The sequence below is a fragment of the Lissotriton helveticus genome, chromosome 2_2, assembly GCF_964261635.1.
Source record: "Lissotriton helveticus chromosome 2_2, aLisHel1.1, whole genome shotgun sequence".
NCBI classification, from domain to species: Eukaryota; Metazoa; Chordata; class Amphibia; order Caudata; family Salamandridae; genus Lissotriton; species Lissotriton helveticus.
Genome location: NC_136060.1, coordinates 519,639,570 through 519,711,200, shown reverse-complemented (window position 1 = coordinate 519,711,200; position 71,631 = coordinate 519,639,570). Strand labels below are relative to the sequence as shown.

Sequence of the window (71,631 nt, the reverse complement as noted above, 5' to 3'; positions counted from 1 at the left end):
TATAGAGCGCATGGTTACACTATAACAGTGTGTCCCCGCGCTATAAGGCAGTACCATCCAGCAAGCAAGACCTACTGTACTTAGCAACACAGAGGGAGAAGAGGAACTAATAAGTGCCCTGAGTTCGAGGGAATAGGTAAGTTTTCAGCTTACGTCAGAACCTTACCTCCGACGGTTCCATACGAAGTTCCATCGGGAGCTCGTTCCATTTTTTGCAAGCTAAGTATCTGAACGAGCGGCCTCCCATTCGCGCTTTAAAGATACGAGGGACCTGAAACAGCATGCTCCCTGATGATCTCAAATTACGTCTAGGACGATGGATCGTTAAGAGCTTTTAGAGATAACTAGGACCTTTCCCCTGGGCTACACGGTGTGTGATAAACAGAATGCGTTCCTGCATGGGCAGCCAGTGGAGAGTCTTAAGAGCTTGTTTCCCTGAGGTTGTTTTAGATAGATTCAGGGCCAATCTGGCAGCCGAATTTTGTACACGCTGCAACTGCTGTAACCCTTTCTTACTCAGGCCTATAAACAGGGAGTTTCCATAATCTAGGTGGGGGGTTACCAGTGCATGTATTAAAGATTTCCTGGTGTCGATAGGCAAGTAATCTAGTATTTTACGTATGGTCTTAAGGGCTCCATAACACTTACCTACTAGCCTTCCAATGTGCTGTCCATAGGATAGGCTGGAGTCCAAAAGGACACCTAGGTTCTTAACCGTCTCTGAGGGGGTGGGTGTAGGCCCTAACTCAGATGGCCACCATCCTGATGACCAGATTATGGGAGCTCTACCAATCACCAATAACTCCGTTTTGTCGCCATTAAGGCGTAGACAGTTGGCATTCATCCACACAGATACCTCCTTGAGACAGGAGGCAAAGCTCGCTGCTGCCTCATTCTGGCCTTGGGCTAGGGTGATCATCAACTGTGTATCATCAGCATACATTACGATGTCAATCAATCAATCAATCATGCCATTTGTATAGCGCACTACTCACCCGGGAGGGTCTCAAGGCGCTTGGGGGGAGGGGCATGCTACTGCTCGAACAGCCAGGTCTTGAGTTGTTTCCTGAAGGCGAGATGGTCCTGGGTCAGCCGAAGGTGGATGTGGAGGGAGTTCCATGTCTTGGCAGCCAGGTAAGAGAAGGATCTTCCTCCGGCGGTGGCTCTTCGGATGCCTGGTACGGCTGCGAGGGCGAGGCTGGTGGACCGTAGCTGGCGGGTGGGCGTGTAGAAGGTCAGGCGGTCGTTGAGGTACTTGGGGCCCAGGTCGTGGAGAGACTTGTGTGCGTGCGTGAGGAGCCGGAACGTGATCCTCTTGTCGACGGGGAGCCAGTGCAGGTTCCTCAGGTGGCTGGAGATGTGGCTGCGTCGGGGGACATCCAGGATGAGTCGGGCGGAGGCGTTCTGGATGCGCTGAAGTCTTTTCTGTAGCTTGGCTGTGGTTCCGGCGTAGAGGGCGTTTCCGTAGTCCAGTCGGCTGGTGACGAGTGTCTGGGTGACAGTCTTCCTGGTCTCGGTGGGGTTCCAGCGGAAGATCTTGCGAAGCATACGCAGGGTGTTGAAGCACGATGAGGAGACGGCGTTGACTTGTCTGGTCATCGAGAGGGACGGGTCCAGGATGAAGCCCAGGTTGCGTGCGTGGTCGGTTGGCTTGGGTGCGGTGCCCAGGGCTGGGGGCCACCAGGAGTCATCCCAGGCGGAGGGCGAAGATCCCAGGATGAGGACTTCCATCTTGTCCGAGTTCAGTTTCAGGCGGCTGTCCTTCATCCACTCGGCGACGTCTTTCATCCCTTCGTGTAGGCAGGTTCTGGCGGTGTCGGGGTCTCTGGTGAGGGAGAGGATCAGCTGGGTGTCGTCGGCGTAAGAGATGATGTTGAGGTTGTGCTGGCGTGCGATGCTGCGAGAGGTTTCATGTAGATGTTGAAGAGGGTGGGGCTGAGTGAAGATCCTTGCGGGACGCCGCAGATGACTTCGGTGGCCTCCGAGCGAAACGGGGGGAGGCGGACTCTTTGTGTTCTTCCGGCGAGGAACGAGATGATCCACTCCAGTGCCTTCTCTTGGATACCGATATTGCTGAGGCGCTGGACTAGGGTGCGGTGGCAGACCGTGTCGAACGCAGCGGAGAGGTCCAGGAGGATGAGGGCCACTGTTTCCCCCTTGTCGAGCAGGGTCCGGATGTCGTCGGTGGCTGCGATGACGGCGGTCTCGGTGCTGTGGTTGGCTCTGAAGCCGGACTGCGAGGGGTCGAGGGATCGGTGGGGTCCGCTGTAGGTTTCTTCAGGAGGGCGCTGATCTCGGCGTGCTTCCAGCTCTCCGGGAAGGTGGCGGAGTTGAAGGAGGCGTTGATGATGTTCCGGAGTTGGGGTGCGATGGTGGAGTCGGCCTTGTTGAAGACGTGGTGTGGGTAGGGGTCGGTCAGTGATCCGGAGTGGATGGTGTTCATCGTGCGGGCTGTGTCTTCGGTGGTCACCGTGGTCCAGGTGCGAAGGGTGGCGGTGGGGGGCGTTGGTTCGACGGTTGGGTGCGTGGCGGGGCGCCGAAGCTGTTGTGGATGTCGGCGATCTTGCGGTGGAAGAACGAGGCGAGGGAGTCGCAGAGGTCTTGTGACGGAGTGATGTAGTTGGTGCCGGTGCTGGGGTTGGAGAACTCCTTGACGATAGTGAAGAGCTCTTTGCTGTCGTGGGCGTTGTTGTCCAGTTGTTCCTTCAGGGATGTCCACTCCATACGGTGCCACAATTCTAGCCAGGGGTTCCATATATATGTTAAATAGTGTCGGGCTCAAGCTTGAGCCCTGTGGAACACCATGCTTTAACCATCTGGGGGAGGATTTAAACGGAGGACAGTGGACTTTAAAAGTTCTGTCTTTTAAGAAGGATCGCAGCCAATCATGGGCCAGTCCTATCACTCCCATTTCTGTAAGGCGGGTCAGCAGCATGGCATGTGATACGTTGTCAAACGCCGCACTCAAGTCCAATAATACCAATGCTGCTGTCTGTCCCTCGTCTACTATTTGTCTAAGCCTCTCGGTGGAAAAGAGAAGGGCTGTCTCGGTTGAATATCTAGCCCTGAACCCAGACTGAGACGGGTGTAGACGTTGACCCTCTTCCAGGAATTCCATGAGCTGGATGTTGGCCACTTTTTCCACTGTTTTCATACAGAACGGGAGAAGAGAAATAGGACGAAGATTCATGAGCTGAGTAATAGGGAGATTAGCTTTCTTTTTCAGGGGGATCACCTGAGCCCTCTGCCAATCATCGAACACGTTACATTCCTTGAATGAGAGAGCGGCCATATTGCTAATGTGATCAATTACCACCTCTAGCTTGTTCTTAAAGCACTTAGGTGGAGCAGCATCACTGGGAGACCCTGACTGAATACTATTTGTTAGTCTCAGCATTTCCTGTCTGGGGGGTACTGTGAAGCACTTTAAGTACGTACCCTTAACAGGTGTCGTACGTATGGTGGATCGGTCTGTAAGTCGCACACTCTCAGCTGGAAATGAGGCATGTATTATCTCCACTTTATTCACAAAGTGGTCCGCAATAGATTCGCAGATCTCTTCGGAAAAGGTGTCTTGAGCTGTTATCCTGGTTGGGGCCGTGAGTTCTTTGTATATAGAAAACAGCTCCTTTGAAGGATTATCTGCTGATTCTAACCTCTCCTTCAAGAATACGCCTTTCACTGCTTTTATAAGTCTGTGATATTTTTTCAGACTATCTTTGTATTGCTGTTTGCACTTTAAGTCATAGTTTTTACGCCAGCTGCGTTCAATACGTTTGCACGCCGCTTTGGCATCCACCAGCTCTTTATTGAACCACGGCGCAGTTTTAGTCCGCCTGGCCCATGCCTTGGTTGTCCAAGGTGCAACTGTATCTAGGGCCTTCGCCATCCACTCTTCATGAACCTTCCAGACCACTTTTAAGGTATCACTTGGTGGTGGCGCCTCTTTGAGCAGTGCCAGTCTATAAGCTTCTTGACTGAATTTTTTCCAGTTCCTGCGTTTCGGGTGCAGGGATTTCAGTTCCTCCCGTTGTACTAGGCCAAGGTTCAGCCTAAAAGGGATAAGTCCGTGGTCTGACCATGGCCCCATAATAGGGGGCGAGACCTCCACTCCCTTCCAATTCCAAAAAATGGGGTCAAGCAGGTGTCCATATTGGTGCGTGGGTATAACTGACTGAAGTTCTAGCATTAGAGGTTTCATTACTAGCATGACCTCCTGTGTCTCCCTGCAATTAATATCCTCAAGGTGCAAGTTTAAGTCCCCTAGGATGAGAAACTTGCTGTAGCGTATGGCTGGCTGAGTGGCATTCTCAGCCAAGCTTTTAATAAACTGTGAGGCCACTCCAGGTGGTCGGTATATCAAAAAGCCATTAATCGTGCTTTTTGGGGGGATTTTTATGGAAACAAAACCCTGCCTCTCTGTTCATGATATTTATAGAGTCTAGAGTGCAAGGCAGCTCCCTTTTATGTATCAGTGCAATGCCACCTCCTCGCTGAATCCCCCTGTCGACTCTAAGCAGACAATAATCTAAAGGGAAGGCCTCTAGGATTTCTGGGGTAGCTGCCTCATCCAACCAGGTTTCGGTTAGAAAAAGCACATCTAATCGACGATCTAATAAAAGATCGTGAATTTCTAATTTATGCTTCTTCAATGAACGGCAGTTAAGCAGCGACATGCTCACCCATTCAGCCACCTTCTCTAAGCCCATTGATGTGTGAAGTTCAAAGGCACAACCCGTGCACTGGAATGGAGCTGCATCCACATGTATTCTGTGCTTGCATCCCTCTTCACTCTCGGGGCACAAATCCACTAGTTGGTCTTTGATATAACACAGCCTTTCTAACCCTTCCCCATCGCTTTGGGCAGAACTTCTGGCCCCAGGCTGCGGCCGGTCGTGGACGGGTGCAGACGGGCTCGCCTTTGGCGCGCCGCCGGTGCGCCCGCTGCGCGTCCGAGGAAAGGTAGGCATTTTATGCTAGGGAGGGCAGGAGGGCCGAGCATCTAGTCAGCTCAGCAACAAGAGGGAACTTACAATTACTACTTTTGTGCCAGAGGACAGAGTAAGTAGAAAAGCAATTTTATTTACAATATTAAAAACACAACGAAATGTGCGTTTTTTTAAAAGCAAAACGATATTTCACGTTCCCGGCTTCCGCCTCAGGAACCTAAGTCAAGTCTGTCTAACCAGCTAGGTTGTGCGCCGATGTACATGCGTGTCTTTTATGCTAGGGAGGGCCGAGCAACTAGTCAGCTCACCCTCTCCTCACCCAAGATGGCGGCAAAAGACAACACTCCGAGCAGCACCTAATCGGCAGCTGTGGGGGGCAAAATGACCTCTGAGTCTCCTGGTCCAAGTCCCGACTTCGGTCGCAGGTCGCATTCCATTTTTTAGGTTTCGACCTGGCGAGGGGCAAAGCCCCTCCCAGATCGAAAACTATTGTCTACAGTAGGGATGTTCGGACCGCCTCTGTTTCCAATTGGCTAGCTCCATAAATGGAGACTAGCCATTGGGAGACAGAGGCTGTCAATCGCGCTTTCTCTTGAAAACGCGATTCGGGGGCGTTTCTGGTGCTTTTTTTAAGCCCCGCCCCTTTGTCCCGGGCCGCGCTGCGATTGGCTGCCGGCCCGGGACACCCCCGTGACGTCATTCCCGGGCCGCGCTGTGATTGGCTGCCGGCCCGGGACACCCCCGTGACGTCAGCCAATCACAGCGCGGCCCGGGACCTGACTTGTTTACAATTGGGTTAAAAAGGACTAGAAATGTCGGAAAGCAAAGGACGAAGCTGCATTGGTCAATCCTAGATCTGGGACCCTCGACTTTTTTCTTTATAAAACAATAAATAATTAAATAATCTACCCTCCGCCCTTTGATGCCCCAGCTCTAAGCACAGTGACGCGTTCAGTTCCGCCCCGGGCTGGAGCAGGTGTGTGTTTTGCACGGCACAACCCTCTCGCGCCAGCACTGCGCACGCCCACCCCACCTTGCGATGCTACATCTCTGGGCTCTGTGATATGTGCCCAGGGCGCCACCCCTCAAAGGCTGGAAGCTGCTGGTGAGAGGGAGCGGTCTCCGCTCTCTGACCTACACACCCAGGAGCTGTTCATTGAGCCCCCGCGCGCCCGTCTGCACAAAGGTCTTGACCTCTGGCCTCCTAATCCCGTTTAACCTTGCTTGTCAATTAACAAATGACGGTCAATTGATGCATGTGACGTTGGTAAATGCAGGTCTCCGTGTAGGTCAACGTCAGTAAATTATAGGGGAGTTGGGAGCGCTGAAAAATGATTAGGGGATGTTCATTGAAATTTGATTCCCCGGTTCTCCCCCGTGTGCCCTGTTACAAGACAGGATCCAGATGAGGCTTCACGTGACCCCTGACCCCTTCGTGCTTAAGTTAATCTTCAGAAGTAGGCTCGGGATCTGCGGCATGTGTCCATCTGCGTCTATGAGGGGTGGGGGAGGGGCGCAGCATGCCTCGGTATCTGGGAGATGTGATGTAAGCAGTCCGGGCACCTATCAACCTCTCCCAGTACCCAGCATGCACTTCTCCGTCTGTACTTTGTATACACTGCTCTGTGATTTCAGTAGAGTCTCGGCCACTTTACTTCTGTTATGGGCGATGGACCGTTTTTTTTTTTTTTTAGAATTTATGCTTATTTCTAAGAAATAAATATTTTGTCCTAAGAGATAAAGGAGGTAAAGAGAGTAAAAGAAAACTGCCCAGGATCAAGGTGTTTGGTCGAGTGTGGCACTGAGGATTGTTTTTTCCATTTCCAGGTTGCACTGTTGAGAAAATTGTCACTGGATAATATCACATGCAGTGGAACTAGGTAGGGTTACCAGGTGAATACCTGTCACTGTCTGAGGACACACAACATTCCAGGTCTGAGATATGTATGTATGCAGATGGTTTATCTATAGTGTGAACCTGGCAAAAAGGCAACTGAGCGCTGCACATGGTCAAAGGCAAGTAATAGGAGATGGAGCTGAGCTGTGAACAGTAATTGCATTGTTATGTAGTTTTCTTTAAAAGGTGTGCCTTCAACTCTTTCCTAAATTGGAGCAGTGCTGGGGCGGTCCTGATGGATGAGGGGATGTTGTTCCAGATTCTGCTTTCAAAGATGGAAAAGACCTGTTGTTATACTGATGTCGCTTCCTCATATATCACTGGTCCCAGCCCGATATATGGGGATGGGACAGTATAATACGTGTCTTTCTCACTGCTATCCCATAGGCAGGACAATAGAAAGGACAGATAAAGTGAGGGCAGATGTAAGCGTCAGCAGTGATCATAGCTCGTCAAGTACCTTGTTTTCTTTCTTTTCACCCAACTAGGTCACTTTGGAACAGAGTTCAACCTGCCTTCTAGGTCCTGAAGAAAGCCAACTCGCACCTTTTTGAGGCACTATTGGGTTAAAACATGTTGACCATATAGGGTTAATTATTCCCCTTGTTTTTTATATACTTTTTAGGGTACAATAATAAAGGACAGTTGGCCAACCTATCAGATATTTTTAACAGTACTCTGCACCTCGGTACCCACTCATCAGGCATCAGCCTGTCCCCTTTATTTTATATTTACACCACACCCACTTGGCCCCTTTTCTGTAGTCAAGTCAAGTCAGGATATTTGTATTGTGCACATATCACGTCCAAAGAGTCTCATGGCGCATGCAGACGGTTCTGACAGAAAGGTAAGCAGCTGAGATTAGCAGAAAAGCCATTTCTTAAGTTTCTTTCGGAAACTAGTGTGTTCATGCCTCAGTGCGCAGACTGAGAGGCATTTTATTCCAAAGGGATGGTGCCAAAAAGGCAAAAGCGCGACCTCCATTCCTGGCAGTTTGAATTCTCAATGGAGTGAGTAGTGACTCAGTGCTTGATCTCAGCTGCCTCCTTGGCATGTGCCAAGTGAGTTTCTGGGTCCAATATTTTGGACCCCTTCCATACATATGTTGATGTACCATACATAATGTTTTAAACGTGATCCATTTTTTAGGTTTCGCCTGGCCGAAGGCTGCGCTCTGTGCCGCTTTTCGGCGCAGGCGAAATCTTATGTTACAACAGAGTGGGCTTGGGATTACGCCCTCTGTTCCATTGGCTAGCTCCATAAATGGAGGCTAGCCATTGGAACAGAGATCTGTCTGTCATGGCCGGACCAGATTCGTAGGCGTTCCCGAGATTTTTTCACTCCTCCGCCTCTGCGATGTCGTCATCGCCGCGGTGGGCGGAGTTTTTTTTTTTTTTATGGGTTTGTTTTTGTCATTCCATGCCGACCACGGCCGCCGGAGGAAGTACAGGTGAGTGCTTTGTTTTTCTTGCCTACCTGCCCCCCCCACCCCCTGTCCTTGAGCTCGTTCCCGCCCCCCTCCCGCTGTCCGTGTCCCACTTGTAAATGCTTGTTATTTTATTTTAACTATTTTTAGTTGGTTCGGCCGCTGCAGGATTCAGTCCTCTTTCTTTGTCCCTGCTTTTGCAGGGCGTTCTGATTTGATGTGAGTAGAGAGCCGCCCCACGTATTTATCCACGTGCGTGGGCTCAGTAACTGTTGGACACGATCGGACGGCATGACGTGGAGCCAGCGAGGACTTGCTGGCTGATTTGTTTCAGCGCGCACAGAGTAAGTGTTCGTTAGCTCAGTGTGTACTCAGGGTGGTCAACAGTACTTTGGGGGGTGTGTAAGCGAGGTGATTGTTTTTACCCCCGTGATTGGGCACGTTTTTCAAGGACTGTTCTGTATTCACAGGCTTCCGTTGACTTCTTGGATCACTGCCATAGACGTAAACTATTGCCCGAGGCTACTTTGATTAGTGGAAGTACCGACCTAGAGAGAGGGAGGTAGGCGTAAATGTATCATTTATTTATTATTACTTTTCGAAGCAAGGTCTATATGGAATGAGATATCTAAAGGACAAAAGTAAAACTTTAACTTGGGGAGGAAGAGATGTCACTAAACGGAGAAAAGTTGTATGTCACTGGATGCAGTCAAGATGTGGCCACATTTTAGACACTGCAAGAAATCGAGCGCTATGTTGATGTTTTTCTTTCCGTCGTTGTGCTGCTCATTGTCAGTGTTGCTCCCTCCTGTTGTCTGTACTGCTGCTTCCCTCCCACCCTCCCGTGGTCCATGCTGCTGCTTCCCTCATTCCTTCTTTCCCTCCCACCCTCCCGTTGTCCATGCTGCAGCTTCCCACCTCCCACCCTTCCGTTGGCCATGTTGCAGCTTCCCCCTCCCACCCTCCCGTTGTCCATGTTGCAGCTTCCCCCTCCCACCCTCCCGTTGTCCATGCTGCAGCTTCCCCCTCCCACCACCCTGTTGTCCATGCTGCAGCTTCCCACCTCCCACCCTTCCGTTGGCCATGTTGCAGCTTCCCCCTCCCACCCTCCCGTTGTCCATGTTGCAGCTTCCCCCTCCCACCCTCCCGTTGTCCATGCTGCAGCTTCCCCCTCCCACCACCCTGTTGTCCATGCTGCAGCTTCCCACCTCCCACCCTTCCGTTGGCCATGTTGCAGCTTCCCCCTCCCACCACCCTGTTGTCCATGCTGCAGCTTCCCTCCTCCCACCCTCCCGTTGTCCATGCTACTGCTTAGCGTCCCTCCCACCCTTCCGTTGTCCATGCTGATGCTTCCCTCCCTTACGCCCTACTGTAGTCCATGCTGCTGCTTAAATCTCTCCACCCTCCTGTTGTCTATACTGCTGCTTCCCTCCCTCCAACCTGCCTGTTGTCCATGCTGCTGCTTTCCTCCCACCCTCCTGTTGTCCATGCTGCTTCTGTCCCTCGAGTTTTCCTTGCTGCTGCTTCCCTCCCTTCAGTTGTCTATGCTGCTTTCCTCCCTCACACCCTCCAGTTGTTCATGCTGCTGCTTCCCTCCCTCATACACTCAAGTTGTCCATGCTGCTGAAAGCATACTTCCCCGCCCCCGTCCCGCTGTCCGTGTGCCCGTTCCCGCCCCCCCTCCCGCTGTCCGTGTGCCCGTTCCCGCCCCCCCTCCTGCTGTCTGTGTCTCCTGGATGTGCAGTGGATTGCAGTTCACAGCACTTGCCTGGCTCAGTGTACTGTAGTGATGACTGTGTATGGTGGGTGACAGCTGGCTGTGTAATTGGACTATAGGTGACAGCTGAACTGTGGACGGCGGGTAAGTGTGCTGCTTATGACGATTGATTGTGCACTGTTGGAAACTGGTTGGGAACAGTTAATGTAGGCAACTCCTAGTCGTACATTTTACAGGTGACAGCTGGCTGTGCAGTGTACTAGGAGTGACAGCTGATTGTGCACCATTAGTGACATCTGTCTGCACAGTGGTTGTCATCCAGCTGTGCATACTATGATATGGGTGACACATGGATGTACACAAAGTAAAGTAACAACTGCTTGCATTGTACAGTGCATAGCAGGTTCCTGTGCAAAAATAGTAACAACTGGTTGTGCACTGCGTAGAAAAGTTAGCAAGAGCCGGCTGTAGTTTGCTGTAAGTCACACCTGGATTTGCGTGTATCATGTATGACAATTGGATTTGGACAGTTTGCGACAGATAGCGAGCAGTTTACTGTATGTGATTGCATTCTGTTTTGTACTCTAGGTTGATGTGCGTAATGGCCCGTGGCTGTAAGCTGAGTGCTCAGTATGACACAGATGTCAGCGTGATCAGAAAAGTATTGTGGTTGGCAGCTAGGTTTTTGTTTTCCAGCTGGTGGAGCTGATTTTCCACTGTGTATCGTGGGTGACGGGCCTGGGCATGCAGTGTGTTTTGGTATAAAGCTTCATGCGTAGGGTATGGTCGTTGAACCGCACATCATAGGCTACATAGGTGGGTGCTTGCAGTGTATTTTGGTGACATAGGTCTGCTCAGTATAGGTCACATAGCAGAGTGCTTACAATATGTGAACGAGCTAGGTTGAATATATATGTACAAAATAAGCATGCATTCTTTACAGTGTGCAGCTGCCTGCAAATGTGTACTCATTACAGAGCGTTGGTGCACAGTCCTCAACCTATTTTCTGTACTGTGTGTGTTGGGGCTCTGTGTGTGGCTAGCTTTTTTTTGTAGGTGGCTCTGTGTGTGGGTGGCTCTGTGTGTGAGTGGCTCTCTGTGTGTGTGTGTGGCTCTCTGTGTGTGTGCGTGTGGGTGCAAATGCAATAGGTCTCGCATTTGCAAGAGATTAAGCTATTGGCATTGTAAATGACAATGCCATTTATTTATCTGTTTTCAAAACCAACACATAAATAAAAAAATTGTCATTTAAAATGCCAATAGCTCTAACTTTTACAAAGGCGAAACCGTTGAATTGTAAATGCTTGTTTAGATTATGGTTTGGTCTCCCTCTGGAGACCACTGTATTTTGTGCTTACTTACTTATTGCAATTGAAGTATTATTGTGTATTTGTGTTTATCTCTCTGGGTAGGAGATATACCAATGTGTTAGTGAGTGTTGTGTAATAAATAGAACGATTTTTATATATACACTGTACATATTTAACTTGCACTACATGATTAGATCTGGTCAAACAAGTTGCTTAACACTCCTCCAAGATAAGCATGAAGGCTGCTCTCGACAGCTACCCCGTCGAGAGCTTTCTATGTTTGTCTAATACCACTAAAATCACCATAAGGGTTGCCTGGATTAGTGCAAGGTGCTTCACTTAAACAAGTGAGCACCATATACTAAGCCAGCCTATTACAGTGGGAGAAACATGTCGGGAATGATGAGCCAGAAAACATTTGGCATGGTTAACATAAGAAGCACTCAGGGTGGGACAGCTGGAAAACACAGTTATTCTCATGGAATGCTTAACCACGTAGTTCTAGAAAAGTGAGCCGTGGGAGGATTCAGGTCACCAAAACCAAAGGATGGTAAAGATGCAAGGTAGGGACAAACACAGGATGGACATGGAAAGCATTCAAATAAGTAGCAAACAAGTGAGAGTGACAATGAAGTTAGTCAGATGCAAGCAATGGAGGGGATCTAAGCTCACTGTAAGTCCTTGGTAATTTTACAATAACTGTTTCACAACTGTAAAACATATGCTGTCTGGTAGGCAAGACCTAAAAAGAGATGTGGAGATGCTACTCAGATTGCCACACAAGGAATGAACAAGCCTGGAAATATTACACACACACGTTGAAAACTGGGACTCTGTCATATTCCCATAGCTGCCAAGATTCCTGATTCCATAGGTGTGATATTTCTGTGCTTTTATTGTGTCTATGTCTGACATTTGATTGCCTTATGTGTGGCACAAAGCGATATTTTATAGGGAGTGTAGGAAAGCAGTTTTGTCCATATAATGAGTGCATGTCCCTAGCGTGACCCTGTACGCACACTGAACATAAACGCAGCTCAGGTAAGTTGCGTAGATATGCCTATGATGGGCCAAATCTATTGACTTAGTGTGCTCCGGCACATAAATACAAATCACTACCACAGAAAAAGGGATGTGATTTCATGCAGTGACTACGTTCTGGACAAGCATTTAATGTAGCCAACTCGAAGGGCTTTAGCCTGATACGGTCAATAGGTAATCAATAAGAGTGCAAGTCAGAACTGGCAGAAAGAGTTTTCTTCCGTTTCTTTATTCGTACATATCCATAAAAGCACAATTCGTATTTCAGCACATAAAGAAAGAGTATATTATAATAAAAAGTGTATAAAAGTAGGTAGATTAAAAACAGTGTTCATAAAGTGCACATAGTTTTGCGAGCTCGCACAGCAGTTTTCAATAAGGGGCCTACTCGGAAGGCAGTTCGTCATCTTCCAGGAGGAGAATGGATCTGTATGCTGTTTCGAGTTGAATAGGTGAGTAAATCATATAAGAGAAGGCCACTTGGCAATCACTGCCTCACCTACAAACACAAACCCTGGAAAATATAGTGTTTGTCATTGAATGGCACTTCAGGCAGAGGAATTTCAGATTTGCATATGTTTTTTATTTAATTAAATTGGACATGCAAAGGTCAATATATTGGATTTATTTTGGCGCCAACGAACTGCAGCACTGTTGTCAGCATGCGTTAAGCCACCCCATCCACCTGGTCCCAGTGCTCTGACCAGCAGCTGCAACGTAATTCTGATACTCTCAGGCCTTGTTGGGGTAGGGTGTCTCTTGTCAGGTGATATCAGTTTGCTATATTATGTTAAAATTATTTGTAACGCGCTCGGTCACCAAACGGTTTCATGGCGCTTTATGTGTCAGCAGCGCTCTTACAGCTCGTTTAATGTACAGAGTTCTGTGCCTCTGGGCCGGTCACTCCTCCACGCACTGCGCACACTCCCCGTGGGTGTGCCCTTGCTGCCCCGTTCCCGCCGCTGCTCGCAGCTGTGCCCCTGACCACGAGGCGTGGTCTCTGCTTCTGGAGCGCAGCGCCGCTTACTGCTGCCTGCGTGACCTTTTTGTTCCTGCCTCTGCACTCTCGTCTGTCCCCCTGTGTTGGGGCTGCTTTCCCCCGCTTTGCCCAGCCTTTCTATCTTCTTGTCAGTCTCTTCCCCAGTCCGACGTTTTTCCCGCCGTTTTTCCCGCTGTGCCCCCGCCACCTCCCCGCTCCCCGCCGCTGATCCCCTGCGGCCCCGCCCCCCTCCACCTGGAGCCTTTCCATTCGCCGCCCTGCTCCCGCCTTTCAGCTGCCCCTCCCTCGCTGCGCCCCCTCCACTCTCCTCTTATGGCAGAGTGGCCAACGCGCAGCGTGCACGTGCAGCGGGCGCGCCGATTGCGCGCCGAAGGCGCGCCAAAGGTAAGCCCGTCTGCGCCTGTCCGCGCCTGGACCGCGCCCAGTGCCAGGACCCCTGGCCCCCGCAGACACCAGCCCACCCGCCGGACCTACGACGCCGCCACCCTCTTCGCACTCAACACCGGCCGAATCCCGGGATGCTACCGAGCCACCCCGAGACGAACCCACGGACCCTTCAGCTGCCACGCCTGCAAGTTCACCTGCATCCGGTCCTGCCCCGCACCAGCACCCGCCAAGCCGAACACCAGCAGCAACCACCTGAAGTGCATCCTGCTCAACACCCGCTCCGTCCACAGACACGCCATCGAACTCTGGAACCTCCTCGACACCACAGCTCCTGACGTCGCCTTCCTCACGGAAACCTGGATGAACGACTCCTCAGCGCCCGACATCGCCATCGCCATCCCAGAGGGCTACAAGATCACCCGAAGAGACCGCAACAACCAGACTGGAGGAGGCATCGCCATCATCTACAGGGACACCATCCGCATCAAGACCAGCACCGACGACACCCTGACAACCGCCGAACACCTGCACTTCCAGATCCACACGGACCCCAAAACCACCCTCAGAGGCACCCTGATCTACCGACCCCCGGGACCACGCACACATTTCAGCGAGGACATCGCCGACTTCATCAGCCCGCATGCCCTCCCCTCCGCTGACTACATCCTCCTGGGGGACATCAACTTCCACCTGGAGAACAACAACGACCGCAACACCATCACCCTGCTCGACAACCTCGCCAACCTCGGTCTCAAGCAGCTGGTGTCCACCCCACCCACCTCGCCGGACACACACTCGACGCCATCTTCTCATCCAGCAAAGACATCGCCTTCAGCCACGCCACTGGACTCCACTGGACGGACCACAGCTGCGTCCACTTCACCTTCAGAAGAACGACGATCCACCACCACCAGCCACAAGTTGCTCGAAGGAGCTGGAACAAGATCACAGCCGACCAGCTCGCCGCCTCCCTGAGCCAGCACCCTCCCGCCAGCTCAGCGAACCCCAGCCAGGCCGCCGACAACCTCACGAAGTGGATCAGCTACTGCGCGGACGAACTCGCCCCACTGAGGACCCCGCCCAGCAGACCCGGCAGCAAGAAGGCCCCATGGTTCACCGACGAACTCAAGAGCTCCAAGAAGAACTGCCGAGCCCTCGAGAAAGCCTGGAGAAGGGAACCAACACCGGACAACATGACCACCCTCAAGCTTGCCACCCGGAAACACCACCAACTGATCCGCGCCACCAAGAAAACTGCATTCAAGGACCGGCTGGACAACAACGCACACAACTGCAAGGAACTCTTCAACATCGTGAAAGAGCTCTCCAACCCCAACGCCGGAAACAACGACATCACCCCATCGCAAGACCTCTGCAACTCCCTCGCCTCCTACTTCCACAACAAGATCGCAGACATACACAACAGCTTCAGCACTCAACCGTCGCACGCCACGACCGAACCACCGCCCCCCACCACCACCCTCCGCGCCTGGACTCCGATCAGCACCGAAGACACCGCCCGCATGATGAACTCCATCCACTCCGGATCTCCGACCGACCCCTGCCCTCACCACGTCTTTAACAAGGCCGACGCTGACATCGCACCCCACCTGCGGGACATCATCAACACCTCCTTCGACACCGCCACCTTCCCGGAGAGCTGGAAGCACGCCGAACTCAGCGCCCTACTAAAGAAACCTACAGCGGACCCCACCGAACTCAAGAATTACCGCCCCATCTCGCTCCTCCCGTTTCCAGCCAAAGTCATCGAGAAGACCGTCAACAAACAGCTGGCCGCCTTCCTCGAGACGAATGGATCCCTCGACCCCTCACAGTCTGGCTTCCGAGCCAACCACAGCACCGAGACCGCCCTCATCGCTGCCACCGATGACATCCGAGCCCTGATGGACAACGGAGAAACAGCGGCCCTCATCCTCCTAGTCCTCTCCGCGGCATTCGACACTGTCTGCCACCGCACCCTAGTGCAGCGCCTCAGCAACGTCGGAATCCAGGAGAAGGCACTGGAATGGATCATCTCCTTCCTCGACGGAAGAACACAGAGAGTCCGCCTACCACCGTACAAGTCAGAGGCCACCGAAGTCATCTGCGGCGTCCCGCAAGGATCCTCGCTGAGCCCCACCCTCTTCAACGTCTACATGAGCCCCCTCGCGGCCATCGTACGCCAACACAACCTCAACATCATCTCCTAAACTGACGACACCCAGCTGATCCTCTCCCTGACCAACGACCCCGCCACTGCCAGAACCAGCCTACACGAAGGGATGAAAGACGTAGCCGAGTGGATGACGACCAGCCGCCTGAAACTGAACTCAGACAAGACGGAAGTCCTCATCCTGGGCTCCTCGCCCTCCGCCTGGGACGACTACTGGTGGCCCCCCGCCCTGGGCACCGCACCCAAACCAACAGACCACGCACGCAACCTGGGCTTCATCCTGGACTCCTCCCTCTCCATGACCAGACAAGTCAACGTCGGCTCCTCGTCGTGCTTCAACATCCTGCGCATGCTACGGAAGATCTTCCGGTGGATCCCCAACGAGACCAGGAAGACGGTCACCCAGGCCCTCGTCACCAGCCGACTGGACTACGGCAACGCCCTCTACGCCGGAACCACCTCCAGAAGAGACTCCAGCGGATCCAGAACACCTCAGCCAGACTCATCCTCGACATCCCCCGACACAGCCACATCTCCAGACACCTGAGAGACCTGCATTGGCTCCCCGTCAACAAAAGAATCACCTTCCGTCTCCTCACCCACGCACACAAAGCCCTACACGATCAAGGCCCGAGCTACCTCAACAACCGCATCAACTTCTACGCTCCCAAACGCCATCTCCGATCAGCCAGTCACGCCCTCGCCGCCGTCCCCCGCATCCGAAGAACGACAACAGGAGGAAGGTCCTTCTCCTACCTGGCCGCCAAGACCTGGAACTCCCTCCCGACCGACCTGCGCCTGACCCAAGACCACCTCTCCTTCAGGAAGAAGCTCAAGACCTGGCTGTTCGAGCAGTAGCAGCACCCCCCCCCACAAGCGCCTTGAGACCCTCCGGGTAAGTAGTGCGCTCTACAAATGTCTTGATTGATTGATTGATTGAGAGTTGGATTCCACTAGGTATCTCTATCTAATAGCTGATTAAAAAGAGTAAAGCCATTCACAACAAGGTAGGGAAAAAGGAGATACCCGCATAGCTTTCTCTTCATCTTGTTTCGACAAGTTAGTAATCCTGTGCTATGAACTTAAAGTGCGTTACTGTAACGTGAGATGCGTGGCCCTTGGCAGGCCTCTATTCTGAAAAGGCTGCTGGGATCTCCTGCATAATAAAAGAAAGGAAAGATGGAGTGAAACTCATTGTCGTATATTGGTGCCTCTGCGCGGCAATGACTACGCAGGAGCCAGGTACCGGTTTACATATCTTTATTCATACATGTGCTCTGGGCGCCTCTTGCGTCCGTCCTCTTCCTCGTCCTGATGGTGAGTGTCCGCTTCCTGCCTGCCCACAGGAAGTCATGTCCAGTGACCTGGACGCTGCCCCGTTGCCCACAGGGTCCTAGTGCCCTGGGATGGTGGTCAAGTCACCACATCTCCCCCTTTGTTGCAAACGGAATGTCTTTGTCCCATGTGCAAATCCTTGGCCTCGGGGAGAGAGAGAGAGAGAGAGAGAGAGAGAGAGAGAGAGAGAGAGAGAGAGAGAGAGAGAGAGAGGTAGAGAGAGAGAGAAGTCTCTACATTTCTTCCAGTAGCCTTCTCGTCTTCTTGCACTCCCTTCTTGGTCTTTGTCCTCTGCTCTGTTCTGGTCCTTCGTTTTCCTCTTTTGCTAGTGCCGTCTCCCTTTTTGGTCTTTGTTCTTGTTCACTGTTTACAGTTGTTGTTGCACGTTCTTCTTCCTCCACTTTCAATTCCTTGAAGTGGGAGCTGTTCCTTGTTATTTCCTTGTTGTCTGAAGCTGCAGTCACCATTGACCCCTTCACATCAGTCACAACCAGCGGGTCTCTTGAGAATGGAGTGTCCGACTTCCTTTGTTGTTTCTGTCGCACTACCACCAGATCCCCTACAGCCAGCTGGTGTTCTGTCGCATTTCTCCTTTTGTCGGCATATTCTTTCATTTTTTGTTTTGCTTTGTGATCTCTGGCCGCAATGTCACTTCTGGTCGTGTTTCCCGTTGCCTCTAACTGAGGTAACCGTGTTCTGCTCGATCTCCCCAGCACCAGCTCTGCCGGGCATTTGCCGGTGGAGCTATGAGGAGTGTTCCTGTAGTCTCTGAGTACTTGACATAGCGCTTGTCCAATAGATATTTGCGTCAACTTCGCCCTCATGATGGCTTTCTTTATTGTCCCCATGAATCGTTCTGCCATTCCATTGGCCTGTGGCCACAGGGGAGTTATCTTCCGATGTTTTATCCCCAGGTAGTCCAGGAATCTGCGGAATTCCTCTCCCGAGAATGGAGGACCGTTGTCCGTTTTCAGTGTTTGCGGGGAGCCCCACGCGGCAAATATGTCATCTAGCACTGGTAGCGTAGCACTTGCCGACGTCGACGATACTTCTCTTACTATTGGAAACCTCGAGAATTCGTCAATGACCACTAGTAGGTATTTTCCATTCTCTAACGGCCCATAGAAGTCTGTTGCCAGCTCCGTCCATACTGCCGGTGGCAGTTCCGACATCTTTAGTGGTGTCTGTTTGGCGGGAGGTCCTGTTACTTGACAGGTGTGGCAGTGTGCTATCTCTTCCTCTACCATGTTGTCCAGACCCGGGAACCAGACTTTCTCTCTCAGCATCTTCTTTGTCGCCACAATGCCTCGATGCGACTCATGTGCTAGTTCAACTGTTCTCTTTCTGAGCCGACGTGGTATTACAATTCTGGAGCCCCTCATTAATATTCCTTTCTCTGTTTCCGACAGTTCTTCGCTTATCTTTTTGAACGCCAGCAGTTCCTCTTTATTGACTCCTTCCGCCGTGATGGTGTTGCTGTTGATGTGTCTCCACCTCTGCTGCCGCACCACCACTCCGACGGCTTGCAATGTCTGGTCTCCTTTTGTTTCTCGTTCTAGTTCTTCATTTGTTATCGATACCGGAGTGCTCTGTCTCACGATGAAGTTCAGATATTCCTCTGCCATCGTGGCGCCCCCTTTTTGATAGGGAAGCGGATGCCGTGACATGTAGTCCGCTGGATTTTGATCCTTCCCTGGTTTGTGGACAATCGTGAAGTTGTAGTCCATCAACCTTATTCCCCATCGTTCAATTCTTGGTGGTATCTTTGCCTTTGGATTTCCATAGATTGTCACTAGCGCTTGATGATCTGTTACAATCGTGAACGGTTTTCCGTATATGAACATGTGATAGTGCTCACATGCCCACACAACCGCCAAGCTCTCCTTTTCTGGTTGAGAGTATGCCCTTTCTATGTCTGACAAGCTCTTGCTTCCATACGCCACTACCTGTCGCGGCGAGTCTTTTCCTGGCTTGTGTTGTGCTAATATCGCACCAAGGCCTACCGGGCTGGCATCCACTGTCAGTTCGGTGCACAGTCTCGGGTCAAAGTACGCTAGGTGGTCCACTGCCGTCACTGATGCCCTTATTTCTTCGAACGCCCTTTGACACTCAGTTGTCCAGTCAAACGCTTGGCCCTGCTTCGTTAGTTCTCTCAGCGGCGTACTCACTGTCGCAAAGTCTTTTATGTATCTCGCGCAATAGCTGGCGAGACCGAGGAATGAGCGCACGTCAGCGACGTCCTTTGGTTCTTTTGCCTTTTCAAGGGTGTCTATCTTGCCCCGATCCGGTCTCATTCCTCTCTTTGAGAAGACGTGTCCGAAGAATACCAGTTCTTCCCTGCCTAGCTCGCATTTTTTTTCATTTACGGTCAGGCCCACCTCTACTAGCTGTGAGCATACCTCCCTCAACGCCTTATCATGTTCGTCATCACATCTGCCAAACACCAGGATATCATCACTATAGTTCAGACTGTTTTTGATTGGTCTTATTATTTGCCTTATTGTTTCCTGGAAGATCTCTGCTGCTGACGATATTCCGAAACTTAGCCTCTTGTAGCGAAACAACCCGAGGTGCGTGGAGAAGGTTGTGATGTATCTGGACTGTTGGTCCAACTCCAGCTGGTGGTACCCCTTGCATAGGTCGAGCTTGGAGAATTTCCTCATTCCGGTCAGCCGACTTATCATGTCATCTAGGTGCGGCCCTGGGTGTCGTTCTCGTTCTATGGCTGTGTTGGGTATTCTCATGTCCACACATATTCTTATCTGCGCAGCATCCTTTTTAGGCACCGCCACTATTGGTGATACCCATGGCGTTGGCCCCTCTGCTGGCTCGATGATGTCTTGTTCCAGTAGCGCCTTTATTTCTTCCTCTACCTGAGGTTGTAGATGAATGGGCACCCTTCTGTGATGCTGGGCCATAGGCCTGACTGATTCATTTATGTGTAAGGTTATTTGTCTTCCCTTTAATTTTCCAAGACCTTTCGTTAGTGCCGGGTACTCTTGTAGGATGTTTTCTCTGTCTGACATGTGGTACATCATTTTTAGTAGGCCCATTATCTTGGCCGTTACATTGCTCAGTAGGCATGGTGCAGGAATGTCTCCTCGTAGCACGTGTATGTCTTCCGTGACGGTCTTGCCCTTGTGCGTCATGGTTTCCGTGAATTTCCCCATGTTTGTTACTGGATTCTGTGCACCCCATGTGAATACTTTGACATTTGACGGTCTAAGTGGAGGCTTTATTTTCATCTTATCATATTCTGTGGCACACATGATGTTACATGTGGCCCCGCTATCTAGCACAAATTCTGTTTGATGGGGCCCTACGTCGATGGTCACCCAATCCGTCTTTTTTATAGACTTCCTATCCACTAACCGGATGTGCTCCTCCTCCTGCCCTTCCTCTGTGGACATGAGGTAAAGGCGTTCTACCTTTCCTGCCGGTCTTTGTTCCTCATCTTCGTCTTCCGACCCCGCCGACGAGCTCCTATCAGTCGCTTCCATGTGCCGTACGTGTTTGGTTGTTGTCACTCTTTGTTTTCCTCTTTCATTTCTGAAACGTGCCCCTTGACACATGGTGGCAAAATGGCCGGGTTTGTTGCATTTTCTGCATGTCTGACCAAAGGCCGGGCATGCTCCTCGGTGTGGGAAGTCCAAACCGCACCTGTAGCATTGAGAGCCTTCTTTCGAGCCCTCCTTTCTTGCTCCTTGGTCCTTTGATCCTTTCTTCCAGTTGCCCGTCTTGCGGGTGTCTGTCATCCGGTGTAGATGTTCTCCCTTTCGGTCCATCTGCCTGGCTTGCACCATTGCCCTGGCCTCCGCTCTTGCCAAGTCTAGAATCTTTTCTACACTCGTCGGTTCTTTAAGTAGCCTTGTGCGAAAGTCTGTGTCGCGACAGCCTTCTATCAATCTTAGGCGAAGGGCCTGTTCATTGTCAAAGTTCTCAAATTCGCAATGAGCCACCAGTTTTCTCAGCCTTGTTGCGAAATCATCCATTGACTCGTCCTGCTGTTGAAACGCCATGTTGAAATTGTACCTTTCAAAATCGACATTCCTTTGTGGATCAAACTTCGTCGTCAAGCATTTGATCAGCTTGTCATATGTTTTTATTTCGCTCGGGGGCAGAGTGATGAGGAGGTCCTCCACTTCATCCCCCGCAAGGTTCAGGAATAGCCCTAGTTTCTTTCCGTCTACCACATCAGTCGCCTCCACATAGCGCTCAAACTTCACAATCCACTTCTCCCATCGAATTCCCACTTGTGGTTCTGACACACTGAATGGTAGTGGTGTGCGATACTGTGCACTGTGCTTTGTTTCTGGCATTTTCTCTGTCTTTGGCCCTTCTGTTGCCTTTGTACTGTTATGCCTTTATTATATATTTTCCTGTTTTTTTTTCTTTATTTTATTTTTTTTTTTTTTTTTTTTTCTTCACCGCTTTGGCTTCCTCTTGTAATTGCTCCTTTTTAATTGTGTTGCAATTTCTTTTTCTTTTCTTGTTCTTCTGCCTCTTTTCCTATCTTCTGTGACTGCTTTGCCACTCAATTCGGAGCTTATTCTACTCCTTTTCTCTGTTTTCGGCGTTTTGCCTGTTTCTAAGATGGCCGCCCGTTATTCTAGCCTTCCCATTGGCCCGGGCGCCTGATTTCAAGATGGCCGCCAAGTCTCGCGATCCTTCTCGCCTGCTGCAACGTTGCCTGGCTTCAAAATGGCCGCTCCGCCGTGCAGCGTTTCTATTGGCCCTGGCCGCCTGACCCCAAGATGGCCGCCGAGACTCTCGCGAGAGCTCGCGCCTATTTTCTTTCTTCGCGCTCTTTTCAGCAGCGCTTACCCGATCAGACGGGGGTCCCAGCCGGCAGTCTTTCCCGCAGTCCGTTTCAGTCGGGGTGGGCTCCCGCTTCAGTGATGAGCTCCTCTTCCCCAGACAGCGATGCAGGGTGGCCTCCTGTATTCCTGTTGTCTTTTGTTGCGAGGGACGCACACGCGTGGATTTCCAAACCGCCTCGTCGCCAGTTGTCGTATATTGGTGCCTCTGCGCGGCAATGACTACGCAGGAGCCAGGTACCGGTTTACATATCTTTATTCATACATGTGCTCTGGGCGCCTCTTGCGTCCGTCCTCTTCCTCGTCCTGATGGTGAGTGTCCGCTTCCTGCCTGCCCACAGGAAGTCATGTCCAGTGACCTGGACGCTGCCCCGTTGCCCACAGGGTCCTAGTGCCCTGGGATGGTGGTCAAGTCACCACACTCATATTTCACTTTTTTTTTCTTTCCTGCAGCTTTATACCTGCAGGTATCGGAGCGCTTTACATGCGCAGCAGTGACGTCACACGGGGACACATTCATTTTTTGGGGGGTCGGCACGGGCGGTATGAAGTGATTTCCAGAATCACAGGATGTGGAGTCGACCTCGAGGCTCGAACCCTGGTTTCCAGCTCCAAAGTCGGCAGCTCTGGCCGTTAGGCCACACCCTCTTCTCATGCTGGAGGCTTTTTCCAATGAACCGGTCAGTGGAGGGTTAAAAGAAAGAATAAAGAGACACGAGCGGGGTTTTGATACTGGAGCGGAGCCCCCCCCCCGCCCGTCAGAGGGGCCTTGACCAGTCCCCCCACCCCCCCCTCAGAGGCCTCTGGTGCTGGCTCCGGGGGCGGGGCTCCGTCCGCACACGGCAGCTGTCAATCACCCCGACACTTCCGGGGACAGACGCGGCTTCCACTTCCGGGTCAGCGGCGGCAGCGGCAGCACCGGCGGAGAGGCCTCGTGGGGACCCGAGGGGCTGCAGACCGGCCCGGAGCAGGTACGACCCCCGGGGGGGGCGGCTGTCTCGGGGAAGGGGGGGCGGGAGGGTCGCCCTCAGGTCCCGCTGGGCATGGGTGCAACTCAGCCCCCCCCGAGACTCCATCTCAAGGCCCACTGCATCCACCCCCTCTTAATGACTCCCTTTCTACCCTCGAACCCCCCCCCCCCCTCCGAGATCCCATGAGAGCCTCACCACCGGGACCCACTGCACCCCCCAGCAAACCCCCCCCCGGGTCCCATTGCTCACTCAGCCCCCCAAGATGACCTCCCATTAAACTCCCACCTTCACCAGATCAAATGACACCAGCCCCCCAAGAGCTGCCACTGTACCCCCCACACACCCCAAGAGCTTCAATTGAACCCCACCCTTAAAACACGCCACTGTACCCCCACCCTAGGAGGTCCCACTGTACCCCACCCTTAATAGAACTTACTGTACCCCCACCCTTGAAACACACCATTCCACCCCACCCATAATACCTCTTACTGTACCCCCCCCACACACCCTAGGAGAGCCCACTGTACCCCCCACCCTAGGAGGTCCCACTGTACCCCCCCACACACCCTAGGAGAGCCCACTGTACCCCCCACCCTAGGAGGTCCCACTGTACCCCCCCTTGAAACACACCATTCCACCCCACCCATAATACCTCTTACTGTACCCCCCCACACACCCTAGGAGGTCCCACTGTACCCCCCACACACCCTATGAGGTCCCACTGTACCCCCACCCATTAAGGGGTTCATTTTCCACCCCACCCACAGGGACAGCATTGCACCCCCACTTTAACCAAGTCTCATCGCTCCTCCTTCTTAGACCCGTTCCACACCACCCACCCCAAGGAAGTCCTTCTGCACACCGTGACCCTAGATGACCCCCAGGTGGCATGCTCAGGCACGTACTTCTGAGGATAAATCCGTGCTTAGAAACCCCAGCATTCAAATAAGAGTTGGCCCCAAGATAGCTGCACGGGGTTCTTTCTGCAAGCATGCTATGTCTCTGTCTCAGGGTGACATTTTCAATGCTTGTTTGTGCGATTGTGAGTGAGAGCGCAGACAGTGTGCAATGCAACACTTTCCATTCCTGTGTTTTATTGACATTCGTGAATGCAGAATTGTATTTTTGAAATAAGAAATATCAGGGCTACAACTATCACAATGGAATAAATAAAATATGGCTGAATCGATATATGTTTTTAATGTACATCCAGTGAGATCATTACTGGCTTCTAACCTACTTCCTCCTACACTAAAAAAAAACCTCACATGCCATGCACCTGAGAGTACGGGGGACCACACATTTCAAAAGTGTTTAGGATAGATATATGTATAATCATATCAAATATACCTTTATTCGATTTTTGTGATGAAAAACCATAAAAGCACAATAAAAGTCATAGTTATACATTTCTATAGCAAACACAACTACATCTATTTCATCCTTATCCTCATAGTGACATTGAAAACAAGCAATAATATTAATAAATATTCATAAAAAACATCATAGGTCTTAACATCATATTGTCACTTAATCAGAGCCTATGAAATATATCCCATTTGATTTATATAATCTCAGTAATTTTATCAGTGTCCACAGTTTTCTATTATGTCACCTTAATTGATTCGAATAACAATTTCCCTACATTGTATTTCTAGATCGTATTACGTTTTTTAAATGACACCACCACGCTAATACATATCTCACTATCCATGCTTTGCAGGTACATAAGAGCATTATTGCACTGTCTTAATCCAATATGTTTTAAAAAGGGAATTAAAAATCTTCTCCTCGGATTAGTATAAAATTTACAAAAGAAGGTAACCTGAATAGTTGATTGTTTAGAGGTGTCATCACAGGGACAGGGGATTAGATCACGCGACCAGTCATTAATCTCAGGGAAGCTAATAGTTAGCAAATAGTTAGCCATAACAGTCTGCTTCCCTCTCTCTACAGACCATCTTTTATCATCCAGGTATATCATATATTCCTTTTTACGTTGTTTTCTGGAGATTCATTTCAGTGTTTCTGGGTCATCAAAATATTCGGGGTGCCCAATCTCACTAGCCACATTCCTGATATGACTTAGCCAGGGGATAGTACAGCCCCGTCCATTTTCATACAATCCATAATGACTGTACGATTGAAGACCGCCTCATCTGTCACCCAGAGCTTATGCCACAATAAAAGAGGATAAGTCCTTATAATATCCTCTATATGGGACAGACCCAGCTCAAGATGGCATGTATGGTTAGCTGTAGAGCTGGGTATCGCCAATAGATATTTTAGGAAGGCATTCTCACTCTGCTGTATGCTCTTAGCACCCGCCCCTCCCCAGATGCCCGCGCCATATACTGCTGTGGAGATGCATTTGGCTTTATAAATGGCAATCAGCTCAGGGATTGGCTTGTTACCCAGTTTGCCAGCAAAACTAGTTACCCCCCCCCCCATTGCTCTCAACATCATTTGCCTTCTCGACTGTATTGCACTCCCCCATTTACCTGTGCTAACAAAAACTATCCCCAGATACGAGAAGGTGTTAACACACTCTATTTTCTCTTTATTAATAAGCACCCTGCATTTCTTTTTAAAAGACGCCTTCCCGCATGTCATACTAAAAGTTTTTTAAATATTTACCCTAAGACCCCTATCCTGCATATATTCAACAAACTTTGTAAGTGTTCTTTGTAGGCCATTTTGTGTCCTAGACATCAAGACTGCGTCATCCGCATATAATAGGATAGGTATGGGGCAACAATCAATTACTGGGTAATCGTTTGGGTTCTCCACCAGATCATTTCCCATGCTGTTGATGTAGAGGGTAAAGAGAAATGGGACAAGTACGTACCCTTGTCTCACCCCTTAACTTATGTTAAATCTTCTGGTGCACTCCCCCTCTTTCCCATACCTAACTTTCACAAGCATCCCTATATAACTCTTTTAAAAACATAAATATTCTCTCATCGACACCCATGTCCGCTAAAATGGCCCACAGTTTGTCATGTATTACACAATCGAAAGTGGAGCTAAGGTCAACGAATGTTAAAAATAAGTTGCAATTTTTTGCCACTGTATATTTATCGACAATCAAACTCAAATTCAGGCCCTGTTCAACTCTTCCTAGGCCTGCTCGAAAACCATATTGTAATTTGGTTAACACTCCCTTCTCATCAGCCCAAATTTGTAACTTATTCAGGATTACGCTTCCAGCCACTTTTAGAAGGGAATCTAGCAGAGAGATGGGTCGGTAACATAAAGGGTCATTTCGATCACCTTTTTTAAAAATTGGGATAATTATAGAATCTGACCAAGTGACAATGAACCCATGATTCATACAATTCATTAGTACATTTGTTAAATGCGGGGCCCATAGCTCAGTATTATATTTGTAGAACTCTACTGGTACGCCGTCTGGGCCAAGAGCTTTACCTGCCGCACTATCATCAATGGCTTTTCTCACTTCGTCCAAGGTCAAGGGAATTTTTAATGGGAAGATGTTGGCTTGCATCACTGGGCTAACTCCTCGTTGGGCGGGCGCTGCAATGCCCGACGGGCACCCATTAGGGGGCTCTTTGCCGGAGATATTTTTTAAGGTGTGTGAAGAAGTGGGGGTGTGTGGGATATTATAGTGTGTGTCGAGTGCTGTTCAAAAAGTGGATTAAAATATGACTAATAATGTACCTTGTCAAAGATCCCACCTAGGAAGCAGAGCCGGGGTAGGTCTCTGGGCACACTCTGCATCGCGTCTGAGGCACTAATAGGCACTTCGTTCTGCTATCACCTCCTGGGGTATGATCTAGCTCCACTGAGGGTTACTACCCTAGCCAAGGTAACGTTTTCACTTTGTGACCTGATATATGACTGATTACTTTAACACATGGCACCTATTACTGAATCTAGTCATTAAGTAGCGTAGGTTACTATTAGTTTTGTTAGGTCCTGAAGAATTAACATTTGATCGGTTTGGACAGGCATAGACAAGAAACATGTTGACCATATTTTAATCAATCACTTACTTTGCTAATTAGCACCATTGCATCCTACATAAGCACCACATTTTTAGGTCTCGCTGAACCAACGCGCATGCGTTGTTAGGTCTTGCAGAACCAACGCGCAAGCGTTGTTAGGTCTCGCTGAACCAACGCGCAAGCGTTGTTCTGTGAGATTATAGTGGGCAAAACAGCTCTTGAAACCAGCGAGGATTGTCCCCAATGCATGTGAGTTACTCAAGAGCGACGCTTCCCCAGCGCGCGCTTGAGCTCACTTCTTAATCACACCCCATATGGTGTTCCCTCCCACTGGCTCGCACATCAAAGGCTGCTTCTCTCCTGCCAATGGGCTCCCGCCCCGCCCCCACCATAGCAATGCCAAGAGCTTGTTTTGTTGCTTGACTCGACGTGCCCCCCCCCGCCACGCACTGCCAAGAGCTTTTTTTTTTTTACAATCGCGATCACTTTTCACTTTAGCGATCGCGTTCACTTTCGATAACTATGTGAATGGGCTAATGTTGATTTCAGTGTTTGCTTACTATTAGTGTAATTGTATTATATTGTAAATAGTTCTCAATCTATGTATTTGCTGTGAAGCAATCTGATAGCAGGTTCTGGTATCGGTGCAAAGCTAAAGTTAAACGATTGCAACTCAGAATTGTTGCAGATTTTCCAGCATTTATTTTGCTCCTTCTTAAGTCTCGCTTCCGTGCTTCGCTGTGTTTCATAGGCTTGTCTACAATGCATAGCGGTGTTGAGTGCCCACCTTGCTCATGTACCTATTCACTGCTCCTGATGGCTTTCTGCCCTACTCTTGTTTATCGCATATCGAAGCACTGCTTTCTTGCCATAGTTTTGGTTGGATGACTTGTATACATCCCCTGTGGATGTTGGGGAATTGTTTAGGTATTGCCTAAAGATATAAGCCTCTAGTGCACCATACCTAAATCCTACAATAGTCTTGACTGTTGGCTGCCTTTACTGTTTCTATCGTTTGCTTGTTTAGATTTTTCTTTGCTTCATTCAAATCACCCAGTTCCCCAAGGCATCCGTTGATAAAGCAGGTAGATATTTATTACAAATAACGAGACGAGCAGACGTGAAAGCTGGACAAGGGCGCAGAAAGGTTACCCAAGGTCGCAGAAAGGTTACCCAAGGTCGCAGTAACCAGATGCTAATTTTAACAACCCTGTCGAGACTGCCCTGACTTAGAAAGAATTGTTTCATTCGCCCAACTCCCCTGCTTTGCTTAAACCCTTTCTTTCTCCTGCTGCATTCAGGGCCTCTCCTCGCGCCCTCTTTTCCCAGCTTGCCACCCTGCTGTTCACACCCTTTCTCACAAGAACCAGAGGAATTTTACAACTGTGCGCAGTCGACGAAGACTTTGTTGAATGCCTAGCTCCTGCTGGTTCTCACCGCCAGTCTTTTAAACAGAACTTTATCTGGAAGAATATGTTTGCAAACTGGATCCGACATCTAACAGATGGAGTTTGTCCGAGTACATTACGCCATTGTCTTGCCACTGGGCACAAGTCTGGGCCTGCTTTAGTAAAGTGTTTCAGGTCACATGGTTAATGAGCTTTAAACAAAACTGTCTGTATGCGGTGAGGTTACGAGTTTAAATATGTTTAGTCAGTATTTATTATGCTCGTTTACAGAGGACCCTGGCACTATCATACCTGTACCACCACGGCATACACAGGGTGTCTGGCGGAAGCTTGGGGTGGCATTGGGGTGAGAAACCAGGCAAAGGGCAGCTGCAGTCACTGTCTGATTAACCAAGCCAAAGATCAAAGTGTAAATGCAGAAAGGGCGTCCATAAATGAGACCGCCTTCCTACTCGTCCTGACCCAATTCGTTTTTGTTTTCAAAAATTCCCCGTGATTTTGTATTGCCTGGCTTGTAGTTGCAAGCATCCCTAAGATTATTACGCCGAGATCGATTTTCAAAGTCGGCCATCTTCCAAAGTATGTCCTCTTTATTAGCACTACAGTTTTCAGTAGCAGCCTTTTGTTTTACCAGTTCATCTTCGATATTAGACACTCTAGTCTCAACTTCATTAAATCTCTCAGCAAAGTCAGTTTGAGATTTCGTGAGCCTCCGAATAGAACTTTACAACTTGCGACATGAATTTTGAATTTTTTGACTATCCCGTTCTGTCTTTTCCATGTGACTCAAAATGGTCTGATAGATTGTAGCTAAAGTAATGTTTTCATTAAGATCTTCTTGACAACCTCCTTTAGCCCCCTCAATTAGAGACACATCACCCTCTCCCCTAACAGTGATGGGGCTGTCTTCAATATCTTCCTCACCCTCAATTTCATCGTCGTCATCGACCTCACTCTCCTCCAAATGCATTTTTTTAGAGTATTGAGCAGCCAAATCTTCGCATGAAGAAGCTGAGTTTTCTGAGACTGAATAGAAGTCCAATGATTCTGCCTCATTGATTATATTTGAATCAAGGCTGCATTCAGGTGGATTAGACATTCCCAAATCGACCAAAGCGTCTCTCTCAAATACTCCAGGATCTAAGACTTTTTCTATGGGAGTGGGGGGGGAGGTGAGAGTGCCAGTAGAACTGCCATTTAGTGAGGAAACCACTCCAGACATAATATCTATTGAAGGCTCTCCTTGCAGCCCTGGTTTAGCTGTAATTGCATTTATAGCATTAAACTCTCCATTGGACGCTCCAGTGGCCCCCTGAAGATCTTGTAGAACAGTCTGTGGGCTACAAACCAACTCCTGACGTTTTTTAGCTTCAACTGCTTTAAACAACGTAGAGATAGTCTGTTTATTTGACCCAGCTGCAGCTGTACTAGGGCTGTCGCTCATATTCTCCGCTGACATAGCTCCCCCCGTTTTTTTTTTTTTGTGCAGTCCCAGCCAAATTATGCTCAGCTTGCGTACTCACTGTTACAGTCTCTGGGTCCCGTTTTTTGCGAGTCCCCTTGGGTGCCATGTTAACTTCGAAGATCAATGCAGAAAACTCTCAGCGCTCGTCTGGAATACCGTCCCTGTGAGCTCGGCGTCTGAGCTCGGCGTCTATAGCTGTAAACAATCTCCAGTGCTCTCGATGTTTACGGAGTTTTGCAAGTTCGGCTTTTCAGCGTTTCTCCAAGCGCTCGCCAAGCTCGGCGTCCGCAGCTCGCAGCTCACCCTGTGCTCCCGGTGCCTGGCGTTCACCTGGCGTTCGCGTTCATGAAGCGGCGTCCTCACTGATCTCCATACACAGTGCGCCTCGCCGAAGAGTCAATTTCCCCCGCCCGCTTTCACTCTCACGGGCTCTCTGTTATTCCTTAGCCACTTTCAGGATACTTTTGCTCGAATCAGCCCTCTCTCACCATCGATAGTCTGTGAGCCTGAGAGTCAGAGGAGAGAGCAGCTCACTCGTCCGACACGTCTCCGCGTTCGGGCGCCATCTTGCCTCTGCTTCTAGTTGCAAGCATCCCTGTGTAATTGTTGGACAACAAGTCCCATAATGCAATTTTGTGAAAGTCAGGCCTTGTTGGTGTTCTTACACATATTATGGGACACTTATCATCTTTACATCTCATCAGTCCCACCCAACACTTTCCTTCTCCCACAAACTCTTTCTCTTCCTTTTTTCCTCTACCTTTCTCTCTTCCTCCTTCTTCCCCTCCCCATTAATTGACTCTTTCTCGCTCACTGGATTTTCTCCTATAGCTCTTCAATCTCTTGTTTTTCTCTCTGTCTGTCTAATTCCTTTAACGTCATTCCCTGGCTCATGCTTTTTAGGTCGAGCTTGCTCGACTTTTAGTAAAAGGGGATCTTAAAAGTGCAACCCAGCGTGGCCATCTGCCTTTCCTTTGTCATGGGTAATTAAGCGCCTCTCTCCGGGCGAGCAGGCCAATGCCCCCATGCTGTTGCAATAACAGGCTCACGTTTCACCCGGCCCTGTACCACTACAGAGACACAACTTAACTTTTGCAGAGTCACCATCATTTAAAATAAGACTTAATAAATATGCTGTTTGTGTGTGTGCATTGTTTTATTTCTGCTTGTGTAACAGGAATTTAGCAAATGATATTCACTCCTGGGCAAAGCACAAGCTGTGTCAGTTTATATAATAACTAGCAGCCCGTCCCGACGTTGTCCGGGTATGAATTGCTGCCGGCCAGTAGTATATTGTTTTGTAGCATTTCGTTTTGATAGCATTTCTTATCTGTGACAGGCCTGTGAAACGCTCCGATTCACAGTGCACTGCTGATGCACTTAAAGAGTGCGCGTTCAGTAGTGTGTGAACTTGAGTTTCCCTACTTTATTTTTCCTTGCAATATTATATAGCGCAAACTCGACAACATGGCATGAGCACAATGTACATTACAGAAGAACACATTCATTTGTGGTAGGCACGGGGAGACAAAGCGATTTGCCTGGAATCACAGGATGTTGAGCTGATGCCGAGATTCGAACGTAGATCCCCAGCTCTAAAGTTCGCAATTCTATAACTTGTGGCGGGAGGTGTGTCTAAAAGTGTATGTCGGGGCTGGCCATCAATGAGAGAGACCTGTGCATTTTTCAAATGGGTGGTGAAAAAATATGAGTATGTTGCTGGAGATGTGGGCCGCCGTGCCACCAATGTACTTACCGGGGGAGGGTAAACACCCATTATTCCGCAACTTTCTTTCCGCATATCATCACTCCGCATACTTTCATTACGAAAGTACCATGACTCCGCAATGCCATTATAACCCATGGCATTACATTTTATATGCTTTTAACACGCAAACATTTACAACGAAATTCGTTGTAAATGCATGAATGGTAAAAGCATGTTTTTTTTAATGTTTGGATAAGGTAAGTATGGGTATAGGGGTATATGTTTTGGGGTACTGAGGTATATGTTTTGGGGTGTTTGGGTATTTTAAGGGTTCAGATATAGTTTTGGGTTATGGGGTACAGGGGTAGTTTTAGGGTTTAGGGATAGGTATGGGTTTTGGGGTACAGGGGTATTTTTAGGGTTCAGGGCTAGGTTTGGGTTTTTGGGTATAGGGGTATTAGGGTTGGTTTGGGTTTTGGGGTACAGGGGTATTTTAAGAGTTCAGGGCTAGGTTTGGGTTTTGGGGTACAGGGGTATTTTTAGGGTTCAGGGCTAGGTTTGGGTTTTGGGGTACAGGGGTATTTTAGGGTTCAGGGGTAGGTTTGGGTTTTGGGGTACAGGGTTATTTTTAGGGTTCAGGGGTAGGTTTGAGTTTTGGGGGACAGGGGTATTTTATGGGTTCAGGGCTAGGTTTGGGTTTTGGGATACAGGGGTATTTTAGGGTTCAGGGGTAGGTTTGGGTTTTGGGGTTCAGTGGTATTAGGGTTTAGGGCTAGGTTTGGGTTTTGGGGTCCAGGGGTATTTTTAGGGTTCAGGGGTAGGTTTGGGTTTTGAGGTACAGGGGTATTTATAGGGTTTAGGGATAGGTTTGGATTTTGGGGTACATGGTATATTTATAGGGTTAAGATGGGTTAGTGTTTAAGGGTGTTGTGGTATTGTAAGGAGTAAGGGTGGGTTATGATTATGGGGTGCAGGGGTATTTAAAGGGAGCAGGGTGGGATTAGCACACGATATGAGACATGGCATGAAGGGTGGAACGTACCACACGCCCCCAGCGTTTGTCACGCCCCCAGCACAACGCAGACACGCCCACAAGGGACTACTTTGCTGGCACGGTTCTTTTACCTTTTAAATGTATATGGTGGGCGTCTGCATAGCCTATGTCCTTCTGCTGCAACTGCCCTTTCCAACGCTGTCTTGGGTGTTGTGATTGGTGCTGTGGTTCCTGAGATTACCCGCCTCAAAGGTTTGGGTTCCCTCTTTATTATATTAGTATGGATAAAATATATAATTAATAGGCAATGAGGCAAAACCTTTTTTTTTTAATGCACCATTGGAAATATTCTATTATGTATCCCGTTGTTGACCTTTGCCTGATGACATTTTACCAGCCTTTTATCTTTAATTTAAAGTGAGAACAGTCAGTATCTACAGCTTGTGCGCAGATCATGATACCTCATTGCATATCCGCTATAAACGGCTAACACCACCCCTCTCTCTGTAGGCTTGTGCACTTTTTTTTGTCAAAGGTATTTTTATTGATTTAAAGACAGAGGTAAAACCAATCAAACAGAGCGACAAAAATCAACGGGTCCCACAGGGGGGACTCCGGGAATGCCCACCCACCAAAGCATTGAGATGCAAGGAGGATAATCCACATAGGTACTTCCAAGTCAGTATCCAATCGTATTAGTGGCTCTTATCAGACCTCCATCAGTTTGCAGTGAGCGATAAGCCCCGCCTCCATCTAGGGACATCTCAGTGCCGGAGTCCTCTATAGTTCAGCACCAATTGCCGGCAGTCGCTTAAACAAAGGAATCAACAGTCCCCAACCCGAACCCACCCCCCCTCACCCGTGGTGGCAGCTCATTACTCATTCATACTCAGACGCATACGTTCCCAAATCAAATCTGAAACAGGTGGAGTGCTCGCAGTGCTGACGGGCAAACTGCTGACGGAAGGCCCCGGGATAGAAACCTGACCAAGGGGCCCCATGTAAACATAAAGTTCTTAAAATTGCCCAGAAAGATATCGGACACTCTTTCCAAACTCAGCAGTCGCCACAACCGCGCATGCCATAGGGAGGTCGCCGTCGGCTTCTTCCATGCCGCCGCCAGTGTCAATTTAGCCGCACCTAGGCACAACCATATAATCCTTTTGTCAGCTCTAGTCTGGTGCGTCAGCATCGGGTCACGGAGCCCCAATAGGACATAGTCCATGGATTCCGGGATCGGATATCCAACCACTTCTTTAATGTGAGCCAGTATCTCCGACCAGAAAGGCTTGATGGTTGGGCAATCCCACCATATGTGGCGGAAATCTCCCAGCAAACCGCACCCCCTCCAGCACCTGTCGGAGGTCGACGGGAAAATGCGGTGCAGCTTGGACGGGTAAAGGTACCAGTCATACATAAGTTTCAAATGAGCCTCCCTAAGGCCAATCGAATGGTTGTGGGCCTTGACGTCTCTCCACAGCCCCTCCCACTCGGCTGTCGAAATGTCCCGCTCAAGACAGTTCTCCCAGTGTTCCATATATCGGGGCCTCGGGAATATCACCGTGTCCAAGAGCAGTTTATATATGAAGGAAATCGTACCCTTCATACAAGAAGTGTGGATGATAAATGTCTCGAAGGACGTCAGCTGTCTCGTAGCAGCATCTCTCACTGCGGGTGAAGTAGCCCAATGTAGGAGTTGGGTATGATGGAACCTTTCAGTGGGCGGCACCCCATAGTCCCTCATGCAGTTGTGGAAGGTAAGGGGTTCCGTCCCATGGAACAGGTGGGTAAGCGCTCTGCAGCCCCCCTCACTCCACTGTGCAAACGGACCATCGCGTTCCGCCGGCGGGAAGGACGGATTCCTATGGATAGGGGTAAACGGTGACGGAAAGGTGGTCCATCGGTCATCTCCAGTGACCGTGTCCCACACTTTCAGGACAGTACCAGTAGGAGTGCATATATAGGCGTTTTTTGGGCCGGTCCACCTTGGGTTTCCAGGCCAAATCCCAGATGGATCTCCCAGCTACACTACGCTCCATATGTAGCCAATGCTTCTCCGAAAGGGGTTGAGACCATTCCACCAGCACTCGTAATTGCGCCGCTTTATAGTATAAATGCATGTCGGGAAACCCCACCCCCCCCTCTCCCCGCGGCCGACGAAGTACTGCATACGGAAGCCGAGCCCGGCCCCCCTGCCACACAAATTTCAACATCAGGGTTTTCAAGCGCCGGAAGAAGTCCAAGTCCATAGGTATGGGGAGGGCCTGGAAAAGGTACAAGAATTTAGGCAGTAGCACCATCTTAATCGCATGAATGCGACCAAGCCACGAAATGAACTTTGGCTTCCATTTCTCCAATTCCCCACGGGTCGCCGCTAATGCTGGGGGAAAGTTGGCGGCAAACAACCCACCCAAGGTGGGGGTTAAGTTAATACCCAGATAGAGCAAGGAGGAGGATGACCACGAAAGAGGCGTAAGTGTTCGCACCTGTTCAACTACGTCAGGGGGCAGTGTCAAATTCAAGATGTACGATTTACCCATGTTAACTTTAAAACCCGCCACCCTCTCAAACTCAGACAGAACCTCATGTACTTGAGGCAGCGAGCGAACAGGGTCTCCTAACGATAAGAGAACATCATCCGCGAACAGGGAAATCTTATGCTGTTCGCCAGTGAAGGGGATGCCTGTAATCTGTTCCCTTTCCCTGATCGCAATCGCCAGTGGCTCTATACTGAGCGCGAAGAGGAGCGGGGAAAGCGGGCATCCCTGCCGCGTACCGCGGGAATGGGGAAAGCAGGCAGACCGATGTCCATTAACCAACACCCTAGATTCAGGCCGATCATAATTAGCTCGAATCATTCGCACAAAGTGGGGGGAGAACCCAAAGGCCTCCAGCGTTAAATTTAAAAATCCCCAGTCAACACGGTCAAATGCTTTTTCCGCGTCTAGACCCACCAGCACGGCAGGTAAGCGAAATCTGTCAGCCTTTTCGATCAAATGCGCCACTCGCCGCAAATTGTCATGGGTTTGTCGCCCTTTGATAAATCCAGATTGATCTGGATGGATAATGGCCGGCATCAGATCTTGAAGCCGCTTCGCGAGAATCCAGGAGTATAGTTTGGCGTCCAGGTTAAGAAGCGCTATCGGACGGTAGGAGGCGCATTGGGTGGGGTCTTTCCCAGGCTTGGGGATAATGGTGACTAAGGCCTCCACCATTGATCTTGAGGTCCGCCCCTCCGTAGCCATGGAGTTGAAGAGGGCAACCAAAATCTCGCATATTTCACCCGCGAACGTCTTATAAAACGTGGCCGTGTACCCGTCAGGCCCAGGAGCCTTGTGGAGCTTAAGAGCTTTTATAGCGTCCATCACTTCTTCCCTCAAGATAGGGGCCGATAGGAGCTCATTCCATTCCCTGGAAACTCGGGGTATGGGGAGGCCGGCCAGGAAGGCGGACTGAGCTGTCCGATCTAGGTCCTCCCCTCTGTATAGAGTTGCGTAGAAACGGCTAAAGATAGCAGCCTTGTCCCCATCCCTGTGTTGGTCCCTTCCAGTCTCATCCTTAATCCCTCCTATATATTCCCGCTCCCGTTTGTCTCGAAGCTGCCTCGCTAGGTGCCTACCCACCTTGTTCCCCATCGAATAGGAGGTCCGTCGCAGCCGCAGGAGTGTGAATTCCGCTCTGTTATTATAGTGAGCCCGGAGCTTCCCCCGAACCGCAGTTAAAGGCCGCAGGGTCACCCGGGAGGGGTTGGCTTTATGCGCTTGTTCCAGTGCTGCTAATTCGGATTCAAGAGCCTCTCGCTCCGTCCTCCTTTGCCTATTAAGAGTAGCATTGAGGCTAAGGCAGGTGCCCCTTATAGAGGCCTTGCATGCATCCCAAGTAGTATACACTGAGGTATCTGAAGGCGGGTTAAGCTCCAGGAAATCTCGAATGGCTCCCCTCAGCTCCTTACATGCAACGTCATCTCGAGTCAATGCCTCGGGGAAATACCATTTCCTCAAACCATCCCCCCCTACCGACCACTGCAACCCGAGCACAACTAAGCTGTGGTCCGACACTGAAAGTGGGAAGATGCTGGACATCTGGATGTCCCCCCTCAATGCTTGGCTTATGAAAATGTGGTCAATTCGAGAATAGGACAAATGTACATGTGAAAAATAGGTGTAGTCCCTAGATTGGGGGTAAAGGAAGCGCCAACTATCAACCAGCCCCAGGTCCCCAACCCGCCTCTGCGTCTCAGTGGTAAAGACTCCCGCCCCTGACCTCTGTGTGCATGAGCTATCCAGGGCCTTATCCCACACCATATTGAAGTCCCCCATTAAGAACAACTGGCCCTCCACGAATTCCCCCATTTTATCCAGCAAGGACTGCAAAAAGCCATTCTGCGAGGCATTAGGCCCATACATCACCACAAATGTGCACATACGTCCATACAGCAACCCCTTCACCATCAGCCACCTTCCCTCCTTGTCCCCGCTCACCCCCCCCGGTTGGAAATGGAGGGACGCTCGAAACATTAGGGCAACCCCCCTGTGTTTAGTGGATGCAGATGCCCTGTATATAAGTGGGAAGTGCCGATGGCGGAGCCTAAACTCATCCTTCCTGGCTAAGTGAGTTTCTTGAAGTCCAACCACATCCAGGTGGTGGTCTGTCAGGTACTTCCACACCTTCTGCCGCTTCTGCGGGGAGTTGAGTCCCTTCACGTTCCAAGTGCCTATACTAATAGTCATAATGAGTCAAGGGACGCACCTGCGCCATGTCACAAACAGACGAGGAAAACCAGGACACCCTTCCCCATCCCTCTACCAACTCCTCGTCCGTCTCCAACCACCCCGCGCACCCGTCTCCCCTCCCCCAACCCGCCCCCCACTGTGAAATGCAAAGCAAGGTTGGCACCCAAAATCTGAAGAACAGACAGGAATTGTAAAACACACATCCACCCCCATTCACATCACCCCTCATACACATCCACCAGCCGCCACCACCGGCCCCCCATCCCCCCTTCAAGCCCCTGTCCCCCCAACTGAACTCCCCACCCCCCCCCCAAGAACAAGGATCAACAAGATGCAACTCAAGGCACTGAACCTGAACTTCGTAGTCTTCAGTTCCAGCAGGTCATGGTTCGAAAGATCCCTACTGGACTGGGATCGGGGTAGGGGTGTCAACTCGGTGACCCCCAGGTCCAAGGTCCGGGGCGTCTTCTCCAAAAGTACCATTATACCCCGGGGACCTCAGGCCAAGAGCCCCTCCGACGCCATTCCATGATGCCGGGGTCACGCTGCTCCAGAACTCGTCTGGGAATCCGCCATGGTGGCGGAGGCCACCGAAGCCACTGCGGCCCCTCTCTCCTGTACAGTAGTTGCTGGGTCCGGGCGTCGCCGCTCCGGGGAGGAGCCCACCCTGTGCCAGGAGGAAGAGCGACGCCGCCTCCGGAATGGCGAGCCACGAGCCCCCTGGGATGGTTCCGTTTCCTCAATGCCTAGTAGATCCTTCGCCTCGCGCAGGGAATTGATCTGCCTCAGCCTGTTCTCCCATCGAAAGATAATCCGGAAAGGATGGCCCCAGGAGTAGGAAACCCCGCGTTCCCGGAGGAAGGCGGTCACAGGCCGAAAGTCCCTTCGCTTCTGCAAGGTTGTCGCCGCCAGGTCCTGGTAAAGCTGGGGGCGATGGCCTCTAAATTGCAACGATGTGATGGTTCTAGCTTTCCTCAATATCTGTTCCTTTACCTGAAAGTCATGCACACAGACGAGGATATCCGGCGGCGGGCCCCCGCCCCTCCTGGGCAGCCCCACTCTATGCACTCTGTCCATCTGGATGTCACGCACCTCTTCATCCCCTAGGATCTGGAGAAACAAGGCTTGAACGTAGCCACGCAGGTCCCCCGCTTCACCGTCCCATGGCACCGCCTTGATACGAATGTTATTTCTCCTGGATCGGTTCTCCAAGTCCTCTGCGTGGGTCTGCAAGTCCAGATTCTGCTCCGTGAGGCGTATGATGTCCTGTTGGAGCTGGTGCACATCATTCGCAATGCCACGGTCATGGTCCTCCAGTACCGCCACCCTCTCGCCAATCCCATCCACGTCTCTCCGCACTTCCCTGAGGTCCGAGGCTAACTGCGTACGGAGTTCGGAGATGTCCTCCTTAATGGTGGCGAAGAGCTCCTTCATGAACGCTTTAGTCGCTGGCGCCTCGTCGTCTGATTGTTGTGAGGACCCGCTGGCTCCCGGCGACGCCGGTTGCTGCGACGACTTGAGGGCCCCCTCCTTCACTGTTTCCCCCCCCCTGCGCTGCGGGTTGGACATGGCCGTGAGTGGTCGCTGCACTCCTACCACTAGGCTCCAGTGATCCGCAGCTGGGAGGATAAGTCTCAGATCGGTGACCTTCCTTTTCGGGACGGCCCTTCAGCAGTGCTGCCTCACCGCCCCCAGAATGTCCGCAAATCTGCCAGTGCCGCCAGCACCCGGAGACCCCTCCACTGCAGGAGGTGGATAGCTGGTGGCGCGATCCTCACCCCGGAGTTGGCGCTCAGACACAAATCGGGCGTGATCCCTCCGCAGCCAGCGCCCCCGCCAGGTCCAGGGATAATTAGGATCGGGTCTCCAATGGCCGCATTGTAAGGCCCCTCCAAGACGGCGTCTCGCGCGTCGTAGCAAGAGGAGTTCGCCCCTCGTGCGGGTGATTGCCCTCAATCCGGTCCCCTTGCTCTCCAGTTGCAGTCCCTCCACCACTTCCGGACGGGAGAGCCACCACCACGGTCTCAATGCTCAGCCTACTGATGGTATGCTAAGGCTGTGCTTGGTGCCCCCCAGGCAGCACTCAGTTCCAGAGTAAGCGCCCGTCCGAACCCCCCAGCGCCCTCCACGGACTCTTCAAAATGGCGCCGCTGTTTCCACCGCCGAGACCGCCCACTCCGTGGCCAGGTCGCAAGTGTCCTGATCGCTCGGGCCGTTCTATGCGCTCCCCCGCTGAGGTTCCAGCGTCACTGCCACTGCTCAACCAGGCCAAGACGCCGCTCCTCCACAAAGTCAGTGTCCAGCTCGCAGGATGTGCTCGAGGGCCTCAGGCCAGGGCCACCCCCAGCAGCCAACTCCAGGAATAAGCAGGGCCGGTCCGCAGAGCTCCACGAAGAAGTCTCCCCCAAAATGGCGCCACAGACGTAACTGGCGGTCGTGCCTCTCTCTCCGGCAGCGGCCGCGTCCAGCTCAGGCAACCCAGCCTCTGTATCTCCCCCGTGCCAATCCGCCTCCACACAGATGCCAATGTCCGGGTCCAGAGAGGCAGGGCAGCCCACAAAGTCCCCCGGGAGGCACAGGCCAGTTCGGCAGCAAACACTACTGCCACTGCAGGGTTCACTCTCTCCCCCACTGTTCTGGCACACTCTGCGTCCGGCAGCTCGGGAACTGCGCCCCCACGGGCTCCCAGTCACTGTGGCCCCGCCAGGCCCGGACCGCGTGTGCTCCGGTACCCCCAGCAGACTCGGCCGGGCACCTGCATCTGGTCCGTTCCGCGGTCCGCTCTCCCGCAGGCCAGATGCTCCAGTCGTCACCCCCCGTTGGCCGATCGTCCTGTAGTCCGGACCCGGCTCCAAACAGTCAGGGTTCCCGCTACAAAGGCCCTGCCCAGCTCCGCTCCGATCGATTCTGGGGGCTCCCAATTTCCCCTGACCTGTGCTGCCGATGTCTCCTCCTGAATGCTCCGATGAAGCCTGTCCTCCGCTTTCGCCGGGCGCAGTGCACGGACCCAGGCACTAGCGATATCTTCCGGGACCGGAGGCCGCCCCGTCCCGGTCCGGCTCCGCAGTTACGCAAATCTGCGGCTGCAGAGGCCGCGACTCGGCTCCTCTGTACCGGCCTCCACAGACTTCGGAGCTCTCCGCTAACGGCACCGGAGCACGCCGCCAGACATCTGCGGTCTCCGCCGTCGATGAAACTCCGGGCAGCACCCCCGGGACCCCGCTATCCGGTGCTTTGTTGGTCTGGCGTCGGAGAGGCTCGAAGAAGCGTCCTACTCCGACGCCATCTTGGCCACGCCCCGGCTTGTGCACTTTTAATCCCACTGAAAGCACTAATGCTTAGGACTGCCAAAGAGACTCTTTTACTCAGACCCTGCGCAGGACCGGTGCTTGTGCTATAAAATCTATGTATGCATAGATTTCAAAGCTGTACAAAAGGGGGTGGTGATGGACGGAGCATCTGAATCAATCAAACACTCACACCAAGTGTTAGAAGGGGCGATCTCAGAGGGCCAGGGTGTGCTCACCCGACCACCCCAGGACCCACCTCTCCCAAGATCTTGCCGAGTCTTATCGTGAGGTCCTCGCCGGGGAGGACTTCGGGTCTAGGATCGTACACACTGAGCTCACACCACACTTACGAACGGACACCACAATGTGGATTTCAGTAACAAGTTCTTTATAAGCAGCAGAAATGAAAGTAGCACTCTTATGTACAAATGATCGAGGGATCACAAAAGTCTTAGAGGATTCGGGGAGAGGGAAGCGGGACAGTCTTTAGCCTTGGGGCCAGTACGGGGCGTACCCTGCGCACATCTCTCAATCCTCGAGCCGGGGGGTACGGAAGATGATGGGCGTACTGGCGGCTTCACTCACGTCGAGTCGGCTCGGTCGTGATGGTGATCTCGATGGTCCAGCCGGACCAGAGTACTCCTCGCGCGGCGACGAGGTCAGCAGGGCTCGATCTGGAGAAGTTCCTGAGGAGCCGCGACAGCGTCAGCAGGGCTCCGATGGTTATAGTTCAGCTTGAGCCGCGACAGCGTCAGCAGGGCTCCGATGGTGATAGTTCAGCTTGAGCCGCGACAGCGTCAGCAGGGCTCCGATGGTTACGAGTTCAGCTCGAGCCGCGACAGCGTCAGCAGGGCTTCGATGGTGGTAGTTCAGCTTGAGCCGCGACAGCGTCAGCAGGGCTCCGGTGGTTCAGCTCCTTGTTGCGAAGAGGGGGCCTGCGACAGCGTCAGCAGGGCTCAGCGATTCAAGATGAGTTCTTTCTCAGGGTCAGCCGCGATCAGATCAGCAGGCTTCAGGTCCAAGATACAACTGCCCGCTAGTTGTCGAGCGGCCACAGATATAGTCCATTGGCCCTTTGATGTCCGGACCCTCGCAGGCGGAGGTCTCAAGCCCTGGGGGCTGGTCGTTGGTGCGGTCCGGCGGGGGCTTCTTTGATCCTTTGAGGAATGGGTCCGGGAATTCCCAGACACCCAGCAGGTCTGGAGCCAGCCCTCAGGGAGGCCAAAAGGTGCGATCGAAACTGGCCCACAGGGGAGGGCCAAAGGTGTGACAGATACCAGACTCACAGGGGAGGCCAAAGGGGCCATCGAAACTGCCGGGCTTATCACACTCGGGGAGCCCTTTACCCCCCAGCCGGGATTGGCGCGCCTTCGGAGTCTGGGTTTCGCTGGGGCCGGGGTCACGCTGGGCCCAGGGAGACAGGGATCTCGGGAAGGGAAAATGGCTGTCGGGCCTTGTGGGGCATTCAGGGTTAGGCGCTCGGAGCCGGGAGCGGGATGGGGACACGCGGGCCCGGTCGTGGATTACAGGGGTTCGGGCTTATCGGGGGTGAGACGACCAGGCTTCGGGGTGCAGGCTACTCTTACGGGGATGCTGCGCAGGGGCTCAGGGTGCAGGCCTACGCTCGCAGGGTGTGGAGGGACAGACGCGCACCACACCACGAGGCCGGGTCCAACACGCGTCCCCCCCCCCCCAGCTGAAGGCGGGGAGAACTACCCATCTTCTTGGGGGTTCTCTTCGCTGAGGCGGAAGAATCGGGACAGGCCATCTGCGTTGGCGTGGTCAACACCAGGCCGGTGCTCAACAGTGAAGTCCATCCCCTGGAGGGAGATGGACCAGCGCAGCAATTTGGGATTCTCCCCTCTCATCTGCATTAGCCACCGGAGAGGTCGGTGGTCGGTTTGAACCCGGAAGTGAGTACCGAACAGGTAGGGCCTCAGCTTCTTCAGGGCCCAAACCCCGCGAAGGCTTCCCGCTCGATGGTGCTCCACCTTTGCTCTCGAGCGAGTAGCCTCCGGCTAATGAACGCCACTGGCTGATCCAGGCCGTTCTCGTTCACCTGGGACAGAACTGCTCCGATGCCATGTTCGGACGCGTCCGTCTGGACTACAAACTCTCGGGCGTAGTCGGGGGCCTGGAGGACTGGGGCCGTACAATGGCGTCTTTCAAGGTTTCGAACGCCTCCTGGCAGGCGGGGGTCCAGCTGACCTTTTTTCGGCTGGTTTTTGGAGGTTAACTCCGTGAGGGGGGTCACAATGCTGCCGTACCCCTTGATAAATCTCCGGTAGTACCCCGTGAGTCCCAGGAACGCCCGCACTTCCGTCTGGGTCGTGGGGGCCTCCCAGGCCACGATGGCATTGATCTTGGGCTGGAGGGGGCTACGAGGCCGCTTCCGACCTGGTGCCCGAGGTAGATTACGGACCCTTGTCCGATCTGGCACTTGCTCGCCTTAATGGTGAGACCAGCCCTTCTCAGGGCGGTCAGCACCGCCCAGAGGTGCTGGAGGTGCTCGGGCCAGTGGGAACTGTAGACTGCGATATCGTCCAGATATGCAGCACTGAACTCTTCTAACCCCGCCAGTACCTGGTTAACTAGCCTCTGGAAGGTGGCGGGGGCGTTTTTCATTCCGAAGGGCATCACTCGGAAATGGTAGTGACCATCCGGGGTGGAAAAGGCAGACCTCTCTCGGGCCCCTTCGGTGAGGGCGATCTGCCAGTATCCGCTGGTCAGGTCGAAGGTACTGAGGAAGCGAGCAGCCCCTAGGCGATCAATAAGCTCGTCTGCTCGGGGGATGGGATGAGCATCGGTTCTGGTGACTGCGTTGAGCCCTCGGTAGTCAACGCAGAACCTCCGCTCGGGAACAGCACCGGGGGCGGCTGCCTTCGGAACCAGGACCACGGGGCTAGCTTATGGGCTGTCAGAGGCTTCGACCACCCCGAGAGCTAGCATCTTTGATACCTCGGCCTTGATGCAGGCCCGGACTCGGTCAGGGACGCGGTAGGCTCTGTGCCGTACCGGTGGACTGTCCCCGGTGTCCACATCGTGGACGCACCAGCTGGTGACGCCGGGGGTGAGGGAGAAAAGGTTCGAGAACTGTCCCAGTAACTGGCGACAGTCCTCACGCTGCTCGGGAGAGAGGGAGGAGGAGAGGCTCACTCCCTCTACGGAGCCATCTTTTTCTTTGGTGCATAGGAGATCAGGGAGAGGCTCCGTTTCTTCTTCTTCCCCGTCGTCCGTGGCGAGGAGCAAGCTCAACTCGGACCGGGCGAAGTGGGGCTTGAGGCGGTTCACGTGAAGGACCCGCAAGGGGTTCCTGGGGTACTCTACATCGATGAGGTAGGTCACCTGACTCTTGCGCTCTACCACCTTGAAGGGCCCTGTCCACTTGTCTTGCAGGGCACAGGGCTCTACGGGGGCCATCACCCAGACCTGCTGTCCGGGTTGAAATTCGATCAGAGTGGCATTCTGGTCGTACCACCGTTTCATCTCTTCCTGACTGGCCTCTAGGTTGGCCTCGGCCAGTTCGCGGAACTTCCTAGTCTGGTTCCGGAGGGCCAGAATGTATCGAAACACATCGGGAGGGGGCTCTAGGGCCGCCGTCTCCCACCCTTCCTTGACCAGGCTGAGGGGTCCCCTGACGGGGTGCCCGTAGAGGAGCTCGAAGGGGCTGAACCCCAGGGATTTTTGGGGGACTTCGCGATACGCGAAGAGGAGACAGGGAAGGAGGACGTCCCACTTACGCCTCAGGGACTCTTCGAGACCCATGATCATTCCCTTGAGGGTCCGGTTGAATCGCTTCACCAGGCCGTTACCCTGGGGGTGATATGGGGTGGTGAATTTTTACGTCACCCCACATTGTTGCCAGAGGGACTTCATGTATTTCGAGATGAAGTTGGTCCCTCGGTCGCTGATGACTTTTCGGGGGAATCCTACCCTAGAGAAGATCCCCATGAGGGCCCGCCCCACTACGGGGGCTGTCACCGTTCGGAGGGGAATGGCTTCGGGATAGCGGGTGGCATGGTCCACCAGGACAAGGATAAAGCGGTGGCCCAAGGAGGTCCGGGGGTCGAGGGGGCCCACGATGTCGATTCCCACCCGTTCAAAGGGGGTACTGACCACGGGGAAGGGTTGGAGGGGGGCCTTGCGCTTCCCCCCGCTCTTTCCGCTGGACTGACACGTGGCGCAGGACTTGCAGTGGGCCTCCACATCGGAGCGCATGCCCGGCCAGTAGAAGTGTGTGACCAGGCGGTGATACGTTTTGTCTTGACCCAAGTGTCCCGCCAGGGGCACATCGTGGGCCAGGTTCAGGAGAAAGCTGCGGAAGCGTAGGGGTACCACCAGCACTCGGGCTGACCCTAGCTCGGCAGACTTTTGCTCGCTGTACAAGAGGCCTTTCTCCCAATAGACAAAGTGGGAGCCGGACTGGTCACCCGTGGCCTGGGCGGCGGCCTGCTGCCGCGGCCCAACCAAGGATGGACAGGAGGTCTGTTCTAGGCAGAATTCTTCTCGGGACGGCCCTCCTTCCTGGCGCCATTGGGCCAGCTCAGAAAGGTCGTCCACGCTCGGGGTCGGTTCGACGCCAGGACCGAGGGGACCTGCGTCGGGGGGGGGAAGCTCTCCCCGGGGAACAGCTCAGGGGTCTCAGAGGATTCAGGGACCTCGGGGTCCTCGGGGGTAGCCGGTGCTGCTTCGGGAGTTGCCCCCCGGGCGGTCATCGACCGGGTGTTCACACAGGCCCATTCGGGCAGGCCCACCATCTCCAAGTGGGTTCTTTTCTCAACCCGCTGCCATGGGGAGCTCTCTAGGTCGTTGCCGAGCAGGCAGTCCACGGGCATGTCTGAGCGGACCGCTACTCGTAACTCTCCGGAGACGCCCCCCATTCGAACGGGACTTGAGCTATCCGGCAGGTGCGGACGGAGTTATCAGCTACGATCACCCTGCAGGAGATGTGGGGAACAATCTGGGCTTCGGTGACTAGGTGGCGCTTGACTGCGGTGATACTGGCCCCGGTGTCCCGGAGGGCCCCTATGTGGTGGCCATTGACAGTCACCTGCTGTCGGTACTTCTCGGTATTGTCGGGTAGGGGGGCTCCTGGGACCATCTCCCTATTACCCAGGGAGACTAACATCATGGCTGCGGGGTCACCTCCCTCGAACTCCTCTTCTCCCTCCTCTTCTAGGGCTACTGAGGTGATGTGGCGCACTGAGGGCCCTGTAGCGGCGGGCTTCTGGAATAAAGGACAGCGGGGGTCATTGGCATAGTGCCCGGGTTGCTGGCAATGGTAGCAGGCTTGGCTGACTCTGGGCCCTGGCTTGGCTGGGGGGAACCCTGCGCGCGCTGTGGGAGGTGAGGTGCCGGACTGGTTTCTAGGGGGACTGCGCGGGGACCCTACCTGGGGTCCCCTCTGTCTATTCTGACCCCCTCCTCCCCTCGGGCGGGATGGTCCTTGTTCGTTTCGGCTAGAGTCTCCCCCGGGGTACTCTGGTGCTCACCCAGCGGTCAGCCTCTACGGCCAGCTTCTGGGGGTCAGCCAACTTGCTGTCCAGGAGGTGCTGCCGGAGTTCCACAAAGCAGTTCAGAGACAAATGTTCGTAGGCAATCAGGTCGATGAGCCCCTCGAAGGTGGACACCTTGCTGCCCTTGATCCACCCTTCCAGGGCCCGGCTGTAGAAGTTGACATATTCTACCCATGTGGTGCCGGGGATTTTCTTGCATTCTCTGAAGCGTTGGCGGTATATTTCAGGGGAGAGACCGTACCTTGTGAGGAGGGCTTCTTTCATGTGGCTGTAGGAGGTCTGCTCGGCAGACGGTAGGTCGAGTAGGGTGTCTCTCCCTTCGCTCAGGAATCGTCCCCACAGCCCGGCTCCCCAATCTTTCTGTGGAACTCGGTGGGAGGTCATGGCGACCTCGTAGGCCTTGAACCATTGCTGGATATCATCGTTCTTATAATATTCTTTGACCACATCTTTGGGAATGTGGACCTTGGATTCCACCGGGGGAACGAACTCTTGGGTCGCCGCTGTTCTGTTGTCTTCGGTCCGGGCCTTTAGTTCGATCTCCTTCATGCTGCGCTCGTGCTCCAGCTGGAGTCTCTTCCCTTCGTGTTCTCTCTGGAGTTTCTACTCCTCCAGTTCTCTCTGGAGTTTCTTCTCCTCCAGTTCTCCCTGCAGCCGCAGCTGCTCGATTGCTAGCTTTTTCTCGGCCAGTTTGAGTTCTCCTTCCATTTTCAGACGGGCTAGTTCCAGCTCGTGGTTTCGGTTGCGTTCTCGGTCGGTCATCTCTTCTCGAGACAGACGTCTCTCTGTACTGAGAGTCCGCGTCGGGGACTCTGTCCTTTCTCGCTCTGGAGCGTGGGTTTCGGTCAGGGGGGCTCCCTCTCCATCGACTTCTGTCGGTGCTGGAGGTTGGGCTCCGGCCTCCACCCAGGCTGTTAGGGCTTGTTGAAAGTCTTCTTTGGTGTTTAGTCCCGTTGTCGGGATTTGGCGATTTATGCAAAACTGCTTCAGCTGCCGGTGTGTATAATCTCCCAGAAGTTCCATCTGGAAGGTGGTCTCGTCGTTCGTGATGCTCATGGTTGCTCTTCTTTTTTTTTTTTTTTTTTTTTTTTTTTAATCCTCATATTGCGGTTTATGCAAGAAGAAGGAAGAGGTCATTGGGAGTTCAACTGTATTTGAGTAGATGTTCCGACATACTGCCCCTTATCGTCTTTCGGTGGGTGCAAGGAGAGTTTTTCCATTTCTTTATTTATTCTACTCAGTCAGTTTCATTCCGTGACCTTTATCTTGCTCAATAACTCCTTTATTTCTGGTCGTATCTAGCCCTTGGGCTGTTTGGCAGATTTTAGATCATGCCTGGAGTTATTGGTCCGCTTAATCATTGGAATCCAAAAAAAAAAAAAAGAAAAAGAAACAAGGGGAAAAGAAGCCAAAAGGTTGCTCTTCGTTCGGGTAGAGTGTCAGTACTGTACGATCCCTAGACGTAGGTTCTTATCGCGACGCTGCCACCAATGTTAGAAGGGGCGATCTCAGAGGGCCAGGTTGTGCTCACCCGACCACCCCAGGACCCACCTCTGCCACAGATCTTGCCGAGTCTTATCGTGAGGTCCTCGCCGGGGAGGACTTCGGGTCTAGGATCGTACACACTGAGCTCACACCACACTTACGAACGGACACCACAACGTGGATTTCAGTAACAAGTTCTTTATAAGCAGCAGAAATGAAAGTAGCACTCTTATGTACAAATGATCGAGGGATCACAAAAGTCTTAGAGGATTCGGGGAGAGGGAAGCGGGACAGTCTTTAGCCTTGGGGCCAGTACGGGGCGTACCCTGCGCACAGCTCTCAATCCTCGAGCTGGGGGGTACGGAAGATAATGGGCGTACTGGCGGCTTCACTCACGTCGAGTCGGCTCGGTCGTGATGGTGATCTCGATGGTCCAGCCGGACCAGAGTACTCCTCGAGCGGAGACGAGGTCAGCAGGGCTCGATCTGGAGAAGTTCCTGAGGAGCCGCGACAGCGTCAGCAGGGCTCCGATGGTTATAGTTCAGCTTGAGCCGCGACAGCGTCAGCAGGGCTCCGATGGTGATAGTTCAGCTTGAGCCGCGACAGCGTCAGCAGGGTTCCGATGGTTACGAGTTCAGCTCGAGCCGCGACAGCGTCAGCAGGGCTCCGATGGTGGTAGTTCAGCTTGAGCCGCGACAGCGTCAGCAGGGCTCCAGTGGTTCAGCTCCTTGTTGCGAAGAGGGAGCCGCGACAGCGTCAGCAGGGCTCAGCGATTCAAGATGAGTTCTTTCTCAGGGTCAGCCGCGATCAGATCAGCAGGCTTCAGGTCCAAGATACAACTGCCCGCTAGTTGTCGAGCGGCCACAGATATAGTCCATTGGCCCTTTGATGTCCGGACCCTCGCAGGCGGAGGTCTCAAGCCCTGGGGGCTGGTCGTTGGTGCGGTCCGGCGGGGGCTTCTTTGATCCTTTGAGGAATGGGTCTGGGAATTCCCAGACACCCAGCAGGTCTGGAGCCAGCCCTCAGGGAGGCCAAAAGGTGCGATCGAAACTGGCCCACAGGGGAGGGCCAAAGGTGTGACAGATACCAGACTCACAGGGGAGGCCAAAGGGGCCATCGAAACTGCCGGGCTTATCACACTCGGGGAGCCCTTTACCCCCAAGCCGGGATTGGCGCGCCTTCGGAGTCTGGGTTTCGCTGGGGCCGGGGTCACGCTGGGCCCAGGGAGACAGGGATCTCGGGAAGGGAAAATGGCTGTCGGGCCTTGTGGGGCATTCAGGGTTAGGCGCTCGGAGCCGGGAGCGGGATGGGGACACGCGGACCCGGTCGTGGATTACAGGGGTTCGGGCTTATCGGGGGTGAGACGACCAGGCTTCGGGGTGCAGGCTACTCTTACGGGGATGCTGCGCAGGGGCTCAGGGTGCAGGCCTACGTTCGCAGGGTGTGGAGGGACAGACGCGCACCACACCACGAGGCCGGGTCCAACACGCGTCCCCCCCAGCTGAAGGCGGGGAGAACTACCCATCTTCTTGGGGGTTCTCTTCGCTGAGGCGGAAGAATCGGGACAGGCCATCTGCGTTGGCGTGGTCAACACCAGGCCGGTGCTCAACAGTGAAGTCCATCCCCTGGAGGGAGATGGACCAGCGCAGCAATTTGGGATTCTCCCCTCTCATCTGCATTAGCCACCGGAGAGGTCGGTGGTCGGTTTGAACCCGGAAGTGAGTACCGAACAGGTAGGGCCTCAGCTTCTTCAGGGCCCAAACCACCGCGAAGGCTTCCCGCTCGATGGTGCTCCACCTTTGCTCTCGAGCGAGTAGCCTCCGGCTAATGAACGCCACTGGCTGATCCAGGCCGTTCTCGTTCACCTGGGACAGAACTGCTCCGATGCCATGTTCGGACGCGTCCGTCTGGACTACAAACTCTCGGGCGTAGTCGGGGGCCTGGAGGACTGGGGCCGTACAATGGCGTCTTTCAAGGTTTCGAACGCCTCCTGGCAGGCGGGGGTCCAGCTGACCTTTTTTCGGCTGGTTTTTGGAGGTTAACTCCGTGAGGGGGGTCACAATGCTGCCGTACCCCTTGATAAATCTCCGGTAGTACCCCGTGAGTCCCAGGTACGCCCGCACTTCCGTCTGGGTCGTGGGGGCCTCCCAGGCCATGGTGGCATCGATCTTGGGCTGGAGGGGGGCTACGAGGCTGCTTCCGACCTGGTGCCCGAGGTAGATTACGGACCCTTGTCCGATCTGGCACTTGCTCGCCTTAATGGTGAGACCAGCCCTTCTCAGGGCGGTCAGCACCGCCCAGAGGTGCTGGAGGTGCTCGGGCCAGTGGGAACTGTAGACTGCGATATCGTCCAGATATGCAGCACTGAACTCTTCTAACCCCGCCAGTACCTGGTTAACTAGCCTCTGGAAGGTGGCGGGGGCGTTTTTCATTCCGAAGGGCATCACTCGGAAATGGTAGTGACCATCCGGGGTGGAAAAGGCGGACCTCTCTCTGGCCCCTTCGGTGAGGGCGATCTGCCAGTATCCGCTGGTCAGGTCGAAGGTACTGAGGAAGCGAGCAGCCCCTAGGCGATCAATAAGCTCGTCTGCTCGGGGGATGGGATGAGCATCGGTTCTGGTGACTGCGTTGAGCCCTCGGTAGTCAACGCAGAACCTCCGCTCGGGAACAGCACCGGGGGCGGCTGCCTTCGGAACCAGGACCACGGGGCTAGCTTATGGGCTGTCCGAGGCTTCGACCACCCCGAGAGCTAGCATCTTTGATACCTCGGCCTTGATGCAGGCCCGGACTCGGTCAGGGACGCGGTAGGCTCTGTGCCGTACCGGTGGAGTGTCCCCGGTGTCCACGTCGTGGACGCACCAGCTGGTGATGCCGGGGGTGAGGGAGAAAAGGTTCGAGAACTGTCCCAGTAACTGGCGACAGTCCTCGCGCTGCTCGGGAGAGAGGGAGGAGGAGAGGCTCACTCCCTCCACGGAGCCATCTTTTTCTTTGGTGCATAGGAGATCGGGGAGAGGCTCCGTTTCTTCTTCTTCCCCGTCGTCCGTGGCGAGGAGCAAGCTCGACTCGGACCGGGCGAAGTGGGGCTTGAGGCGGTTCACGTGAAGGACCCGCAAGGGGTTCCTGGGGTACTCTACATCGATGAGGTAGGTCACCTGACTCTTGCGCTCTACCACCTTGAAGGGCCCTGTCCACTTGTCTTGCAGGGCACAGGGCTCTACGGGGGCCATCACCCAGACCTGCTGTCCGGGTTGAAATTCGATCAGAGTGGCATTCTGGTCGTACCACCGTTTCATCTCTTCCTGACTGGCCTCTAGGTTGGCCTCGGCCAGTTCGCGGAACTTCCTAGTCTGGTTCCGGAGGGCCAGAATGTATCGAAACACATCGGGAGGGGGCTCTAGGGCCGCCGTCTCCCACCCTTCCTTGACCAGGCTGAGGGGTCCCCTGACGGGGTGCCCGTAGAGGAGCTTGAAGGGGCTGAACCCCAGGGATTTTTGGGGGACTTCGCGATACGCGAAGAGGAGACAGGGAAGGAGGACGTCCCACTTACGCCTCAGGGACTCTTCGAGACCCATGATCATTCCCTTGAGGGTCCGGTTGAATCGCTTCACCAGGCCGTTACCCTGGGGGTGATATGGGGTGGTGAATTTGTACGTCACCCCACATTGTTGCCAGAGGGACTTCATGTATTTCGAGATGAAGTTGGTCCCTCGGTCGCTGACGACTTCTTGGGGGAATCCTACCCTAGAGAAGATCCCCATGAGGGCCCGCCCCACTACGGGGGCTGTCACCGTTCGGAGGGGAATGGCTTCGGGATAGCGGGTGGCATGGTCCACCTGGACAAGGATAAAGCGGTGGCCCAAGGAGGTCCGGGGGTCGAGGGGGCCCACGATGTCGATTCCCACCCGTTCAAAGGGGGTACTGACCACGGGGAAGGGTTGGAGGGGGGCCTTGCGCTTCCCCCCGCTCTTTCCGCTGGACTGACACGTGGCGCAGGACTTGCAGTGGGCCTCCACATCGGAGCGCATGCCCGGCCAGTAGAAGTGTGTGACCAGGCGGTGATACGTTTTGTCTTGTCCCAAGTGTCCCGCCAGGGGCACATCGTGGGCCAGGTTCAGGAGAAAGCTGCGGAAGTGTAGGGGTACCACCAGCACTCGGGCTGACCCTAGCTCGGCAGACTTTTGCTCGCTGTACAAGAGGCCGTTCTCCCAATAGACAAAGTGGGAGCCGGACTGGTCACCCGTGGCCTGGGCGGCGGCCTGCTGCCGCGGCCCAACCAAGGATGGACAGGAGGTCTGTTCTAGGCAGAATTCTTCTCGGGACGGCCCTCCTTCCTGGCGCCATTGGGCCAGCTCAGGAAGGTCGTCCACGCTCAGGGTCGGTTCGACGCCAGGACCGAGGGGACCTGCGTCGGGGGGGGGAAGCTCTCCCCGGGGAACAGCTCAGGGGTCTCAGAGGATTCAGGGACCTCGGGGTCCTCGGGGGTAGCCGGTGCTGCTTCGGGAGTTGCCCCCCGGGCGGTCATCGACCGGGTGTTCACACAGGCCCATTCGGGCAGGCCCACCATCTCCAAGTGGGTTCTTTTCTCAACCCGCTGCCATGGGGAGCTCTCTAGGTCGTTGCCGAGCAGGCAGTCCACGGGCATGTCTGAGCGGACCGCTACTCGTAACTCTCCGGAGACGCCCCCCATTCGAACGGGACTTGAGCTATCCGGCAGGTGCGGACGGAGTTATCAGCTGCGATCACCCTGCAGGAGATGTGGGGAACAATCTGGGCTTCGGTGACTAGGTGGCGCTTGACTGCGGTGATACTGGCCCCGGTGTCCCGGAGGGCCCCTATGTGGTGGCCATTGACAGTCACCTGCTGTCGGTACTTCTCGGTATTGTCGGGTAGGGGGGCTCCTGGGACCATCTCCCTATTACCCAGGGAGACTAACATCATGGCTGCGGGGTCACCTCCCTCGAACTCCTCTTCTCCCTCCTCTTCTAGGGCTACTGAGGCGATGTGGCGCACTGAGGGCCCTGTAGCGGCGGGCTTCTGGAATAAAGGACAGCGGGGGTCATTGGCATAGTGCCCGGGTTGCTGGCAATGGTAGCAGGCTTGGCTGACTCGGGGCCCTGGCTTGGCTGGGGGGAACCCTGCGCGCGCTGTGGGAGGTGAGGTGCCGGACTGGTTTCTAGGGGGACTGCGCGGGGACCCTACCTGGGGTCCCCTCTGTCTATTCTGACCCCCTCCTCCCCTCGGGCGGGATGGTCCTTGTTCGGTTCGGCTAGAGTCTCCCCCGGGGTACTCTGGTGCTCACCCAGCGGTCAGCCTCTACGGCCAGCTTCTGGGGGTCAGCCAACTTGCTGTCCAGGAGGTGCTGCCGGAGTTCCACAAAGCAGTTCAGAGACAAATGTTCGTAGGCAATCAGGTCGATGAGCCCCTCGAAGGTGGACACCTTGCTGCCCTTGATCCACCCTTCCAGGGCCCGGCTGTAGAAGTTGACATATTCTACCCATGTGGTGCCGGGGATTTTCTTGCATTCTCTGAAGCGTTGGCGGTACATTTCAGGGGAGAGACCGTACCTTGTGAGGAGGGCTTCTTTCATGTGGCTGTAGGAGGTCTGCTCGGCAGACAGTAGGTCGAGTAGGGTGTCTCTCCCTTCGCTCAGGAATCGTCCCCACAGCCTGGCTCCCCAATCTTTCTGTGGAACACGGTGGGAGGTCATGGCGACCTCGTAGGCCATGAACCATTGCTGGATATCATCGTTCTTATAATATTCTTTGACCACATCTTTGGGAATGTGGACCTTGGATTCCACCGGGGGAACGAACTCTCGGGTCGCCGCTGTTCTGTTGTCTTCGGTCCGGGCCTTTAGTTCGATCTCCTTCATGCTGCGCTCGTGCTCCAGCTGGAGTCTCTTCCCTTCGTGTTCTCTCTGGAGTTTCTACTCCTCCAGTTCTCTCTGGAGTTTCTTCTCCTCCAGTTCTCCCTGCAGCCGCAGCTGCTCGATTGCTAGCTTTTTCTCGGCCAGTTTGAGTTCTCCTTCCATTTTCAGACGGGCTAGTTCCAGCTCGTGGTTTCGGTTGCGTTCTCGGTCGGTCATCTCTTCTCGCGACAGACCTCTCTCTGTACTGAGAGTCCGCGTCGGGGACTCTGTCCTTTCTCGCTCTGGAGCGTGGGTTTCGGTCAGGGGGGCTCCCTCTCCATCGACTTCTGTCGGTGCTGGAGGTTGGGCTTCGCCCTCCACCCAGGCTGTTAGGGCTTGTTGAAAGTCTTCTTTGGTGTTTAGTCCCGTTGTCGGGATTTGGCGATTTATGCAAAACTGCTTCAGCTGCCGGTGTGTATAATCTCCCAGAAGTTCCATCTGGAAGGTGGTCTCGTCGTTCGTGATGCTCATGGTTGCTCTTCTTTTTTTTTTTTTTTTAATCCTCATATTGCGGTTTATGCAAGAAGAAGGAAGAGGTAATTGGGAGTTCAACTGTATTTGAGTAGATGTTCCGACATACTGCCCCTTATGGTCTTTCGGTGGGTGCAAGGAGAGTTTTTCCATTTCTTTATTTATTCTACTCAGTCAGTTTCCTTCCGTGACCTTTATCTTGCTCAATAACTCCTTTATTTCTGGTCGTATCTAGCCCTTGGGCTGTTTGGCAGATTTTAGATCATGCCTGGAGTTATTGGTCCGCTTAATCATTGGAATCCAAAAAAAAAAAAAGAAAAAGAAACAAGGGGAAAAGAAGCCAAAAGGTTGCTCTTCGTTCGGGTAGAGTGTCAGTACTGTACGATCCCTAGACGTAGGTTCTTATCGCGACGCTGCCACCAATGTTAGAAGGGGCGATCTCAGAGGGCCAGGTTGTGCTCACCCGACCACCCCAGGACCCACCTCTGCCACAGATCTTGCCGAGTCTTATCGTGAGGTCCTCGCCGGGGAGGACTTCGGGTCTAGGATCGTACACACTGAGCTCACACCACACTTACGAACGGACACCACAACGTGGATTTCAGTAACAAGTTCTTTATAAGCAGCAGAAATGAAAGTAGCACTCTTATGTACAAATGATCGAGGGATCACAAAAGTCTTAGAGGATTCGGGGAGAGGGAAGCGGGACAGTCTTTAGCCTTGGGGCCAGTACGGGGCGTACCCTGCGCACAGCTCTCAATCCTCGAGCCGGGGGGTACGGAAGATGATGGGCGTACTGGCGGCTTCACTCACGTCGAGTCGGCTCGGTCGTGATGGTGATCTCGATGGTCCAGCCGGACCAGAGTACTCCTCGAGCGGCGACGAGGTCAGCAGGGCTCGATCTGGAGAAGTTCCTGAGGAGCCGCGACAGCGTCAGCAGGGCTCCGATGGTTATAGTTCAGCTTGAGCCGCGACAGCGTCAGCAGGGCTCCGATGGTGATAGTTCAGCTTGAGCCGCGACAGCGTCAGCAGGGCTCCGATGGTTACGAGTTCAGCTCGAGCCGCGACAGCAGGGCTCCGATGGTGGTAGTTCAGCTTGAGCCGCGACAGCGTCAGCAGGGCTCCGGTGGTTCAGTTCCTTGTTGTGAAGAGGGAGCCGCGACAGCGTCAGCAGGGCTCAGCGATTCAAGATGAGTTCTTTCTTAGGGTCAGCCACGATCAGATCAGCAGGCTTCAGGTCCAAGATACAACTGCCCGCTAGTTGTCGAGCGGGCCCAGATATAGTCCATTGGCCCTTTGATGTCCGGACCCTCGCAGGCGGAGGTCTCAAGCCCTGGGGGCTGGTCGTTGGTGCGGTCCGGCGGGGGCTTCTTTGATCCTTTGAGGAATGGGTCCGGGAATTCCCAGACACCCAGCAGGTCTGGAGCCAGCCCTCAGGGAGGCCAAAAGGTGCGATCGAAACTGGCCCACAGGGGAGGGCCAAAGGTGTGACAGATACCAGACTCTCAGGGGAGGCCAAAGGGGCCATCGAAACTGCCGGGCTTATCACACTCGGGGAGCCCTTTACCCCCCAACCGGGATTGGCGCGCCTTCGGAGTCTGGGTTTCGCTGGGGCCGGGGTCACGCTGGGCCCAGGGAGACAGGGATCTCGGGAAGGGAAAATGGCTGTCGGGCCTTGTAGGGCATTCAGGGTTAGGCGCTCGGAGCCGGGAGCCGGATGGGGACACGCGGGCCTGGTCGTGGATTACGGGGGTTCGGGCTTATCGGGGGTGAGACGACCAGGCTTCGGGGTGCAGGCTACTCTTACGGGGATGCTGCGCAGGGGCTCAGGGTGCAGGCTTACGCTCGCAGGGTGTGGAGGGACAGACGCGCACCACACCACGAGGCCGGGTCCAACACCAAGTCAAAAGATCTGGGTTTAATCCATCACCGTTCTTTAGCCCACTCTGCCACCCCAGTTCAGACATGGCTATATGCAAATCAGTCTGACCCTGTGCCTCATGGGAACAGTCCAGCCCGAACTACCAAGCCATGCCTTCCCTGGACCGGAAACAAGCTTCCGAGGACCGGTTTCTGGCATTCCAGCCGTCTTCAGCCCGGCTTCCTTGAATCCAGTGGCAAAGTGAGCAAGGGACTCACGTCTGAGCATACCCTGCCACACTTATGACGGCCAAAAGCGGTACAAAAGGGGGTGGTGATGGACGGAGCATCTGAATCAATCAACTCTCCGTCCATCATCCTATTTGGAATTGCATTATTAGTTTGGGACCCTTTTAATGTGCTCAACAATGGTGTAGTTAAAGAAGAGGCATAACCAAACAGCCATTGTCTCACATAATTTCACAGTCCTAAAAACTGCTGCATTTCCTTAGCTGTATTAGGGATGGGCATGTTCCTGATTCTTTCTGCCCTATCAGGTGTCACTCTCCTCCCAAAATGGATTATTAGTTGTTCCAAATAATGCACTTTTGTTTGTACGTATTGCAATTTGTCTTTGTCTACTTCGTATCCCTTCTCTACCCGCTAACAGAGGAGACTGATGGTGTCTTGTCTACATATATGTTCTGTGGGACTGCATATTAAATGTCATGCACATATTTCAAAAGTGTACTTTACATTAGATGTTTGTTAAATCATGTATCAGTGTTCTGTTGAAGATGCTGTGGGACTCACAATTCCCTTGGGGCAGTCTCAAATATTGGTACTGCGTCCCTTTGTATGCAAATGAGGTCAAGTATTTGAGTTTGGTTGCAGTGGGATGCTGAAAAACACATTTTTCAAATCAATCTCTGAAAAGTGGGCGGAGTCTGCATGAATGTTTGTCAAAACCACTGAGGGGTCAGGTGCCAATGGAAATTCAGACACCACTATGTCATTCAAGGGGCAGAAATCCTGTACTGTTCTTCAAGTTCCTCCCTTGCCCTCCTTACCTGGGAAAATAGGGGTGTTCCCATGTGAAGTCCCCACGTATGTTACTCCATGCTCTTATAAAGCTTGTACTGTTAGAAAAAAGCCCTCCTCTGCTAAGGGATATTGGAGCACCCTGGGCAGTATTGCCCCTTGTTTCAGAGCTATCCATGCAGGCTCTGCCCCTTTCATTAGGACTGCATCATGTGCCCTCGGGTCTTCATATCCAGTCATTTTCTCGTGTTGACTGTAGTTCATATGTCTTGACACTGTACTTTAATTGTATTCTAAGATTGATGCTCATTTCAAACATCACTTTTTTGCTCAGTGGGTTGTCCTCAAATAATTCTTCATCTGATAAGTCTCCTAACTTAACTCCTGGGCCCATAAATACAATTGATTCCCACAGTTCTGTCAAAGGCTATTAGAATTGTCTATCTTGATCTAATCGCAAGGGCTTGTATGTCAAATATCATATGTTCTTCTTCCACAGGGTCCAGGGGCGTCATACACCTGACAAATAGTTTCATTGGTATTTGCACTTTTTTCCCCTAGTAGTGCTGGTGTCTGTGCTATTAGCAGTTCAGGCTGGACTGTTCCCATGAGGAATAGGGTCAAGACTGATTTACATAAAGAGATCATCTACTTCCATTGATCGAGAGGTTCGGGCCAGATGTGGCACACTGGAGGGGCCTCCCAATATCCCTAATGGGTAGAGCGCCCCTCGTTAAAATGATGGCCCTGCCCGCTTTCTTGATGACCCTCAAAATACCGCATGTAGGGTTCCTCCTGACTACTTTCAGAAGATAGGGAACTATGTGGTCTCCGCTGGAATGGGGGCAGCTCTAGAATTGCCCTTTCAAAGCTACAGAGGAGGGTTTATGAAGGGGAGCTGCAGTCCCAGATATTAAGAAGTAGTACTGGGCAGCACAGTTGAGTACAGTCAATGCATGGTTGTATGCGGATAGGGAGGAACCGGTATGCAGGGTTGACCGTCAAGCGATGGGCGGCAGAGGCTATCTGGCATCACTATACCGAAAAAAGGGATTGAGACAGTAGAAGTGTCTCCTCTGATTATGTTAGGAAACAAAAGGCTATATATAGAAAATGGCATCCTTGCCTCAGTCGAGATTGTAATCGGGCAACCATTGTTTGTATTCTACAGATAGCTATGTCGCCATATGGATGTAATAATAAACACATTTGTACTCCGCTCGTGAGAGGCCTGGAACTATGCCAAGGCTGTGTGATAGGATTCTAACAAAGTGTTTTCTGTCAACAAGGTCGGTGTTTCTGCGAATATAAATTCAAGCGTCAAAAATGCAAAATGTGTGTCAAACGTTAATGTGGCAAAGAGAAGGCAACTTTAAGAAAAAGATTTGTGTGTATACAGGAATGGTATTATTTCCTACTGGGCCTAACTAGGCACATGACAATGTGTACTGCAGAATGCAGTACACATGCAAAGTGGAAGTACAGACCAGAAATAAAAAAAGAATTCTCCTCTTTCTGCCAGCCTTGAGTAGGGGCACCATTTTGGCTCAAACCTATGTTTAACTGTATTAATAGAAATGGGTTTGCGTCAAAAGAGTGGATGGATGATTGGGAATGCCCATGCGCCATCCAGGTAACGCCTCCTCAATGTAAGGTACCTCAAAATTACATTTTTTTTAAGAAAGCCATGCAGTCAAATAAATTAGGCTTTGCAAGACCTTGTTAATCTCAAAATAGATTTTGCATTGCGGCTGCTCAAAAAAACGATGCAACCCCAATCAAAATCTTTGTAACTCTGGGGCTGATTCTCTTGTCTAAATGTGTAGCCTAGTCATTGGCCAGTGATGTCTAGATTTCTGTTTTCCATGCTGTTGGTTTAGTCAAGGTATTACAAATATGCTGTTTTCTATGTTAATTCTTACCGTGATGACTAGTTTTACCATATTGAAGTTGTTTATTGGCTTTATTGTCCTAAATCCTTTTTTCTGCTTTTTACTCTGGAAGGTAAAAGAAAAACATTATGAAAGGAATCTGAAGAGTGGGAATCACAGTGTGTTGGAAAAACAAATGTCATGACAGTTAAAGTTCCATTAAAATGTTCTCAAGCAACGACCAATCGAACCTGACTTGGAAGCACGAACATTAGAAAAATGTTATGCAGAGTGGAGGGAAGTTAACTTACTGAAGGAATTCTGCAAATGTTTTTGATGTGAGAAGATATTTTAATGCACACAGTTGGTTCCGAAGCAGCGCACGTACCTGATGCCCTTTTCCACTGTAACGAACTCGAACAAGTCCGATCTCATGCTCCGTAGAGAGCACATGTTCTGCATGTGACATCTTCGAAATAAAGATCACCGACTGTGCAATATGAAATCAACTTGAGGCCAATCCTTGAAGAGGCAATATGAATGAATAACTCTGATTAGACACCAGAAAACTTGCAGGAAAGAGACTCCTTTTTATATCTAGAGCTCGTATAAAAGATATGTGTCTGATTCCCGTAAGGTGAGGATGTTGACATTCTAGATCAATGTAAAAAGGTGTCCACCGCTAGCTATGATGGTGGATTGGTTAGGGTGCTTGCCCCGTTTCTGAACATTCAAAACATAATACATCTATACACAATGTACCCAACCTGGCGAGAGAAACCAAGTGAGCCACAATCTCAAGCAAAGTCCATATGAACATACGGATGAGGGAAGGATAATCATTAAAACATAACACTCAACAATGGAGATCTTTATCAATATTCTGAATGAAAGGAGCAGTTGATAAAATATCAAAGGACTCTGGTGATCCGGCTTTCAGTCAAAAGCTTGCACCATCTATGCATCAGAATTCACACTGAGAGAGACCATATGGATGTCCTGAATGTGGCAACGTTTTCGAGATATCATCTCTGAGCTATTGGAATATCAGATAAGACACACCAGAGGGAAAACATACGAATATTCTGAATGTAACTATGCACACAGTTGTATGAATAATCCAGCATCTGAGAACTCACACTGGGTAGAAATCACGCAAAGGTTCTAAAAGTGTTCAGGCTTTCATTCAAAAGAATTCTCTAACCGTGCATCACAAAGAGTTTACTGGGAAGAACCCCTATGAATGTTCTGAATGTGACAAGACTTTCATGAGAAAGTTGACACTATCCATTCATCGGAGAACTCATACTGGGAGCAACCCCTATAATTGTCCTGAATGTCAGAAGCCTTTCATGAGAAAGATGGCACTCCCAGTATATCAAAAAACTCGAACGTGGGAGAAACCATGTGGATTTTCTGAATGTGACAAGGTTTTACATTCATCACAAGGGGTATTGCAAGATGAAATAAATCACAGCAGTGAGAAACCTCAGGAATGTTGTGAATATGATAAGGCTTTCATTGGAAAGAGAAATCTATTTTTACACCAGGGACCCCACATGAGGAAGAAACCATATAAATGTTCTGAATGTGATAAAACATTTAGGATGAGAGGAGAGCTATCAGTGCATCAGAGAATTCACACGGGGGAGAAACCATATAAATGTTCTGAATGCGATATGGCTTTTAAAGTTAAGAGTCATCAGGCATCACATCACAAAACACATACTGGGGAAAGGCCTTTTAAGTGTTCTGAATGTGATAAGGCTTTCACAAGAAAATTTTCTTTATCAATACATCAAAGAATTCACACGGGGGAAAAACCATATAAGTGTTCTGAATGTGACAAGGCTTTCAGACAGAAGGGTGCACTAGCCACACATCAAAGAATTCACACTGGGGAGAAACCATATAATTGCTCTGAATGTGTTAAGGCTTTCAAGACAAAAATAGAGTTATCAATACACCAGAGAACGCACACTGGGGAGAAGCCTTATGAGTGTTCTGAATGTCACAAGGCTTTCGCACAAAAAGGTACACTAACTGATCACCAAAGGTGCCACACTGGTGAGACACCATATAAATATTCTAAATGTGACAAGGTTTTTAATAAAAATGGTTACCCTATCCAGTATCCGATAACTTATACTATGAATACACCTTATAAATGTTCTGAATGGGAAAAGGCTTTCAAAGGTAAGCTTTCACTAAGGCAACATCAGGGAGCTCATATTGGGAAGAAACCATATAAATGTTCTGAATGTGATAAAACTTATAGGATGAGAGGAGAGCTATCACTACATCAGAGAAATCACACTGGGGAAAAACCATATAAATGTTCTGAATGTGATAAAGCTTATAAGATAAGAAGAGAGCTATCAGTGCATCAGAGAATTCACACTGGGGAGAAACCATATAAATGTTCTGAATGTGATAAAGCTTATAAGATAAGAAGAGAGCTATCAGTGCATCAGAGAATTCACACGGGGGAGAAACCATATAAATGTTCTGAATGTGATGAAGCTTATAAGATAAGAAGAGAGCTATCCGTGCATCAGAGAATTCACACGGGGGAGAAACCATATAAATGTTCTGAATGTGATAAAACTTTTAGGATGAGAGGAGAGCTATCATTACATCAGAGAATTCACACAGGGGAGAAACCATATAAGTGTTCTGAATGTGACAAGACTTTCAGACAGAAATGTACACTCGCCATACATCAGAGAACTCACACTGACGAGAAACCATATAAATGTTCTGAATGTGATAAAGCTTATAAGGTAAGAAGAGAGCTATCATTACATCATAGAACTCACACGGGGGAGAAACCATATAAATGTTCTGAATGCGACATGGCTTTTAGAGTTAGGGGTCATCGGGCATCACATCACCAAACACATACTGGGGAAAGACCATTTAAATGTTCTGAATGTGGCATTGCTTTCACACGAAAATGCTCTTTATCAATACATGAAAGAATTCACACGGGGGAAAAACCATATAAGTGTTCTGAATGTGACAAGACTTTCAGACAGAAGGGTGCACTAGCCACACATCAAAGAATTCACACAGGGGAGAAACCATATTCATGTTCTGAATGTGATAAGGCTTTCAAGACAAAAAGAGAGCTGTCAGTGCATCAGAGAACTCACACTGGGGAGAAACCCTATAAATGCTCTGAATGTGACATGGCTTTCGCAACAAATGGTACACTGTCTGATCACCAGAAGTGTCATACGGGGGAGAAACCATATACATGTTCTAAATGTGACAAGGCTTTCAAACGTAAGTTTGCACTATCCCTTCACCTGAGAACTCACACTCAGAGTAAAAACATGTAAATGTTATAATTAGGCCGTCCGGTTTTCAGTGTTTATGTTTTTGTGGATTGCAGTGGGGTTTTCTTATTGGGTTCCAAACCTTTTTATATCAGTGCAAGTATTCAGCTTTGTCTATCACAGACACGACAAAATATATGTTTTTTCCACTCTTTATGAAACGTTGTTATAAAGAGCGTATTTAATATAAAGGCGACTAATGCATGCTAGATAGTGACTTACCATTGACAGTGTGTCCAGTGGACTTACGTTAGACTGTTTTAAACATAGAAAGTTTGTATTACACTCTCACTCACCCTCACACTTCATTACCCTCTTTCACATCTCATTATCTCTCACACTCTGTTAGGACTCTCTGGGTTACAGTCCTGTTAATGGATTAAGTAAGAGTGCTATATTCATATCTTTTTGAAAATTCTATAACTCAGGTGGTAGTCATTCACTTACTCCTTACTTAATATTATAACATTTTAGGGGTGGACAACCCTGCCAGCAGCATAACACCTCGTCAACTGGTTAACATTTTTAATTACAATAGATTAATTTGCTGGCCTGCATTCTAAGGCAACTGAAACTTGATGATGTAAGCTGGCTCACCAATGCTTTTCTGCACTCTTTGCCTAACTACATTAGGGTGGTGCCGCTGTTGTGTTTACATTTGTAGCTGCCATAGAAATATCTAACTTTTACTAGGCATTACATTGTATTCTGAGACTTGAAAGTTTGCTTTTAACATTGTAATTATATGTGCGATCAGTAAAAAGAGTTTTTGTTTAAAAAGAACTTTGTAATTGTATGCTCGCAAATCCCAGCAGTAAATTGCAGTTGGGTATAAAGTCATGATTAGCTGAAGTCAGTGAAATCAAGTAAAATATATATACAATTATATACAAGGGTTAAATTGGCCAGAATCTATTTCACATCCAAGGAGTCATAGTGTTCATATAGTGGCTCCTGGAGTTTCTGGACCACAGGTGAGCGTCGACGTTTCAACCCTAGTGCGCCCCAGTTGGTGGTCGCGGCGGGTCTTTATCAAGACACGAAGGTGGGGATAGGACAGTATGTAGATCAGGAGGAAATGTCTCTGCCTGAAGGGGTGCCGCAAGGTCAATTCCGAGTTCAATTTCTGGGAAGACGGTCACTGAAGGACAGGAAGCAGCGTGCTGTCTCTTGGCATCTGGGTAAACGCGTTTACCCTTGGTTGTGAAATAGATTCTGGCCAATTTAACCCCTGTATATAATTGTATATATATATATATTACTTGATTTCACTGTACATTGCTTGATGCACCGAGCACCTTTCACCAATTGTCACATAATTTTCACTATTGTTTGACGGTCTTTCCTTAAGAATCTAATGTTATCATTCAATGAATTAATTCGGATGTAACATGAATGAATTCTGATATATAAAACAATCGCTTGAAATCAATGCCTTGTCTATATGAAGTTTTTCAGTAGATTCTTTGAGTATTTTTATCCTCAGTGCATATGTGTTTCAGAGTTTTTCTAAACGTTTGAGTTGCATTTATTAGCATTTCAAAGTGACTTGCCATACCCAACAGAACCACTTTTGTACTTAACCAACAAAGACAGGCAGGCCCTTTCACCCACTAAAGGCCCTTTCACCTACATTAGATGCCCTCCCTTCACAATAACGAGGGCTGCCCCTTATCTGACGTGTGCTCTGGGTGCAGAAGGAGGGGATCACTGACGTCTTTGCTGATTCCAAGAATGGGCTCCACACCTCCTCCTTAGCAGATGACTGTCCTTCCTAAATGCGTCATCTCCATGTCCATCAGTAGCTCACCCACGTCAAGTGGTCAAGCACCTAGGGTATAAATAAACCTTCCCTCAGTAGATTAGGAAGAGGGGACCGAGACTTCCAGGCCGACACTCTGACCCAAGATGCTGCAACCGCTTCATGCGGAGGCACCAGCTGGCAGAGATCCATCCACCCCTCCCGGGGTGTCCAGCTCCAGAGCAGGAAGAAGTCCCACTCACACTTTGCTAAGGTAATGGGATTAGACTAAATCCTAGGGGGATTCTTGGCTCTCTAGACCTAGACACATGCTAGGTACACTTAGGTACATCTAGTTAGGCATCATTGGAGTATAGGCTTTATCTTAATGCATTCTGTATTCATGTATGTCTTCATTACTATTGCCAAATAGTAGAACTGTACTATGCATTTTTATTTACTGCACTGCTGACTATATTTCTTTGCTACTGTCCAGCAGTTGTCGCAGCACATATAACCAGTACTAGATGAACGACTGTGCAATAAATGTTATTGTATACACACCTGACTGTTTCTTCTCTGTACTTCTCTGAGATGAGTTACTAAGTGAAAAGTAGTATATTGTTTCCACGATTCTGAGGGATCAGGGTTTCATGTTATGTGGTTGCCAGAAGCTATTCCTTTCTTGTGTTCAAGAAGTTTCTAGTGGCTTGTGAGCTAGCTGGTACACAGTAACAAGTTTAGCATACGCGATAGGGGCCTACTGACTCAGTCATGCGCCAAACCTATAGTGTATGTTATTCCAATGCGCAGAACCTATTAGGGAAATAGGAACTACACTACACTCCAGGCCCGAAGGTCTCCCGCTCTTCGTTTTCAAAGCTTCCGGTGGGCCAAGTCCTGTGGGCAATTTATTTATGTAGCTGGGGCCTGCGGGGGCCCACGCAGCCCCGGGGACCGCCACGTCCCAGGGGCTATGTAAATTACATGCGGGAGGGCACGCGGCTCTCCCCCAGCCCCGGGGACCGCCACCTCCCTGGGCTTGTTTTTTAATCTGTGGGGGGGCCTCCAAGGCCCCCCAAACCCTGGGGACCACCACCCCCGGGGCTTTCCTCAAATATTCACGTGGGCACACAGCCCCCCACTGCCGCAAGAACCGCCAACTCCCAGGGGATTGTTTTAAAAAATAAAATCCTCTGTGGGGGGCTCGAGCCCCCTCACATGCCCCAGGGACCGCCACCTCCCCGAGGCACTAAAAATGTAAATGCGGGGGTCCTTTTTGGAGCCCCGGGGACCACCACCTCCCTGGGGCTTTGCAAAGGTCACGCTGCCCCCCTCCTGGAGCCCTTCATGGCCCTGGGGACTGCCACCCCGAGGCTCCTGCAGTGTCCCGGGGCGCCCACCCCCGGAACACTGCTGTTTGCTAAGTCAGGGCGGGAGCCGTGTGGCTCCCGCCCTATCATAGAAAACTCTGCTTTGGATTTTGTAAGCGAGAGCAGATTTCCTGCTCTCACTCCTAAAATCCAAAGCAGATTGATTTTCCACAAAGGGGGCTGCATGTCAGCAGCTACCCATGTGGAAAAGCAATGCCGGCTCCCGCAGGAGGCGGGGAGCCGGCGGGACCGTGGGGGCATTGGGGCTCCCCCAATGGTCCCCAACGGAAAGGGCCGGCCCCGGGGGATCGGGTCCCCGGGGCTAGAAGTTGCCCAGGAGGGGGCCATGTGCCCCCCTCCCCAATAATATTTTTTAATTTTTTTTTAAATAAAAGGCAGGCCGGTCCCAGGGGAGGGGATCCCCAGGGCCATAATTGGCCCGAGGAGGGGGGCCACGCGGTCCCCCCTAATAAAATTTAAAATACTTTTAAAACATGAGGCACAGCCCCGGGGGATGACTCCCCGAGGCAGAAATTGGCCTCGGGAGGTGGGGCCATGCGGCCCCCTTCCGGTTTATTTTTTTAACAATAGAGGTCAGGCCCTGGGGTTGGGGTCCCCAGGGTCCCAGAAATGGGAAAAGAAGGGGGACCACACAGCCCCCTTCAGGAAAAAAATGGCATTGCGCCGGAGGCCCCACCCACTCCCTGCAGCACTCTGCAAACACGTCCCCGGCGCATTGTACGTTGGGGAATTAATTCCCCTCGAATACTGAGGGTCCCAGGGGGCCAACTAGCCCACCAGGTACCACCAGTACGCACCAGGGAGCTGCATTGCAGGGAGGTGGCCCAAGGCCACACCCCCTATTTACTCCACTCTGCAACACAGCTCTGTGGCGCTTACTGGAGGTAGCTGGTGGGCTACTTGGCCCCCAGGTACCCTCAGGACTCAAGGGGACTTAATCCCCCAATTTACAATGCACCAGGGGGCGCGTTTGCACAGTGGTGCAGGGCCTGATGTGACAAGTGTGCAAATGTGCCCTGTGGCGCATTTTCAGTTGGTGAATTAAGTCACCTTGAATCCTGAGGGTCCTTAGGGGCCAACTATCCCACCAGGTACGTCGAGTAAGCACCACAGAGTTGCGTTGCAGAGACAGAGACAGACTACCTCTCTGCAATGCAGCACTGTGGTGCTTACTGGAGGTACCTGGTGGGCTAGTTGGACACCCAGGGACCCTCAGGATTCAAGGGGACTTAATGTCCCAACTTAAAACGCGCCCATGGGAGCGTTTGCACACTTGTCACATCAGGCCTGCCCCCTCTCTGCACCACTGTGCAAACGTGGCCCCTGGTGGGTTTTAAGTTAGGGATTAATTCCCCTTCAATCCTGAGGGTCCCTGGGGCCAACTAGCTCACCAGATACCTCCAGTTAGCTCCACAGGGCTGTGTTCCAGAGAGGTGGTCCGAGGCCACGCCCCTTTTTACACCTCTCTGCAACACAGCTATTTGGCGCTTACTGGAGTTACCTGGTAGGCTAGTTGAACCCCAGGGACCCTCAAAATTCAAGAGGACTTAATCCCCCAACTTAAAACGCGCCATAGGGTGTGTTTGCACACTTGTCACATCAGGCCCGTTCCCTCTGTTCACCATTGTGCAAACGGGCCCTCTGGCGCGTTGTAAATTGGGGGATTAAGTCCCCTTGAATCCTGAGAGTCCCTGGAGTCCAAGTAGCCCACAAGGTACCTCCAGTAAGCGCCACAGAGCTGCGTGTCAGAGAGGTGTAAATAGGGGCATGGAGTCGGACCACCTCTCCGCAACGCAGCTGTGTGGTGCTTACTGGTGGGCTAGTTGGCCCCCAGGGACCCTCAGTATTCAAGGGGACTTAATCCCCCAATTTAAAACGCGCCAGGGGGCACGTTTGCAGAGTGGTAGAGAAAGGGTTGTGGCCTTTGTCCACCTCTCAGCAATCCCACTGTGTGGGGCTTACTGGAGGTAGAGATAGGCTAGATGGTCCCTAAATGACCCCCAGCATCGAAGGGGACTTCCATCTCCATCCATGAGTGTGCCAGGGAGCGCGTTTGTAGAGTGGTGGGCAAAGGGGGCGTGGCCTACTCATCGAACTTAGCAATGCTGCTGTGTGGGACTTACTGGAGGTAACAGGAGGGGTAGTTGGCCCCCAAGGATGTCCTTGGGGGCCAACTACCCCTCTTGTTACCTCCAGTAAGTCCGCACAGTGGGATTGCTAAAACGTCTTCGGAGGCCATGCCCCCTTTCTCCACCATTCTGCAAACGCGCCTCCTGGCAGACTACGGGTTGGAGGATGAAGTCCAATTTACTCTTGAGGGACTTTGGGGGCCAAGAAGCCCTACTGGTACCTCCTGTAAGCCCTACGCACCGGAATTCCTGAGCGCTGGTCGGAAGCCCAGCACCCTTTTCGACCACTCTGCAAATTCGACTACTAGCTAAAGAAGTGTTTGCAATGTAATAGGTTTCACATTTGCGAGAATTAGATCTAGTGGCGTTGAAAATACAAACGTTTTTAATGTTTTTGGGTCTGGAGTCGATGTACGTTGTGTTTAGTAGAACTATGTGGTACATTGTGCAATGAAATTATGTGGATAGAAAGTATGTGGAATTTAGTGTAAAGGAATTATGTAGAGTGGGATTATGTGTTATGGAGTAATTGTGTGGTATGGTAGTCTGTGTTGTGGAGTGGTAACCTCAGGTTTAGCCTTCCTCGTTTTCATAGAAGCTCAACTATGAACTCAGTGAGACAAAAAAAGATAGAATCACTGAGGAGCACTTGTGGACCTAGTCAGAGGTGTGAGCAGGGCCACTGGAATTATGTGGCTGTTTTGCTGCACCGACTTTCGCACAATTTTTTAATTTTCTGCATTAGCCACATAATTTATCACCTGCACCCTAATCTGCAGATTTGAACCAAAAAAGTCTTATTTCTAGCTGAAACGAGTCAAACGTTACCAAAAATGCAGCAACAAGCATTACAGCGTGGTGGACGGCCCTTTACAAAACTACAATTGTCATGTGTTATTTATTGCTAAATGTGGGTGTTAAATTGGTGCTAATGGTGTGCAAGCCACTCTTGCTTCCCTCTGAGCCTCTCTTGCCTCTTAATTTCTGTTGCTTCTTTTTGTACGTTTCTTTCTTTTTGTGCACTTCTCTTCACCTCATTCTGCAAATCTCAAGTACTTTCTGCACCTCTCTTCTCTCTTTCAGCACGTCTGTTGCTTCTTTCTGCACATCTGTCGCCTCTTTCTGCACCTCATTTGCTTCTTTCTGCACCCCTGTTGTCTCTTTCTGCACTCGTCTTCCCTCTTTATGTACCTTTCCTGGGTAGTTTTGCGTCTCACTTGCTTCTTTGTGCACTGTTCTTGTTCTTTCTACACCTCTGTTGCTTTTTTCAGCAAGTCTCTTGCCTCTTTGTGCACTTCTCTTGCCTGTTTCTGCACTTCTCTAGCCTCTTTCTGCACCTCTGTTGGCCCTTTCTGCACCTCACTTGCTCCTTTATACACTTCTCTTGCCTCTTTCTGCACCCGTGTAGCTTCATTCTGCACTTTCCATGCTTTTTTCTGCACCTGTCTTGCTTCTTTCTGCACCCCTGTTGTTAAAGATTGCAGGGATTTGTTAGCATGAGCTGAAAGCCATTTTTGTACTTGGCAGCCATTTTAGGTAGCCATGTGCTCGCCATGTGCTGTTTCCCTCTTCAGAGCCTCGCACATGCACAGAGAGGCCTAGCTAGTAGAATGCACCTGCTCCTAGTATATAACTGTCAGGCTATTTTTACTGTTGTATGGGGAAGTAACTCTCCTCCCACTTTATTGAGCAAGCAGATCTTGCATGCCCATCTTAGTCATTTTGCATACTTACATGTCCCAGGACCTCCCCTTGGTCTTATGCTGACTATGTAACTGTAGTCGCGGGACGAGGAATGGGCAGAATACGTGTTTTTGTGGTAGTTGTATTTATTCTCAACAATAAGTCATCTGTACACTTCTTTCTAGAGTAGCTCTTCCTCGGAGATCGGCTTCTCTCTTGTCGGCTCTTGCGGAGCACGCCCTCCTCTTTCCTCCGGACCGGGCTCCTCCTCCGGCTGGTGCTGGACTCCGGAGGCTCCGTAGTGCACGCCCTCGCCGGTCACCGAGAAGGCAAAAGAAAAGAGAGGCAAAGTAAGTGCTCAGGTTTGTGGCAACTCGGTTGAGAGGACAGGGGAGTGAGGGCAGTGAAGGGTACACACGGTGCAGTAAACTCAGGGTCGGTGATTGTGCAGATACAGTGATACGCTACTCGGAGGGACTGGTTATCGCTAGGTAATGCCCTGCTAGGTCAGGCGTCTGCCTTTGTGCCTCCACCACCCCAGGACCCGCTCCCGTACCTCAGCTAGCCGTACACCTCCTGGCGCACGGCTGGGCGGCTCGTGGGGTCGGCCTCCCGGCTTTCCAGCTCCTAACGGTCGGTTGTCTCCTCTCTCCGTATCCACTTTGTGAGGTCTCGCCACTTGTGCTTGATCCGTAGACTCGGGGGCCCAAACACTCCGGTCGAGATCTTCTTCCCTCTCAGCGATGGTCTCTTCACTCTGCCAACGCTGTTCTCTCCTCCACGCCTCCTCTCCGACTCCGCTCTCTCCAACGCTCCGCTCTGCTGCACTGCTTCCCGCCTCTCCGCTCTCCTGCACTCTGTCCGCTCCTCCGGTGAAATAACACACCTGTGGCATGTTGAGGCTGCTATTTACGGGCTCGCCCGACTCCGCCTCCCCGCTGAAGGTGTCCGTCCATTTAAAGGGGCCCCATCCTACCTCGTCCTCTTCGTCGCAGCTGTACCTTTCAGCAGGTGTCCATCCCGGGGTAGGAAGAGGCTGTGGAGACAAGAGGGGGGGGTCGCACAACGTTAGAGGGCGCCCCTCAATAGGGCGAGAACCCACACCCCGGCTACAGTAACCCTAAGCATATATAAGGCCCCTGTTTTCTGTATTTCTTAGACTGCCTCATACAGTTTCTGAGGGTACTGTGTGACGTCTCCTTCATCTGAGGTGAATAACTGCATTCTTTTTATATTTCAGCTTCTGTGCCAATCTCTTCTTTGTTGGTTTAAAGAACCAGTTTTATCAGTGAGACCCCTGAGAAAGTTTCTATTTTCTTCAAATGGCGCGCCAACGTGGACCTCATCAGAGAAGTGGCTAGCCAAGAGAGTGATCTTGACAGGAGACAGAAATCTACCGAGGCGGACAGGACAGGACTCCACTAAGGAGGTACTCTGTGCACAGAGATTCTGGGGATTCTCTTTCTCTGCAGCCCGGTATATTTCTGGTCTTCCTGATTTTGATCCTCCACTTGTTTACCACTCCTGACTGAGAACCTTTTTGGCGTGAGTATTCTAAAAACGACCGTTAGGTCATTCTGAACTTGGCAGTTAGAATCTGGACACCAGGGATTTGTAAAGGTCGTTTTGATGCGACACTTGCTGTTGGTTTGATACCAGGGATTGGTAAGATCGTTTGAGGCGGCTTACTGTTGGTTTGGAATTTGTATTGGCCAATTTTGGAATCTGTGATTGAGAATATATTAATTGCAATCCGTGTAGGCAGGTAATGAGGAGACTTTTCTCTACTTTGTATAAGATTTGAACTGCACAACGTACAAGCGTACTTTAAGTGCTACTTTGCGTATAATATTTGCATAAGTTGCAATTTTTTTGGCATGCCTGTTTCAAGCACACATCGAAGAATGTGTTGCTTTTTGGAGGTTCCATAGTGAGATGTGAAGTAAATTAGCCGGCTCACCTAGAGGGAATACCTAAATAGGTTTAGGTATAAAAAACATATTTCTCCCTTGGTGTTTCTGTATCCCATGGAATTCAAATATGAACATAAAACAAACAAAAATCCTATTCTGCGCACTTTTATAAATGGAGATATGCAGAGCGATTTTTTTGGTGTTCTGCCAGCCAAAGCTAGTGAATTGAGAGTATTTTGGCTTCTTGAAAATAATACAGTCTGTTGGGCTGTTTTGTGCAGTCTTTTGGAATACTATTGAGAAGCTCTTCTTGTAAATATGACTTACAACTAGTATTTACAAATGGTTTGGTTTAAGTACAGTCTGTGAGCTTTACTTTGTTTCTGTCCTAAGTGTTGATCTGTGGGTTAAATGTGTGTTTAAGTATCTATGTGGTTTGTGGGTTCACATTGGTACTTCTGTGAGTAAATAGCGATTGCGCTCTTTGTGAAAGAATTGCTAACCTTAAGCGTGCTGTATTGTGTGTTCTGAGTGAAAGACCCCCTCTGTACATGTCTGGAATGAGCTCAATGTGTTTGTTTGTGTTTTTTTTGCTATCAGTATTCTGTTATACAAAATGTCATTTCATTAATATTAAATAAAAAAACAGAATTAAATTATATAACACATGCTACATAACTACATGTTA

The 71,631-nt window shown here is 51.5% G+C and overlaps 1 protein-coding gene across 1 annotated transcript; it reads left to right on the top strand.

The window, feature by feature from the left end:
• The first annotated feature begins 22,899 nt into the window (after positions 1–22,899).
• LOC144821615 (uncharacterized) lies at positions 22,900–64,385 on the top strand. Its single transcript, XM_078678854.1, has 2 exons — positions 22,900–23,023; positions 58,876–64,385. Exon 2 carries the CDS (start codon positions 60,011–60,013, stop codon positions 62,084–62,086), a length of 2,076 nt encoding a protein of 691 aa, XP_078534980.1. The 5' UTR covers positions 22,900–23,023; positions 58,876–60,010; the 3' UTR covers positions 62,087–64,385.
• The last annotated feature ends 7,246 nt before the right edge of the window (positions 64,386–71,631 follow it).

Coding starts and splice junctions, on each gene's coding strand:
- LOC144821615 (XM_078678854.1), top strand. CDS start 60,011: ATGAGAAAGTTGACACTATCCATTCATCGGAGAACTCATACTGGGAGC.